The following is a 63,924-nucleotide window of genomic DNA, read 5'->3' as shown; positions in this document are numbered from 1 at the left end:
TGAGGTGGGAGAAATCATAGTCTACTTCATTGATGTATATATGTGTGATGTTATGTGTGGAAATAAACTTGTGATTTCTGTTCTCTATAAAAACTTATCATTTAATTATTCAATCGACTTACTTGAAATTGTGAATCAAATGCGTTATCCGTATACATGTAGCAAGATATGTAACATTAATAGATTCATTTGAAGGACATTATCGTACATTTAAGTGACCAAAACTGCATTACATAGATGCTTATAAATACACGTTTATATACATGTACCAACAAACTATCGCACGTGACAGACCGTTCAGAAGCTAAATCTGGTCATATTTCAAACAATAGGAACACATTTTCAGCATTGTTATTCCTTCTATATTGATATGATATATTTGAGAATGACGTATTTCTATTGAATACAACAGGAAACATTTATATCGTAAGTAACGTATAAGTTAGTTTAAACTTTATTTATTTGACAACGATTATTAAGAAAGTTTTATTAACTTATGCTAAGTCATTCTCGTTGGCACGCTGTTGCGCGAGAGTGTGTTCTTGTGTTGTGGGAGAAGACCGGAGAACCCAGAGAAAATCCACTCTTCCGGGTTGGTGACCACCAACCAAACTCACATGCGCCCAGGCTGGTAATCGAACCCATGGTCGCCTTGGTGAGAAGCGAGTGCGCTAATCACTGCGCTAACCGGACAACAACAAGTATAAGTCTTAACATAGTCCCCTACATACGGGTATTATGGACATTCGGTCCAGGGTGTGATGCATATTTTCGTAATTATTTATTTTTTTCATTAAATTTACATTTGCCTAGTCATTTTATAAATAAGATTTAACCTTCATAGGGCATGTCACGCAAGGTGTTATTTTATATCAAAAGTGCGATTGGAATAGCACGACATAATTTAGCCATTGATTAGCGACGTTACAAATATCAGTTATTTGTTTATAAAACGATTATAATCGGTTATATTTCTTTAACTCAACTGCTGCTATTTTTATTGTTATGGGTGATTATTTTGAATTGTAAATATAGGTATTGATCGCATTTGCTTTTATGATGTGTATATTGTATGAATGCAGTAGGGCACGCGATCAACTTCAATGAAGGAGTGTTTGCATTATTGGTCATTTTCTCCTTTGCTCTGCTGTGTTAATCCTTAAATCTCTCAAAGTTGTGGCGCTTCAATCTGAATGCGTTTTACCTTTACTGAAACTGAAAACTAGCTGAAAATATAATAGCCTCCAACGGGACATTATCGAAAGAACGAACTGCGTTTCTATGGGATTCCGCATATAGTTAAGAGGTACGGTGTGCAAAATGCAGGTAGTTTATTTAACAATAGCTTGGGCATCGAAATGCAGAACACGCAGACATGAAAAGGGCGCATCAACAGTCTCAAAATCTGATTTTATACTCAGACTCAGAAAATAATTTGCAACAAATCGTCTTTCTTCCTATTATTTTACAAAAATATATTAATATTTATAGAATATGAATAGATATATATTTAGCAAGCTATGCAGTTTGAGTTATGAGTCTGGACTATTTAAATTCAGATTCAGACTTGAATCTGTCCCATAAATCAGAATCGATATTTTGTTTTCAATTCAATTTGACAATGGGAGCACCCATGATGGCGAAAAACGTGAGTGCATATCATATGATCACAACATTGAACGGCCGACATGAAGATGACGTCAACGATACGGATAATTTGGATCGGAAGACAAATACAAAAACGGGGGGGTAGGAGTTTTTCAAACTTATCATTTAATGATGCTGGTAGTATTGACTTGATATATTTTTTTCGATGTAAGATTTTTTTAACATCGCAGTGTGCTATGAGTAAGATCATTAACAAACTTGCTGGACATTCATATTGTTAAACGATGTACATCAGCACAGTGTTGCAAATCAAATTGGTATGCTTAATTCAGACAATTATATTAAGTCAAAATATATCATGAAAAAATGCATATAAAATACTGATTAAATACTTGCTTTATTGAAAAGAACATAGAGCAGCATACAAATAAGGATGGTTTATGAATCATTTTGGAAATTGTCAGCGTTATTATTTAAACAAATCCCTAGCGAAGAAACGTGGACATGGCGGAACTATTTTAGAGGTTTATTTTTCAACGATAATCACTCATATTGGACTGTTAACGTTTATCATAAATGGTAAATACGGTAGCTCATTAAAATTATAAATTACAAACGACGAAATTTATGAAGGCATAATTGTATTTAAAGAGTTAGAAATCTCACGGGAACAACGAATCTGCAACTGAACATAACAACACTTAAAAGGTGAGAGAAATATTAAAAACATAAATATTGCGGCCATTATCTAATTAAAATGTGAATACGTGTAGTTGTCCGGAAATATAGATACTATTATTTATCACGCGCAAAAAACACTTGTCAAAATCTAAGGGCATATGTCATTTCAACATTATGCTTTTTGATAAAATAGATGAGGCATCAGCGGGTTTTCGTACTGGATAGACGAAAATGGCAAAGTATCGTACAAATATGAAATAGTGTAAACGTATACCTTTAAAAGCGTTTGATGGATTGATAGAACTTCGACGACATACCGACGATTACGTAACCAAACTCATTACTTGTATCGTTGGTACAAGGCAAGGGGCGTCACCAGTACGTTGTTTGTTAATGTGTACATGCATTATTTGTCTCCCTCTTTTAGGCATTCCTGATAACAAAGGGACTATACTGTTAGGTATATATTCGCCGATATTGTATATGTACTTTTTGTAGATGATGGTGTAAAATGCACTTACACCGCCATTGAGTTACACGTATTTAAAACAAACAGAATGGTCATTAATCACAAGAAACTGAAACATAACAGTAATTAGAATCAACTGCGACCATACAAAAATTGTGATACTGTGAAATCATTAATGTTCGTGGGCATGAAATTTCGTGGTTTGCCGAAAAAAAAAACAATTTCGTGGGTACTTGAATTCGTGGATTTTCATTTTTGAAAAAAAAATCGAAGATGCGATCGTCTGCATAATATCCACGCGCTGGCCCGTGATTTCCGTCTGGTACGACATGCCAATTAGTGCATATACCCATGTCACTTATCGATTTAATTGGGAATAAAGGTAATAAAAGAAGATGTACCCTGATCATAAATACAGATAGGGGAAGCCATTGAATGCCAATTAAGAATTTTGCAAACTGTGAAAACACCGAAAAGGAAAGTATTACGAAACTCTAGTGAATAAAACATTATTATAGGTAAATTGGGTTTGTATTCACGCATGAATCGAGGAATTTCATAAAATGCTGCTAATTTCCGTCAATCAATTTATGCTAAAAAATATTACCGGAAGAATACTGAACAATTTTCCCATACTAAATATTCTTGTCAATTTGATTCGATGGTGAAGCCTTTCTTATTTCTGAATAATTACATGAACTAACAAAGAACCTCAATTGATTATAAAAAATATTAGACAACTTTTAAAAAACTACGATTCTAATGGGATTATAATGGGAAGACTCTCGATTTTATTAATTTATACTGTTATTGTCAAATAAATGTAATAGCATTTGTGACCTTTGAAAACCATGTGTTTACGTTCATTTAAAACAGGCGGTTTGTTGAACCACCTTTTGACGTTCCTTTAAAACAGGCCGTAAGTTGAACCATGTGTTGATGTTTCTTTAAAACAGGCCGTAAGTTGAATCATGTGTTGATGTTCATTTGAAACAGGCTGTAAGTTGAACCATGTGTTGATGTTCCTTTAAAACAGGCCGTAAGTTGAACCATGTGTTAATGTTCATTTGAAACAGGCCGTAAGTTGAACCATGTGTTGATGTTCATTTGAAACAGGCCGTAAGTTGAACCATGTGTTGATGTTCATTTGAAACAGGCCGTAAGTTGAACCATGTGTTGATGTTCATTTGAAACAGGCCGTAAGTTGAACCATGTGTTGATGTTCATTTGAAACAGGCCGTAAGTTGAACCATGTGTTGATGTTCATTTGAAACAGGCCGTAAGTTGAACCATGTGTTGATGTTCATTTGAAGCAGGCTCTAAGTTGAACAATGTGTTGATGTTCATTTGAAACAGGCTGTAAGTTGAACAAGACCCGACCTCCTAACATTTTTGGTTCCGGAATTATCTTCGAGATTAGCGTCCCTTAACAAGCTCTGTCGGAGCGCGTTCAAAAGTACGAAAAATCGCGAATTTGGGGATAAGTTGACGCGTTAGAAACCGTTGACCAAATAATGTCCCGGGCACGCCGACGGGTGCATCTTGTAGGGTATAGGGTCCCCTGAATGGCAAAACTGGTCCCAGCCTCGGCACGTGCAGGGATGCTGAGATATCTTCGACATTGCCTACCCCATTTTAAGGCATTTTTGGCGGCATTTTAGCGTATAATAGAGCGTTGTAGGCGAACTGAAACAGTGACGCAATGACGTCAGAGATGCGCCGACGGTCGCGTAACGTAGGGAATTGAGAGACCAAAATTAAATGAACAGTACCGACCTCCTAGCATTTCTGGTTTCGGAGATATCTTGGTGTTAGCGTCCCTTTACAAGCTCTGTCGGAGCGTGTCAAAAAGTACGAAAAGTCGCGAATTTGGGGATACTTTGACGCCTTAGAAACTGGTGACTAAATAACGTCCCGGGCAAACCCGACCAGAGCATCTTGTAGGTTATAGGGTCCCCTTAATTGCAAAACTGGTTCCAGCCTCGGCACGTGCAGGGATGCTGAGATATCTTCGACATTGCCTACCCCATTTTAAGGCATTTTTGGCGGCATTTTAGCGTATAATAGAGCATTGTAGGCGAATTGAAACAGTAACGCAATGACGTCAGAGATGCGCCGACGGTCGCGTAACGTAGGGAATTGAGAGACCTAAATTAAAAGACCAGTACCGACCGACTAGCATTTCTGGTTCCGGAGATACCTTGGTGATTAGCGTCCCTTTACAAGCTCTGTCCTTTGCATATTGCACATCTGTCGCCTGTGTATCTCGAGGGTCCTTTTTTGGATGTGGTCCCTTTTTGGTTAACCTGGGTTTTGTGCTTCCTGTCCATCGTCTCGATGCGAACGTACCCGTGCCTGCGGTTGCCCCTTGTAATCTAGGATATACAGCATTTATTGACTGTCCATTGATTTGAGTTGTGTTTGTGCAACTTCGATGTTTGTCGAATTTGTATTGCTTTTGTCAGTGTAAGCGTTTCGCCCTCTGTTATTAACTTTAATACTCTTTCTTTTGCATTTAATTATTACAATAAGCCAGATTATTAACAACCATATTGAAATGTTACGTTATTTCTGTAATACCATTTTCAATTTGATAAAATTGTGTTAATACATATCATCTTTCGTCAGGTGCTACCCTTCCAACTAATTGATGTTTATGCTTAAATTATGCACATATTGTTATTGATATATCCGAATAATTATCATTGTTTAAACTAAATAATTTGGGTTTTGTTTGGGAAGCTCAAGGTATTAATAATAAAAATGATTAATGTCAACATACTAACAATGACTTAAAGATCAATATGTTCAATCATAGCGTAGCAATTATATAAGAAGTACCACATTGCAACCTTTTAAAGGCTTTTAGTCTATATTTATGACTGAAGCGTATTTTATTTCTGAGAAAAGATGTTTCGGAACGTGTATGCTCGTTGTACGAGCTTCAGCTCATACATTTGCGATTTAACATGGTCGTTATACAAATGTTGAAAAACATTTAAGGGTCTGTCCTCATTGTAAAGATGTCATAGAGAGACAGAATATCTTTTCGTTGTGTGTGTCCTTCGTATGATAATATAAGACAAGAATATATAGAAAGAAATTACTATAAGAACCCAAATATAATAAAGTTGATTTATTGTTGTATTGAAAATGTTCTAAAAAACTATGCACTATAATACTCGGCTTTTGAAAGATTTTTCAAAAATAAGCATTATAATTATAATGCTTGTTAGCTCGAATATTCGAAGAATAAGGAGGGCTATACTACTCGCCCCAGCGGCGGTGTCGGCATCGGCGTCCGGTTAAAGTTTTAGGCCAAGTTGGGATTTTCACTTATAAGTCCTATACCCTTCATTCAATTGACTTAATACTTCACACAGTTGTTCAGTGCCATCACATAATGAGGTTATATCACTCCATATTATCCTTTATACAAATTATGGCCCCTGATTGACTGTGGAACTAAGGTTAAAGTTTTAGGGCAAGTTGGGATATTTATTATGCCCCCCTTCGAAGAAGAGGGGTATATTGCTTAGCACATGTCGGTCGATCGGTCGGTCGGTCGGACGGTCGGTCGGTCGGTCCGGTAGTAGACCAAACCAGTAGATGACACCTATTGATTTCGGGGCTCATCAGGTCAAAGGTCAAGGTCATAGTGACTTTTAATGGAAAATATTTTTTAATTATCTTCTGTTTTTTGTTTTTTTTTTCTTTTCGATTGTTTCTACTATTTCGCTTTTGTAAGTAGACATCGTGAGAACTCCCATAATATCAGTAGATATCATACTCATTAAGGACTTCTATGTTGATATAGATTTCCTTCTAAAATGAGTATTTGTTTTGTTGGTATTGTGTTTTTTTGTTGTTGTTTTTTTGTTTCTTTGGTTTTGCCTTATTTTGATACCTTAAAAATTTCCTTAATCAATCGATTTAAATAGCAATATATTGTTAAATAATATAAACGACAGTATGTTTTATTTCAAGACACAAACACAAACAGTTTTGATACTTACTGTCTTAAATGTACTCCGATTTGATATCCATAACCTTTGTGTTTCAATGTATATATATATATTATTATTTTAACCAATAAACGGGCCATCGGAAATGGTTCCAAAAAGAAAAATATTTTTTAAGCTTGTCCGAGTGATAACTCAATAATGCCTAGACCTATGGTCATAAAACTTGATAAGGAAGTTGGGCCTGACCAGTAGATGACCCCTATTGTTCTTGGGGATCATCAGACCAAAGGTCAAGGTCACAGTGACCTTGAATGGCAAATGGTTGTCCGAATGATAAGTCGACAATGCCTGAACCCATGGCCCTCATACTTGACTTGAAGGTTGGGCCTGACCAGTATGTCCATATGTAATCCTGACAACATGGAGCTCAGGTGGGGGCGTTATGTTTGACAAACATCTCTTGTTAATAACTTCTATACCCTTCGTTCAATTGACTTAATACTCCACACAGTAGTTCAGGACCATCACACAATGAGGTTACATAACTCCATATTATCCTTTATACAAGTTATGGCCCCTGATTGACTTCTGTTAAAGTTTTTGGGCAGGTTAAAGTTTTAGGGCAAGTTGGGATTTTCACTTATAAGTGCAATACCCTTTATTCAATTGACTTAATACTTCACACAGATGTTCAGGGCCATCACATAATGGGTAAGAGAAATCCATTTAATCTTTTATACAAATTATGGCCCCTGATTGACTATGGAACTTAGGTTAAAGTTTTAGGGCAGTTTGGGAAATTTATTAATAACTTCTATACCCTTCATTCAATTGACTTAATACTTCACACAATGTGAATACCCTTCATTCAATTGACTTAATACTTCATACAATTGTTCAGGACCATCACACAATGAGGTTACATAACTCTATATTATCCTTAATACAAGTTATGGCCCCTGATTGACTTTGGTTAAAGTTTTATTGCAGGTTAAAGTTATAGGGCAAGTTGAGATTTTAAAAAACTTCAATACCCTTCCTTCAATGCACTTAATACTTCGCAGAATTATTGACGACCATCTTACAACAAGGAACATAACTCCATTTTAACCCTAAATACAAATTATGGCCATTGAATGATTTTTTTATAATATTTTTTTTAATTTCTTTTGAAAGGCACATTTTTATATTCTTAACCACATTTTCATAAAGGGAAAACAAGTTATTTGAAGGACTTGCGTCATTTTTCGGGCGGGCTGGTGGGAGGTCAGCGTCAAAGTCACCTTATGTATCGTATAATTTTAGCTAGGTTTGACATAAAGAGACCAAACTTGGTATGTACGAAGAGTTTATGGAGACCTTTAATGGGAATGCATTTGAGGCCCCTATGATCAAGGTCAAGGTTACTTTTAATAGAAAAAGGGTTGATATTGAATAACTTAAGTAAGGGTCTACATATTGTGACCAAACTTGGTATATAGTAAGAGTTGTGTTTTGGGCCCCGAGAGTTATGGTCTAGGTCAAGGTCACTGTTGCTAAAAATAGAAATATGGTTAGTACTGAATAACTCAAGTAAGGATTGACATAGTGTGACCAAACTTAGTATATAGGGCAAGTTTATGCAGAGCTTTCATGGATTGCCTTTTGGCCTCCTAGGGCCAAGGTCACTCTTACTAAAATTAAACTACTGTTTCAGTTATGGTTGACATACTGTGACCAAACTTGATATGTAGGAAGAGTTTATGGAGGAATTCCATGGTATTGTGTTTGTGGCCCTTAGGATCAATGTCACTGTTACAAAAAATAGAAGAAAGCAGTTGAAACTAAATCTCTTCTGCAAATCATTCAAAACCTGATTTTGTCATATCGCGATTCTTGTTCACTTTTTAATTTGATTGTTTTATTGCTTTTGACAGGCACATATTACATCATTATTGTATTCTCTTCTAAGTCAAAGCGGCGTAGTCGAGCGCGCTGTCTTATGACAGATCTTGTTACAATTTGTGACTGTATAAGTAAAGTAGTGTAAATATAGTATAACAATGTTAGTGTATTGAAAATTACTTAAATTAGAAGCTTGGTTTTGACAAACTTGTATGCTATTATTTAATCCATGTCCACTAAATGACACTAGTAGGTTTCAACTGTTTGTATAGAGTAATGTTTGCATGTCCAGTTCTAGAAAATAATTTATGTGTTTATTTAATGGATGTTCGTGAAATAAATCATGTTTAAAATGAATCCAAAACATGATTGCATGAATGCCTGTATTTGTTCAATTAATCAGCTACTAAATGATAAACACATAGATTAGAAGTCTAAAATTATTCTTTAAACCATACATGATAATTGTAGGTTAAAATAAATCACAATGGATTGAGATGACCACTTTAACATTGTATGTTTGCATTTAACTTTATGGTCGCAGTCAGTGCAAACGGTTACTTGACTACTTAATTTGAACTAATCAATTAAGATAACCAATAGGTCATGTATAAAGTTGACGAGGTTGTGGAAATGAAGAAACACATTTCCATATTTCTAATTTCTGAGGAAAATATCCACTATAAATTTCGTCTTTAAGGTGGCTAAATTCTCATAAAAAAGCGGAACCACTAAATCAAAAAAAACATTGACCTTTCAAGTAGCGTGGGGATAACGAATAGCGATAATTCAATATACGCAGGCTACTTAATGCACGGCAAGCTAAACAGTTGCTACTACAACCACTACTTTAGTGATTGAAATTATACATAACATGAGATTTATGCCTTGATTTATCACTTTCAAGGTTGTTTTTTTTACGTTTTGTCATAAAACATGGAAATTAACAGTATTTGCCATCATTCTGCAATGTTACTGACAACGGCACTAAGCATAGTGTTAAATATTTCAACTTGCCTTCCTGGTTCAATATGCTTAACAATATAAAAAAATAACCCCATCCTCCTCTAGGTTTTTGGTCTGAAACCTGTGAAAACGCCGTTGGCGTCCGCTTCCAACACGAACATCCGGGTATTTCTGTAGCACGAGCTCCAGCAGACGGGCTTAGATGTATCCGATGTGTTACAGGTTAGACCAGAGGCTATATTATCTTATGATTTGAAAATTATAGTCTAATATATACTAGGGATGGAAACCGGATACCAAATCGGTATCCGGATATTCGTATCAAGTATTCGAATACTATCCAGATACTCGTATCATTTTTTTTTCATAATAAGTAAATTTCCTATTATATGTCACCCACCTTCTGTTATTTGACATAATTGTCCACTTAATTTATAATTCGTCATATGGCAATTTCACGTTTTCATTCATTCTTTCTCAGTCTTAATAACTTATAATGTTATAATCAAAGCTAAACATCCCATTTTACGTTATAAAACTCATGATGAATACCACATAAACACCTCGCGAATTTGAAAGTCACTTCGACCGAGCTGGTTGCTTGGTTACTGCCACGTGCTTTCGAGTTTGTTTTTTATCAGCAGGTCTCATGTTAAATGACGCTTTGATTATTTGATAGTCGATTGTAATTTTATTTCATTACATTGTTTGATTTAATGCAATACCTACAATTTCTGCGGTGTTTTGTAATGAAGGATATAATTGCGGAACAGATAAGAAGACAAAAAGACGATCTGATTTTTCTTTATTTACATGCGCGTACTTTTTTTATTTTTCAATAAACTAAACATGTTAACATATCGTATGAAAAATATGAAAAAATATTTCATTGAAAAAAAGAAAAGTTAAACAAATTTGTTGTTGAGTTTATGAAGGTCTGCCCGCGCCCTATAATGGCTGCATTATGACTTGACCCCGTCACATCCCTTAGCGTGACTTAAACAGAATTTTTAAAGCCAAAGGGGGAGTTTTACTCCCATCGGTTGACGGGATATTCGCCAAAGACAACAGAAGTGACCTGGTCCGCCCGGGAATCGAACCTGGGTTGTCAGACGCTCTACAGATTGAGCTAACCGGGCGGTACATTTTTTTTTTTTTTTGTATTTATCGTTTATATAGCAATAATTTCTCCATGCATATTCATCAAAAATACGATTAGTCATTAACAGCTTTGATTGCACGACCCTTATCTTGTGACTGGACGATCAATTCCTACGGATTAAATAATTTTAATAAAGAGCGATGCAGAAAAATGAATGATATGCGTAAAAAGTCGCCTAGAGAATTTTGGAAGATATTTAAGAGGAAGACAAGTAGTAATTCCGGGGACAATATATCAAATAATTTAATATCAAATATAGAGGTTCAAGTAGACGACGAAAGTAGGGAATATGTCGAAGATTTCGATACTAAACCCTATAATGGCCCTACGTTTGATAATTTAGATAAACCTATAAGTGACGAGGAAATTATAAATGCTGTTAAGAAATTAGGCAGCAATAAAGCCTGTTCTCTTGATAATATACTCTATGAGTATTTTACGGCATCAATACCTACTATAATTAAACCTCTAGGATTATTTTTTAATCATATAGTTAATACCCAATCATTTCCCAGATCATGGGCAACAGGAGCCATAATTCCTATATATAAAAAGGGAGATACATCTGATCCTAATAATTACCGCGGTATCACGCTCCTAAGCTGTTTTGCTAAATTATTTACAGTTACCGTATACTAAATGACCGACTTAAAATGTGGGCTAAAGAGCAAGATATTCTGACTGATGCTCAATTTGGTTTCAAAAGCAAGTACAGTACGGTTGATCCGGTTTTTGTACTCAACTCAATTATACAAAGGCAATTAGGAAAGAAGAAAAAACTGTATTGCTGTTTTGTTGACTTCCGTAAGGCATATGATTGCATTGATAGGGGGCGCCTCTGGTATAAGCTCATCAAACTTGGTATAGATGGAAAGTTTTTGTCCCTGTTGCGGTCGATGTATAACGAGGTGAAAATGTGCATAAAACACCTGGGGTCTTTGTCTGATTTCTTTGAAAGTAACATTGGCTTGTTCCAGGGGGAAATAACCTCCCCGATTTGCTTCTCTCTCTTCCTCAATGATATCGAACTCCATTTACAACAAAGCTTAAATGCAGGTCTCACAGTCAATGAGATCTCAATATATTTATTGCTGTTTGCAGATGACGCCGCTATTCTGTCAGAGACGAGGGAGGGGTTACAGGAATCCTTGAATAATTTAAGTACTTATTGTAGCAAATGGAATTTGACGGTCAATGTGGAAAAAACTAAGATAATGGTATTTAGAAAAGGGGGGCGTATAGGAAAATCCGATAAGTGGACTTATAACGATCAGGCTGTTGATATAGTAAATTCATTTAACTACCTCGGTATTGTATTTTCCAGTGGTGGATCTTTCATGCAGGCAGCTACCACGCTGGCGGGAAAGGCATTGCGCTCTATGAATGCACTTAAGGCTCTGCTCAAGCATAACCGCGTCCCTATTGATATTACGTTTAATCTGTTTGATGCACTTGTTTTGTCTGTATTGAACTATAACTGTGAAGTATGTGGCTATATCCAGACAGAGGTTATTGAAAGAGTACATAGAAAGTTTTGCAAGTGGGTCCTAAATGTCAAACGCTCTACAAATACCTTGTCACTTTATGGAGAGCTAGGCAGATTTTCATTATATATTGAGCGACATATTCGTATTATTAAGTATTTTCTCAAGTTATACAATGAGAAACAAGATAACTGTATTCTCATGGCAATTATTACAGAACAATACCGGGAACTTCGGGTTAACCCACAAAGTCTAAACTGGGTCGACAGAGTTAAAACTATCCTTCAGTCATCCGGGTTTGCGGACGTTTGGCAATTTCCTGAGTCTGTAAATGTATGTGCATTTGTCCCCATGCTCAGAGACAGATTACGAGACATGTATATAACCGGTTGGCGTGCTACCATGGAAACACATTCATCCTTGTATTTGTTTAAGAAAATCAAGGAAACATTTAAAATTTCAACTTACATTGTTTTAATGGAAAATTTCAAAAATAGAAATATTTTAGCTAAGCTCCGATTATCCTCCCATAATCTAAACATTGAACTTGGGAGACATAACAATATTCAAAGACAAGATAGAAAATGTACACTGTGTAATTTAAACGATATTGAAGATGAATTTCATTTTGTATTAGTTTGTCCAATTTATAATGATATAAGGCAGAATTATATTCCTAGATATTATGTCAGACATCCTAGTATGGTAAAATTTATATCATTTCTTAAAATAAGAGACTTGAATGTATAATTCACCCCTAAAGACCTCCTCACATTCACTTCTGCTAAATTAGTAATTTAAAGTTTGCTTTTTCTCTCTCGTGGTATTGTGTAACTCGATTGTAAGTAATAGAATGCAAATTATTCTTTTTTTGTTTTTTCATGCATGCACTATTGATTTGATTATGAATATTGAATTGATTAGGTGTATTTATTTTTGTGTTTATAACGATGAGCTGTATATGCTTAAGTTAAATAAACATTCTGTTCTGTTCTGTTCTGTTCTGTTCTGATTAATGATCAATCCGTTTAATATCAACTAGTGCCAATTAGTGTCAATTAAGCACATGTGAGATCGTAAAACAACACTTGTCATTGTAAACAAGGTCATAGAACTTCACAGGTTGCTGCACAAGGACACAATATCACGCCTTGTGCAAACACCCAATTAGCAGACGATTTGTGACACATACCCGCTTCGCGACAGACACTGTTGATCACCTAAAATATTTCATCTGAAAAGTTTTATAACAATTGCTATGTCTCTGCTAAGCTATTTCATTGAAATTTTAACTCTTAACGAATATTCGAATACCCATTTTGGTATCCGAATACTTGCGTGATATCCGACTATCCGAATACTCGGGTATTCGCTTCCATCCCTTATATATACCCATCATAAATCAACCCGGAATTAAAATCACAAAATACAGTAGTCTATATTCCAGTCCAATGCAAAACGGCCATAATCCACGTCATAATATAATAACAAGTATCACTGCACGATCTTATAAAGACGTTATTAAAGGAAGCAACATAATGTTTACAATAAAAGGTTATAAGATTTTCTGACATTAGTTATAAGAAGACGATCTTCAAAATCAAGTCATAGGAATTTATTTTTTTCACAATTTTCTCATCATATCAATTAAAAGTAAACAATAAAACCCAGCATAAATTAGTTTGACCTTTCTTGTATATATTTCCAGGATGGAGGAGAAATCTCTTCTGGAGCAAAAGAAGTGGACGGTGAGCGAAATAAGGTGGCGACACGAGGAGCTCCGGTGCTGGCCGGTTGGGAAGCCTTCACGCAGACGGACGGTCCTCAACAGGTTGACGAGGAAAGTAATAATAGCTTAATATATGGAAAAGTTTGCGATACCAATACCCATGTTTCAACTTTCGAATTTTCAACTAAACATAACATGTAATGGGGTTTGTTGTTTTTTTTAAACAAAACTCGGTGTTTAATATAGTTATCATTTCCATGTAGTTATTTATGCATGTATTTGATCTAAACTTTGACATAGAAAACCAAAAACAATTCAAACAAAGGTCCATTAAGATCAGCCAAACGTACAAAAATACGGAAAACATTTAGTATTGTGTTTGATGATGAAAAAGTAGAAGTAAACATTGAACTGATATTAACTAACAATAAGAAAATGTTTGAATTCATGAACTTTTTTGCATTATTTACCAATATTTCGACTCCATGTAAGCGTGTGTATGCCTGAAATAAATCTTTTCTGACATGTTTTTATACTCCAGCAGTAGGAAAATGTATTTTTATACCGTATACAACACTGTGTTTGTTTCTTCTTTTCAGACTATGATGTGCCAAGCAGCAGCACTTCTCAAGTGGTCACGCAATCTAAACCGTGATATGCAATTCTGAATCCCATAGTCGGGAGAACGAAGAGTCGGTAACCCCTGTAGGAGTTATTTGTGTGTTAATGATTCAATAAAGTGACATTAACAGCAAATCAGGTATAATTAAGCCACACTTAGCAATGGGAAACTGTTAAATATTTACATGAATGGACCAGAAAAACATAAAATGTACATGTTGGCCCGATAAAGTGGAGAAAGTCTTATTTTGCCTAGAAAAGTAAACCTAAAAAATATAGGCAGGCCAGTTTTTGTAATTATTTATAGGGACCTTTGAAAGCTACAAGGAAAACTAGCTTTAACAAATTATTACAATGGATAGGAGATAATGGCTGTTCAGAGGTTTGTCGCGTTTGACGGAGATGGCTATTTCTGTTATTTATAAATATACCACATGTTCTTATATTTATCTCAATCTTAAACTCATGACAAACTCAATATGTGTTGCATTTAGCCTTTTATTGAACTGTCGGCCTTTTAACTCTTTTTTTTCTAACATAGGCTCAAGAGCAGAGTTTATCTGCACCTCGTAAATCCGTTGTTACTACACACAAATTAGTATACATGTTTAGGTAATGTTTTTTGAATATATTGGAATAAATAAAATGTCACAAGAAATGTGTTCTAGTTCAGAGGGTCTAGACAAATTGAAAACTGTATTAAGTTATGGAATTACCATGTGTTTTTTATGAATTGAGGATGTTTAAAACATACCATTTTGACAGTTAAACGCAAACAAGGGATTGTTTATTTTAACCGAAAGTGGAAGTTTTAAAAGACCAACCATAGGATCATTAATTTTGCAGCAGTTTGTGACGCGACGATATCTTGATAAGAAGTTTATACTAATTGCTTTCAGCTCGATTGTGAGAAAAGCGTATAGAAACTTTATCGACCCCGGTCCCCGATTAGAAACCTGAGGTGGTCTTTAACCAGAGTTTGATTGACAGTTTAGTTTCTGAAAACACTTCGACAAACCTTTTTACAAAATCGCCGCCTGAAGGAGCACTTATCGAGGTGCATCGGAGTGTTTGAGGAAACTAATCACCTAATCAAACTCCGCCAATGAAACAAAGGTGGGTGCTTGTAAGCGACTGCCCTTTGATTCATTTAAATTTGTGAAAGAAAAATGAAGTTCTTATGTTTTAAGACTTCATTATAAGCAAAATGTTGCCTTCCGACGTAGCATTTATGACGTAATTTATCACGTGGTATACACACATTGTAAACGAGGTCACCAGATATAAAAATTATAGCATTACCAATGGCTCTATAACCTGATTACTTTATATGAACACCGGATACCTTACGATATGCTGTTTATAAGAAGGCGTCTTGACTCATTCGGAATTCCACTGCCATTTGCTATTGAAAAGAACCTTAGATGTATGCAGGCATATCAGTAGAAGTAGTCCGTATAGTTTTAATTATTATATTAATTAATTGTAGTGTTTAGGTTATATTTATATATCTAAGTTTAAATTAATTGGCAGTTAAGTTTATTATGCAAACATAATTAAGATTTCCAAGAGTTACGTCATTAAGTTTAATTTCTAAATTGAACTTACTACTCGGTCTACTTGGAGCGTAGATAAAGTGTACAGATATAAGACATTGTAAATCGTCCATAAACATCTGAGGTTGTTTTCGTTTGAAATGGCTGAAGAGTTCCGAATGGTTGTGACTGTACTGTGCGAAAAAAATAGGATACACATATTGATTAATTGCCGAAAGTTGTTTTAATGAACATCAAGCAAAATTAATCAAACTTGCGTTTAATGTCCGCCTTTTAATATTTTTCTAATTTTTATTCCTTAACGCCCGCCACAAATCTTCTGAAAGAAGAATTTCATAACATTAAATTCCTGCTACATGCGGTAAATGTAGCTTGCTCGGCGGAGTTTATGTGCTGAAACTGGAAATAGTTTTTAAATATGTGGTGGGATGAATAATATATTTATTTCGTGCTTTAGGGTAAATGACACCAAGTGAGTGAGCTATCTGTTTTACTTTTTGAAAATATAAAACATCCAACGAAAAATTATTAAAATAAAATAGCATACACGAAATCAAAATTCAATTGCTTTTATATGTTCAGTAGTTTTATTATGCTACCGAAAATGAACAATCCGACATAACTCTATTAAGAAATGTTTTTTTCTCGTATAAATACACAAACTGTGTTTTGATATCTAAAACATGTAAATCAATTATAAATTGAATGTAAATCAGCATATTGTATAAACTACCTAGGCAGCATTGGAAGAATTGATGGTTTTTAAAACGTTGGAATTTAAGTTTAAATTTCATGGACATATCTCCCTTGTATTTATAAGCTTGCAAGCATGAAATATTCACGCGTAAACTGTAGACTTCGACAATGCATTGCATTGCAGTTTTATTATCGTTTATATATTTTTGATGGAAAAATAACTCAAATTAAAATCTTCAAAACAAAACGGAATATGTAAATTATACGCACTTATAAGTCACGTGCTTCTCTAATCCTGCGTGTATACGTATGTTTTCACAACACATGTAATACTCACTTCAATTTCTTTGCAAAGTACAAAGTATGTTATCAACTTGTACCATTGGGTATCATATTATAACCTTAAGCCGGTTCTAAAAATGCGCCGGTTGAGTTACTCGAACAATTAACCACCGGTTTCTTAGACTAGTGCGTTTCAACCTCATCTTAATTGTCAACGTACAAATCTTATCGAAAACTACAGCCATTCAGTAAGGATTTTGAAACTTTGGGATCAAATGAAACTTGATAAGGAAGATATTAACGATTTGTTTTAGAATCAGACGATTATTCTGCCTAGCAAATTACGTTTAAGAAGATAAAACTTCCTGCAGATTTGACAGCAAACTTATACCAGACTGATCGAACTGCCTCTAGATAACAGGTATGTTAGTTATCAGGATGTCCATTTCTTTGCTATAATAGAAAAATAAAACTTTATTTAATACTTCATTTAATATGAGCCATTTTTCTAAGAATGCATTGTGCTGTTGTTGTTTTTTATTTGATTTCTTTTATAATTGCCCAAAACAAATTATGATACAGAGACGTTAGCGTCGACAATTACTAAAAATAATTATTATGATATGGTTTTATTTCAGATTTAGGACCAGTCATGACGTCCGGAATTTTCACCACGGTAGCTGTTTTGCTCATTTTACAATTATCGCAAAATGTTGGCGGCACAGATGTTCCATGTCCTCCTTGTTCCTGCATTAAAAATGAAAATAACGAGCTACTTGTGAACTGTTCGAATAGAAACTTAACCGCCGTTCCAAGCTTTAATCGCATTAGAAAGAATTCAATCATAAGTCTAAATATGTCAGTGAATGTTCTCAAGAACTTGACGAGGATTACTGTATCTCCTTTCCAGGAATTTAGACAATTAAAATCACTGGACTTATACAACACCGGTCTAGGCGCATTCAAATACAGTGTATTGACTTCTGAAACATTCAAAGGCCTGTCAAATTTGGAAAATCTTAACCTATCTAAAAACAGTCGGTCCCCATTTAATGGTGATACGGATGAAAATATATTTTCTAATTTGACATCCTTAAAAAGTTTACTCATGTTTCAAACGACAGGAACATACAATGAAGGGAAGGGGTATGCGGACAAAGCACTAGCCAAACTGACAACCCTAGAAGAATTATGGCTCGACGGTCTTCCTAATGCTACATTTGGGGAGGTATTTCGAAACCTGACCAGTCTAAAAACACTGAAAATATCTGGGCGAAAGGTCGACCCATCGTGGTTATGGACTGAGTTTTGTTTTATCGGTATTATTAGAAATAACTCTTTAACTAATCTCATCAATGTGAAGAGACTGACTATCTCCAACTGTGGATTGACAGAAATTCATCCCGACGCCTTTTTGGGTTTGACATCTAGACTGGAACTGTTGGATTTTTCATATAATACCAAACTCGGTAAAAGTAATGTAACAACCTATCTTAAAAGCTTAAAAAGTGGGTTGGATGAGCTAATTATTGATAATATAGTAAATCCATATTGTCTGGAGTGCGACCTCATAATAACAAAAGAAATGGCGGAGAATCTGGCTCACTTGAATCTAAAGCATCTATCAATGCGACGAAATAAGATCAAAGCTGTAAAGGAGGACGTGTTCGAAAAACTACCATCTATTATAAGTGCAGATCTTAGTTTTAACCGATTCTCCATGGGGTATTACATATTCTATGCGCAGAAAATGAAACATCTGAAACATCTTGATATATCGTACAATTATTTCGATTTGGATTTCAACTTTTGGAGCCACATTGGCGCAGGTAAGCATAAGTTTGGTGACAGCGAGAGGACCAAATACAAACAGTATATACATGACATGTTCTTCAGAGCCGAAAAAAGAATGGCGAGTAATTTTGACCCTGTTCAGACGACTCGCAAATTACTTAGCTCTGGAGATCGTTGCCCAAAGGGAACTTATCACATTCCACCGGCAGCATGTACCGGACTGTTACCACCAGAAATGGAAGAAATCGACATCAGCTTCAGCAATCTGGGAGTGCCTATCTATGAGTTTTATGTTCACAAGAACAACAGTCTTAAAACTGTAAAGGCGGCTGGGTGCATGTTATACTGCTGGGAAGGACCAATCCACGGCTTACAAGTCATTGAAAATATCGACTTGAGCTTCAACTTTTGTAATCATGTAGAACCTGATTTCTTTTCGAGATTTAAAACCGTAAAGAACATGGATTTATCGAATAATTTCCTTTCTGGCTCAATTGCAAAAACTCCGCTTTTTGAGGATAATCTTGAACTAGAAGTTCTTAACATTTCAAACAATAAATTATCTAAAATTCATCTGGATATGTTTAAAAGTCAAAGAAACCTAAGGCATTTGAGGCTATGTAAGAATGTTATGATGGATTTTGAGATAAATATCTCCCATCTGACACAACTTCAGTATTTAGACCTTAGTGGAAATAACATTCGAGTATTATCAGAGCCCTTGTGGAAAGTTTATATTCCTAATATCCTTAACCAACGCGAAAGCGGACAATTAATAATAGATCTAAGAGAAAATCCGATTGAATGCAAGTGTGAAAATCTGGACTTTCTGAAATGGATTCATTCCAATATGGAAAACGGTTCCACGCTGTATGTACGTGTGTCGTATTGCTTGCTTAAAGACATGTCCAATGTTAACATTTCTGACAAAAACCAAATGAACACTCAGATAGAATATCTTGAAAAGATTTGCACATCATATACTTATCTCATTGTTATTCTTAATGTTGTAATGGCTATTGCTGTGAACATTATAATTGCCGGTATAGTACATAGATACAGATGGAGAATACGATATTGGTTCTACGTGAGCTGGAATAAATCGGAATCCAGAAAAGGTTATACGTCACTTGATAACCGCGATCCTTTCATGTTCGGATACAAGTACCATGTTTACGTTGCATCGTTTGAAGAAGATAAGGAGTTTCTAATGGAACATCTGGCCCCAAAACTTCGTGAAAAAGGCTGCAAACTTTTCCTGCAAAACGATGATATCCTTCCTGGCCAGAACATGTACAATGTAATCGGAAACGCACTTCACGTCAGTCGAGCGCTACTTTGTGTAGTCTCTAAAAGTGGCTGTCTTAGCACAGAGGAGTGGAAGGTCCTGATGCATATGGCACATGAAGAAATGCACCAACGGGACAAACGCATGTGTTTGACGATGGTTTTGGATACAGATAATGGGTCTCTGTCCTTGCCAAGATCATTACAGGAAATCTGTGTGCAGGAGGTGATCGATTATCCAAACAATGAAGCCGATCAACCGGCGTTCTGGGATGATGTGAAGGAAAAGCTTATTCAGATTGACAACACACCTGTTTATATGTAGAGATATAAGTTCTGAAAGAGAGTTACTTGCCATGTTTACCAAGAGCAAAAACTTGTGTTGTATATGTATTGACCTGATACCAGTTGTATAAATTGATCTTTTTTGGGGGGTTGGTTGTAGACCCAAAGTATATTGATTGGTCAATATATACCCACTAATTAATACTAACCAATTATTTATGCAAAGACTATATTTTCTTATATAAATTATTCTTATACTTATTCAGACTAAATTTAGTCTTCGTACAACTTCAACGTTTTACACAATAAGCTGCTTAAATATAGCTTACCATTTCGTGATTTGAATATTGTATATGTGTATAGTGTCTGCTTTGTTTTCAACATAATCGGTATTAAGTGTATAAAAAGTTGAAAAAGTTTAAGTTATTGTTTCCATAATTCAATATTACATTATGTATTTACGAAAAGAAGCTATACATAGGCATGACAAGAGAAAAGTCATAAATATAATATATTTAGAGTAATAAAAAGCTTTACGCATCCTTAATCTTGAGTCTTACTTTTTCATTTATGTATAAAGTTATGAGTAAAAAGCCTTTACTATGTTTAGGTTCATTTTTCAAATGGACCGTTAGTATTTCTACTGAAATGAATTTATATTTGTATTGTCAAGGCGATCATAGTGTTGGTCATTGTAAAATTCCCAAACAAACGTTTTTCAGATTATGTATGTTACATGCATTAAATATATTCACGACACTTATAAATGTACGTTTCTAAAATAAATTTCGAAAAGCATCCTTTCCAGCTTCCGTTGTATTGGGCAAAATTCCAGCAGAGAATTGGGAGACTTTAAGTTCGGTCAAATTTTAAGTTTTAGTTTAAGTCTGTTTTAAATTGTATCGTTTATTGATTTACTACTATTTGCTTAACTGTCACGAAATGTTAGAGTACATGCACAAATGTTGACTGTATCTAAAATTAATGTAATTGTCTGCTGTTATTTGATGCGGGTTTTTTTCGACGGGGAAGTATTTCACATGTGTGCTTAAAATTTGTCTTAAACCATTCCATTGTGGCTTATATTTGCCTTGGATGACTAATTTTAAATTCCTGGCAATCCCAAATTAAGAATTAATGATGACACTTATATTATACATAATTGCTCTGTCGCCGGTTGACAGTTATTACTTGTTCGACTAGTAAGTCAAAATGCAGGACTGTTTAATTTGGCTGATATGAAAATTGCCATGGACTTCCACAGCAAAGAAAAATGGGTGTTACTGCTAATGTAGTTTATGTGATACTATCCAGGGGTACTAAAAATGTATAGGAATACCATTAGAGCTTTACCTGCGTTATTCACGATTTTAACACAAAACAATTTTAACGTCACCAAACTAAATTGTTAACTATGTAACTATTTTCTCGTCAGAGTAACTGAATGAAGTGAATGTCGACTGTTTTTTCACAGGAAGTTACGTCACGCTGTTTCAAACAACCTACCGAAAGAACAGACAGATAGTCTTAACATGTCTTCAAAGAAATCAAAAGTTTCATTCAATGAATCTGTTCTGTTGCAGACTTTTGTCCTATATAACACCAGTTCGAGATACCCTTTTATTGGAGTGATCTTCTTCAAGGGTCTCGAGCCTCTAAAGAGGAAGTCTTAATATCTCAAACAACGACCAGTTGAACCAAGCGAATAACACGCGTGTGGTAATATTCGAACTTTAAAATAGAAATTAAAATAAGAATTCATACAATATGAAAGAGTTTTCATTAAATTTAACTACATTTTCTGTACACAACATTTTCTTTGCGAAAATATAAGCAGATGAAACCAGATGGTTTAGGAAATGTGTATACTTCCGAAAAACAGACAGAAACCAGAAATGATTTGAGAACTTTTGAGTGCATGAAAGTGGAGGTGTTGGATTGTCTGAACAAGCCGATTTAAGGGTCAATACTTGTTTTGTCAAGAAATTAATGTATTTCGAATACCCGACGATTTATTTACGTTCCTTCTCCCTCGAAAATTATCAGTAATAAATGGTAGTTACAGTAAATTCGGCAACCCGGATCCCTATGTTTTTATTATTTTGTTTTTCAAAATTAAACAGTTGAGTTTTATCTTCAAAACCAATTATGATTCAGTTGTATTGAGGCCGCGTGTTTATAAAAATAAGAACCTTGATTTTTTAACTTCCTTAATAACGATAAAGAATTAATTTCTCCCGCGCACAATTCAAATAAGTCAGGCTGCATTTATTATGTTCTTAGATTTAGTCGGGTGTCGAAGGGTCGAAGAATTTGGAACTCGCCACCTTCAGTCTCTAGTGCGACCTGACTGAGCCCTGGAATAGGTGATCGAGGGGGTTCATCCACATTGAAGTTACTATGACGCCTGTTATGGGTTGTAACCAACGTCGTTATAACTTGTTACCAAACCCAAAAAGGCAATAAGAAATTAAATATTTTAGGTTCTTTGCTGCGTTTATGCTAGAAAAATGACATAAATACAAGTATCAGTTATAAATGCAAATTGATACTTTATGCTGATGACAGTGCGATCTTATTTTCTCATAGAGACCCCAAAATCATGCGAAGTTCTTGGTCTCGTCATCTAGGAAAGACAGAATGCACTTTTCGGTTCCAAAAGTAAACTTGGTAGAGTATGTGTTTTTACCGTACAAAGTATTAGACATGAAGTCAAGTCACAAAAATCAATCAAATATCTCGGGTCACTGATTTTGGGGGCTGTTTTGTCAGGTACATCCATTGTGATCATTTTAAAAAAAGATTAACTCTGGTGTAAAAATGTATATAGACAAAGGGATTTTTTAAACAAACCTCTTAGGAAACGCTTTGTAATGCATATTAGTACAAAGCCATCTGGATTATGCTTCTTCGTCGTGGTATTGTGGGCTCATCGTGAAGTTAAAAAAGACTCCAGCTAATACAACTGCTGATAGTGGCATGCAAGTTTTGTCTTGGTTGTTTAAATGTCGAACAGAGATGTAGACAACTTAGGTTAAATCATTTTTATAAACTATTTCATGATAAATGTCCAAGTTATGACATGTAAATATTTAACAATTATGTGATACTGATAATTTGCAAATGCCATATAATAATTCAACATATATGAGTTAGTAATATAAATTTCGAATTATTCGGTATTGTAATCTGTGATATTGGTTGTATAAACATGAACTGTTGTACTATGAAATATTGATATGGCAAGAATAAACATACTGCTACTGTTACTGCTACTGCTACTACTATACAACTGGTATAATTAAGTAAGTCAGAGCAATAGTTTAGAAAGAGAACATGTACTTCTGTACTGTGATCTCTGCTCTTTAATGATGTCACTTATTCGGAGCGCCTCGGCCATTTTTATCGAAAACAACATCAGTTGAAGTAGTTTTATATCATTAATTAAATATAGTGTTTGAGAGTTGTATTTATTGATCTAAGTTTAAATTGATTGCCAGTGAAGTGTATTATTGCAAACATAATTAAGATTCCCAAGAGTTAAGTCATTAAGTTTAATTGCTAAATAAAATTACTACGCGATCTACTTGCAGCGGACTTAATCGTACCACTTTTTGAGTATGTAAGCCGTACGTTAAAGAGCTCCGAATGGGATGTCACTGTGTACGAGAATACGAAAAAGAGATAAAAGTGTTGTCTGCTTCGATATGAGTATAATCTCTAAAAATGCATGATTTACATCAATTGAATGATATCATCGGACTTTTCTCCTCATGAATGGAATGATATGGGATTTTGATCATATTTTTTATATTTCTTTTACAATATTCTTGGGAGAAAAGATCATTCAAATTTTGTTAGAGATTAAACAAGGAAGATAATCCAATCAAAATGGCGACGATTTTATGGTAAACATGCCCTCTTGGTTAGTTTTTCCTCAACTGCTTTTGATGCTTTGAACTTTTGAAACAAAATGGTAACTGTTCCTAAAGACATGGCAAAGGCCTTAAATGAGGGTGGCTACTTTCTTGATGATGATGACGAAGTAAGTGACGCAAAGCTGACAATTGCGTATAACGAATTCAGACATCGTGAGAAGATTGAAGGTTCAGAAAAGGTCAAGCAATCATGGCGAATGAAAGAGCGTGTAAGTATATTTTAATGAGCAACCTTGATGTCAAATGGAAAATTTGTTCATATATTGTTTATTGTAACTAGTGTTTCTGTTCATACAGGGCTTTTCTATAGCTCCCACGGGTCTAGTCTAGTCATTCTAAAATGCCGTCCAGGCTTTTTTTTTAATGATGGGCTAACCATCATTTAAAAAAAAAGCCTGGACGGCATTTTAGAATGACTAGGGTCTAGTCTAAAATAAAAAGAAGTGTGATACTGTACGTGATTCTTCCAATCCTGGTGGGTTTGAAAAATATTGAAATTGTATTAAGTGAAGTATTTTATGTTTGAAAGGGATAATAAAGGTTTATATTCATATTTTTCCATGTAAGTATAAAGCTATTTTGCCTAAAACAAGCATTAAACACATGATCTACCTTTCCAATAAAACTAAACCTGACTGACACAGACAACAATTATGCCAAGCGGAACAACTCGACCCAATCGTAATAACTTGGCCACCTCCAACAAGCTTCGTGATAGACCTCGTAAATACTATCGTAACAACTCAGCCATGACCGAAGAGCTCCGATTGTTGTAAAACTGTGAACTGCAGCCTTGCTTTATGTTTTGACAGAATGAAATGAAGAAAAACCCATCAAACTCATAATTATTCGTTGGATATTTATTTTTTGTGTATGGAACTAATATAAAATAACATTATCTAGTAATATTTCTTGTTTTTATGATATTTTATGGACACAATATGCTTTAACCCGGAATCCCAATTGGAACAACTACCCACTTATAGTACAAAACAATTTGTACGTGAAGGATTTGCCATATCAAAAATTGTAAAAAAAATCCGTCAACGTACAATTATTTGGACTACCACGGGTCAGACTATCGTACCTAGTCAGACTCATTCCCAAAGCCAAATATGAGATGATTTTCCCAGTTGGGCAAAAAATCCCAATCAGAATCACTTGAGTAAAGTTGTCTACAGGTACCAGGGACCAAAGAATTAAAAAGTTACAATATCAGCGTTCAAGTGTTCTTGGGTTATTGTAAGATATGAGGATTAGCACAGCCAATTGCTTAGTGGATCCACCAGTTCCCCTATTAACAGACCCCCGTATTAAAAGCAGTTTGCTACTGCATTTATTTTTATATATATATTTTTTTTTTCAAATAAAAAAATATAAAAAAATCATCTTCAAGTACATAGGAGATGCACACTGCTTTGAATGATCTAAAACCAGTGCCAGTCTCGGTTGGACAACAGCATGTTTTTGTTTTTTTTATAGATTATCTGATATGAGAGATATTTGTCTGCAATGAAGATATGTAAGATAATTTGGCAATGAATTTTGTGAATGATCGATGAATAATTACATTATTTTTAAAGAAATTGAATGAAAATAACAGGCTGGTTCCAAAGATTTGATTTTAGTATGACTGGAGATGTCTGTCACTCCTTTTAGCAATGTGAATTCTGTCACTAATTTTTTAGTTTATATTTCGTGATGTGGAGTGATGTCGTAAGCGGTACTTCAGAGACATTTTCCTCAAATCAAAAAAATGTTTAAACATTTATGTGATCCTGATGGCCTCTTGTCCACTGGCAGAACAAATTCCATTTGCAATAAATGCTGACGACAAAAGCATAAACATTTGATAACATTCAGATTTCCAAGCAATCAGGAATTCATGTAATTCAAAAATTTAAATATAAAATCAGCAATTAACTTTTAGCAAATAGTTTGTTCTTTAAACCTTGAAAAATCTAAAAGATTTGTAACAAAGTGATAAAATTGCGTCCCAAATTGGTTAATTTCATGACGCGATTTCAGGATTGTGATTTGTCCGCGGAATTCTGCGGATCTAATGGCCCCAGGGCCCCCCCCCCCCCCCCCCCCCAAAAAAAAAAAATAATAATAATAATAATTTAGCTGATTAAAAAAGATACTAGTGTGCTTTTGGTTGTTAGTGTTGGTATCCCAGTTTGCTTCAAATTTAAAGTCAGAAGAACCCTCAAAAGAGCTTCTAAAAAGCCAGTTTTTCTTCTACAGCATTGTGCTTTTGACCCCAATAGAGCCCCAAGAACCCATGGCCGAAATGGTTTTAGCCCTCCAGCTGCCAGGTCAATCACATCCCTGTGATTTGTCCAGGGTCTTTCCCCTAAAATGGACAGTAAAAGCTCTGTCATATTTTCTTTGAATTTTAGTAAAAGCAGGTGCGTCAGAGCTGCGGTCCCGCAGAGCCAAGATTTTAAAGATATCGAATTGGTCTGGATGAATTTTGACCACGCTGGACTGATTTCAGGAACAGAAATGTCAAATAAATTGGTCCGAAATTTGTCCTTTTTTATGATTTTAGTCCAAAGCTGCATAGTCAATAAAAATGTAGAAATAGTATCATTGTTTGTCATTCTCACATCCCCAAATAGACAGGGGACATCCTTGAGGGCAATTTGGTCGACAAGTTAGTTCTGTGTTTTCATCAATGATAAGTTGACTTTGCCGTCTTTTTCTTGTGTAAACAATTGTCACACTTTCTGTACTTTTGATATATGTGTTTTCTGTGATAATTTGGAATAGGCCCATTTTATTGGCCCCATTTTTACAATTCCAATCAAATTTAAAAAACTGTTTTGCACCATCTCAAACCACAAGCATAGACAAAATCAAATATGACCATTTTCTAGCACTTTTTTAAGTTGAAATAAAACCCTGCTTTTGACAAAAAAGATGATGAAAGAACAGTTCTATAACTGACATTCACTGGAAGAATTGCTTCTTTTTTTTGCAGATGAAAACTGTGAGTGTTGCCCTGGTACTGTGCCTAAATGTTGGTGTCGACCCTCCTGATGTGGTGAAAACGTCTCCATGCGCCCGCCTTGAATGCTGGATTGGTATACTGATGTTTTCGTTTAATTATGTGTAAAAAGAAATAAATCATTGGTGAAATATATTGGGCTAAAATTTTCTCAATCTTAAGTTAATTCAAATTGTATAAATTTTTCATGATCCTTTCTTGGTTTTTTGCCCTATTCATGTTACTAAAATTACTGTGACCTTTCTTGGTTTTAGCCCTATTTGCATGGTTTAAATTTTCCATCATCATTTTTGGTTTTGGCCCTATTCCTGAGGTTTAAAATTCAAGAAGTTCAAGTTCTCTGATTCCTCTCTTTAATAAAAATAAATATGTAATTTACCCTCTCGTTTTTTAAATACACTGTTCCTGTTTAAACTAGATCCATTGGCTCAAAGTCCTCAAAAAGCCTTAGAAGCAATTGGGAAAAACCTACAAACGCAGTATGAGCGGTGGCAGCCGAGGGCTAGATACAAGCAGACACTAGACCCCACTGTAGAAGAAGTGAAAAAGTTGTGTACATCCCTCAGGAGAAATGCCAAGGTGGGTTACTTGTACTTGGGCCTTTAAATAAGCATTTGATTTGGGTTACCCAACCCTACCTACAAAATAGGGGCAAACGCAATTGTTTTTATAGTCAGTTGGTAAAGTAATAAAATTGTGTGTATTTTAATCTGAAGTTTTAAACCTTTAATAGCTTGATACAGAAGATTACTTTAACACAATTCTCCAATGTTGACACTAATGTTCTTCAATAAAGCCTTATAAAAGATACATAAAAAAGAAAGCCTACCTACCCTCCCTGTTTTGAAGGAATGTACATGTAACCCTTACCAAACCATATTTTTTCTTTTTTGCCTTGGGTGGAATTTTTCAAGATTAATATTATTCAGATTGCAGAATTTTTCAAAATAATCATTTATTCTAACTATTGATTTTAAAAATCATGTGATCCATGTTTTTAGGAAGAAAGAGTTTTATTCCATTACAACGGACATGGAGTGCCCAAACCAACTGTCAATGGAGAGATTTGGGTGTTCAATAAAGTAAGTATTATGTTCTAAATAACTTTTCCAACGTATAACATCACTTTGGATTGTGGTGGTCAGTAGTAAGCATAAGTCTGCAAACGCTGCACTGGTAAAATGTGTTCCAGACTTTCTCAATTTCTGCATTTTATTTATATCAGAGCTTTTTGATGTTTTTAATGCCAAGCACTAGTGAGAGGAATTGGTCTGGTCATCTTATATTTATGACAGGAATAGTGAGTTATTCATACTCAAGTAAAGAACTATGGGACTAGGCTGTGGGTTTGATCCCCACCAGTCTGAGAGTGGTCTAGTGGTATAGGTGTCTGTCTGCCACAGAGGAGGCTGTGGGTTTGATACCCACCAGTCTGAGAGTGGTCTAGTGGTAAAGGTGTCTGCCTGTCACAGAAGTGGTTGTGGGTTTGATACCTTCCTGTCTGAAAGTGGTCTAGTGGTATAGGTATCTGCCTGTCACAGAAGTGGTTGTGTGTTTGATCCCCACCTGGGTGAGAGTGGTCTAGTGGTAAAGGTGTCTGCCTGTCACAGAAGTGGTAGTGCGTTTGATCCCCACCTGGGTGAGAGTGGTCTAGTGGTAAAGGTGTCTGCCTGTCACAGAAGCGGTTGTGTGTTTGATCCCCACATGGGTGAGAGTGGTCTAGTGGTATAGGTGTCTGCCTGTCACAGAAGTTGTGGGTTTGATCCCCACCTGGGTGAGAGTGGTCTAGTGGTAAAGGTGTCTGCCTGTCACAGAAGCGGTTGTGTGTTTGATCCCCACATGGGTGAGAGTGGTCTAGTGGTATAGGTGTCTGCCTGTCACAGAAGCGGTTGTGTGTTTGATCCCCACATGGGTGAGAGTGGTCTAGTGGTATAGGTGTCTGCCTGTCACAGAAGTTGTGGGTTTGATCCCCACCTGGGTGAGAGTGGTCTAGTGGTAAAGGTGTCTGCCTGTCACAGAAGCGGTTGTGTGTTTGATCCCCACCTGGGTGAGAGTGGTCTAGTGGTATAGGTGTCTGCCTGTCACAGAAGCGGTTGTGTGTTTGATCCCCACATGGGTGAGAGTGGTCTAGTGGTATAGGTGTCTGCCTGTCACAGAAGTTGTGGGTTTGATCCCCACCTGGGTGAGAGTGGTCTAGTGGTAAAGGTGTCTGCCTGTCACAGAAGCGGTTGTGTGTTTGATCCCCACATGGGTGAGAGTGGTCTAGTGGTAAAGGTGTCTGCCTGTCACAGAAGTGGTTGTGTGTTTGATACCCACCTGGGTGAGAGTGGTCTAGTGGTATAGGTGTCTGCCTGTCACAGAAGTGGTTGTGTGTTTGATCCCCACATGGGTGAGAGTGGTCTAGTGGTAAAAGTGTCTGCCTGTCACAGAAGTGGTTGTGCGTTTGATACCCACCTGGGTGAGAGTGGTATAGGTGTCGTCCTGTCACAGAAGTGGTTGTGCGTTTGATACCCACCTGGGTGAGAGTGGTATAGGTGTCTGCCTGTCACAGAAGCGGTTGTGTGTTTGATCCCCACATGGGTGAGGGTGGTTTAGTGATATAGGTGTCCACCTCTCACAGAAGGGGCTATGGGTTTGATCCCCACATGGGTGAGAGTGGTCTAGTGGTATAGGTGTTGGCATCCCCCAAGACGCGAGTTTGATCCCCAATATGGTTAAAAGTGGTATAGGTGTCTTCCTGTCACAGAAGTTGTGGGTTTGATCCGCACCAAGAGCACTTTCTGAATTAGGACATAGTATTGGTTTCTGCACAGGAAATTACTTCAGGGTGGTTCATGTCATATCTTCAGCATCAAGCTAAAATAAATTAGTAAAGACTAAAACCATTTTTCGAAGAAAGAAAAGTCCTGGTATTTTCGAGGCCTTGACATCCTTGTTGGTGTCATTTAAGAACTGAATCTTGACCATGGTTAAAAACACAAGTCAATTTGGTTATGCATATATGTAGCAAGGCCAATTACTTTATGGCTTTTAATGATTTTTGAGTTATGCTCTTTTTTTAATCAAAAATCAAAATTCCACAGTAGCAGACAAACTTAACCACTACGCACTTCTGTTTAATGATCAAGTAGATATCTTAACTTTCTGATATATATATAAACATACATAAACCACTGATAAAACATATAAATGTGGTACACACATATTTCATGGAATATTATTTTAGAAATAATACAAATATTAATCCATTTTGCAGAGTTACACCCAGTACATCCCGTTGTCCATCTATGACCTTCAGACGTGGATGGGAAGTCCATCAATTTATGTGTATGACTGTTCTCATGCTGGCATCATCGTAGAGCTCTTCAAGACCTTTAGCATACAGCGTGATCAGGAGGCCGCGGTATGTAGTGGCAGTGTTGCGCCATTAGTATTAAAATTAGTATAATGTAGTATAAATGGACAAATTTAAAACTATTTAATGCTTTTGCTGTGCTTGTCCATTGTGTTTGGTAGTTTCAACATGAATTGTACAACATAAATAAATGCACTTGTTTGTTCCACAGAGTGTATAGTTGTCTCATGCGTAACAATGTTCATGTATTATATGAGACAGATATGCTTTAAAATATCAGTCACATACAACTGCCAACGCATAATGCCTGTTAAATGGCCCAAATGCCTGTCATTCTATCCAACCAGAAGTCTTCTAGTCCAACAAACTCATAACATATATTGATACATGGTAACACCAATCCAGGCTGTAAATGGCAAGTCACACACAGCAGCAAATGGCCCAAGTGCCCGACACTGTATCCAGCTGGCTGCTTGCGGGCCCAGTGAACTCCTGCCAATGAACCCAGAACTGCCCGCCGACCTCTTCACCTCCTGCCTTACCACGCCCATCAAGATTGCTCTCATCTGGTAAGACATTGGGCAAGTTGTGTAAGAAAAGCACTTTTGGGAGTACCTCTGACTTAAGAGCAGTCATTACCAAAGCAATGACCTGATTTTCAAAAGTGTTTTTAGTTAAAATTGAAATAAGTTAACCAAAAGAAAAATAGCAAGAAGGGTTCTATGCAACAACATGAATCAAATTAGCACTCTCTGTGATTCAGCAAAATTCTAGATACAGGAGAGTATAAAGCAATCTCTAGTAACATACCAGCACTCCAGCGCTAGCAGCTTAAGCAACGCACCCATGGATTGGTTTAATAGTTCAGAAAGTGTTGGGCAGCAAGGGCTCTTGCACCTGTCAGATGGGACAGAGATACCAGTTTAAAAATTGTTCTGTTTAAGTAACATTAAAAAAGGCAAATTTAATTCCAGTTTAATAACAGGTCCTATCAGTTTTAGTTTTTACATTATAAAGAAAGGGGTGACCATTTAAATACCCGGTACAAGGTTTGTTTTAATATTGGCTTATAAAATTGACTTTTTATTCTTAAAAAATCACTAGGCGAACATTTTCCAACAAAATCATGTCAATAGTAAATATCAAAGAAAAGTCATTTTTCTCAAATATAAATTTAACGACCAACATAATGATGTAAGGAGACAATTGTAGCTCATTGTAAGACATTTCACTATTTAAGACAGTTCACTATTAAAGACAAATTACTATTTTCCAGGTATGTGCTACAGAATACAAGCAGACTGGTGCCTGGACTGACTCAAGACATGGTTGACAAGTAAGTGTATATAACCTTCACATACATGTAGACTGGTGCCTGGACTGACTCAAGACATGGTTGATAAGTAAGTGTATATAACTTTCACATACATGTAGACTGGTGCCAGGTCTGACTTAAGACATGGTTGACAAGTAAGTGTATATAACTTTCACATACATGTAGACTGGTGCCAGGACTGACTCAAGACATGGTTGACAAGTAAGTGTATATAACTTTCACATACATGTAGACTGGTGCCTGGACTGACTCAAGACATGGTTGATAAGTAAGTGTATATAACTTTCACATACATGTAGACTGGTGCCAGGACTGACTCAAGACATGGTTGATAAGTAAGTGTATATAACTTTCACATACATGTAGACTGGTGCCAGGACTGACTCAAGACATGGTTGACAAGTAAGTGTATATAACTTTCACATACATGTAGACTGGTGCCTGGACTGACTCAAGACATGGTTGATAAGTAAGTGTATATAACTTTCACATACATGTAGACTGGTGCCTGGACTGACTCAAGACATGGTTGACAAGTAAGTGTATATAACCTTCACATACATGTAGACTGGTGCCTGGACTGACTCAAGACATGGTTGACAAGTAAGTGTATATAACTTTCACATACATGTAGACTGGTGCCAGGACTGACTCAAGACCTGGTTGATAAGTAAGTGTATATAACTTTCACATACATGTAGACTGGTGCCTGGACTGACTCAAGACATGGTTGACAAGTAAGTGTATATAACCTTCACATACATGTAGACTGGTGCCAGGACTGACTCAAGACATGGTTGATAAGTAAGTGTATATAACTTTCACATACATGTAGACTGGTGCCTGGACTGACTCAAGACATGGTTGACAAGTAAGTGTATATAACCTTCACATACATGTAGACTGGTGCCAGGACTGACTCAAGACATGGTTGACAAGTAAGTGTATATAACTTTCACATACATGTAGACTGGTGCCAGGACTGACTCAAGACATGGTTGATAAGTAAGTGTATATAACTTTCACATACATGTAGACTGGTGCCAGGACTGACTCAAGACATGGTTGACAAGTAAGTGTAGCTTACCTTCACATACATGTAGACTGGTGCCTGGACTGACTCAAGACATGGTTGACAAGTAAGTGTATCTTACCTTCACATACATGTAGACTGGTGCCAGGACTGACTCAAGACATGGTTGATAAGTAAGTGTATCTTACCTTCACATACATGTAGACTGGTGCCAGGTCTGACCCAAGACATGGTTGATAAGTAAGTGTAGCTTACCTTCACATACATGTAGACTGGTGCCAGGTCTGACTCAAGACATGGTTGATAAGTAAGTGTATCTTACCTTCATATACATGTAGACTGGTGCCAGGTCTGACTCAAGACATGGTTGATAAGTAAGTGTAGCTTACCTTCATATACATGTAGACTGGTGCCAGGACTGACCCAAGACATGGTTGATAAGTAAGTGTATCTTACCTTCACATACATGTAGACTGGTGCCAGGTCTGACCCAAGACATGGTTGATAAGTAAGTGTAGCTTACCTTCATATACATGTAGACTGGTGCCGAACTGACTCAAGACATGGTTGATAAGTAAGTGTAGCTTACATTCATATACATGTAGACTGGTGCCGAACTGACTCAAGACATGTTTGATAAGTAAGTGTAGCTTACCTTCATATACATGTAGACTGGTGCCAGGTCTGACCCAAGACATGGTTGATAAGTAAGTGTAGCTTACCTTCACATACATGTAGACTGGTGCCAGGTCTGACCCAAGACATGTTTGATAAGTAAGTGTAGCTTACCTTCACATACATGTAGACTGGTGCCAGGTCTGACCCAAGACATGGTTGATAAGTAAGTGTAGCTTACCTTCATATACATGTAGACTGGTGCCAGGACTGACTCAAGACATGTTTGATAAGTAAGTAGACTGGTGCCAGGTCTGACCTAAGACATGGTTGATCACATAATTGTGAATTGCTTCTCAATGCTTTTCATCATTTGAATATTTTGCTAAAATGTTAAACAGATAATGCTGAGATAATATGGATCTAAATTGGAATACATAAACAGTAAACTACACTAAATTGCTATAACAATAGACCCTCTGAAGATAAGACATGTTGAGCTTTATTTAATTTAGAAGTTTCACCAATGTTAGAGCAGTATGGGAAATGGTCAGTCTATATAGCAATGTGTTTTTGTATAGTGTATATCCACCCTTAAGGGCAAAAATGGAAACTGCATGAAAGAAAAATGTTTTTTTTACTGTTTCTCTAGGGTGCCGGGTCTGTTGAATGACCGGCGAACAATGCTGGGGGAACTCAACTGGATATTCACAGCCATCACTGACACCATTGCCTGGAATACACTGCCTAGAGGTACTGCCTAGAACTTTTTTGGTTGCGATGAAAGTGATGTTAAGAGTTATTATTCACAGACAATAAAAATTTTCTGAAAAAAATTGGCTGCTTATAACAGTTACACTGAGTTTCTGATGAAAATAGGATGGTCATGACATATATAGAGGATGATTGTTACACCACTATACATTTTACCCACTGAGCACCAAAAGCTATATTTTACAAATGGCTTAGTATTTGTTCTGAAACAGACATTTTTCTGTATTATAGGCCTAAATAGGATAAACTTGTCAGTTAATTATAGTTTTTCAGAAAAGCACACCAAACATATGCCAAGTTAATGTCATTTCAGAAATGTTTGTAATTATGTCCCAGCCCTGTTTGTGCTGATGTTTGATTTGGAAATAAGATTGGGCTGAAAATCAAAAAAGATCAAATATATCAAATTGTTATTTCACAGTGAAATTTCATTTTTATTTTACTGATAAATCTCTATAAATCACTGGAAATCAGGTAATAAATGTATATCATCATCTTAAAGGGTAGAAATGGCATGTGCTATATGCCTCAGGTATAATATACACAGATATACACTTACATATTTCTATTATTAACATGGATTTTGAAAAATAGAAAATCTACATTACATTTGAACCATAATGAACGTGATTCAACCAATAAAAAAATTTCAATCATGACCCTTTTATTTGTTTTTAGACTTGTTCCAAAAGCTGTTCCGTCAAGACCTGCTGGTTGCGAGTCTGTTCAGAAACTTTCTGCTGGCCGAGAGGATCATGAGGTCGTACAACTGTACCCCAATATCTTCACCGAAATTGCCTCCAACCTACCAACACCCCATGTGGTACGTAGCAGGTTGAATGTTTCAGATGTGTGTTGCCAACTGCTGGCAAGCTTGTTCCTGAGCTTTCTGCTACAGAAAGAATGTTGAGGTCATATGTGTTAAAATATACCCCCAATGTCCTTATTAAAAAACGCTGCAAACCCCCAAACAACTCGTGTGATACGTACCTACAGTTTAAAACAGTTAAACTCAAATAATCATTTTTAGACTTATAAGCCTTGAAGCTTGGCTTAAGCAGGGCTATAGAATTTTGGCTAGATCATATTTGACCATCTTTTGCTTCAAGATATGCACCAAATTCCAAATGCTACTCAAGCTTTTTCTGCTTCACCTTAGAAGTTCTAACAACTTATTTTTCTCTACAGGCAAGCATGGGACCTTGCCCTGGACCTCTGTCTTCGCCAACTCCCCCGTCTCCTGGAGGATGACAGTGCCGTGTTCCAGCACAGTCCATTCTTCACGGAGCAGTTGACAGCGTTTGATGTTTGGCTCAAATATGGAGATGAGTCACGGGCTCCACCGGAACAGCTGCCCATCGTTCTACAGGTAGTGATTTTATCACACAGTTGAACAAGCAATCTTTTGCAAGCCACAGCTGAAGGCAGAGTGTTTTTAAATATTTGTCATGTTCACAATGAAGTGTACTTAACATAATTTTTCGTAAGCCATCTCTAATCTTAGTACATATTCTTCCAAAGCCATCTCCAATGCATGTCAATATAATTCCTAAGTCATGTCCAAGCCATGTTCATATTTTTCCTAATTCATCTCGAACCCTTGTTTATATTCTTCCTTAGGCAAAAAAAAGTTTGAATTTGTACCTTTAAAAAAATATTAGCATTTTTAAATGTTTTTTCTCCCAAATTCTCTTGTTCAAAAAGCCACAAAATATCACTCATATTTTTTTATCTGTTCACAAACCATATGCATTTTTTGATTTGATCATTAAAGTCAAATGAGGTATACATAATAATGCATTGAAGTAAAAAAAAATTCATCAACCTATAGTGTGCCCCTTTAATGAAGACCACTACTATCTCTAGGTGTTGCTCAGCCAGGTTCACAGATTGCGGGCGTTGGAACTGCTGGGCCGGTTCCTGGACCTTGGACCATGGGCAGTCAGTTTGGTAGGTATTGTTTTATCTTTAAGTCAAGTCTGAGCTGTTTTCAAATTCCAAAAGCAGGTGATGGTTCTAATCTAGACAGATATTGTGATGCATATTTTAATGAAGAAATATTACATTAAAAAAAAGAAGCTCATTTCATGTACAGATAACTATTACCAACGATAATTGATTTTCAGTGAAATCAATTATTAAAACATCAAGAATGTTACAGTTTTATAAATAATTACATGGGTTTCTGTTTCAGGCCCTGTCAGTGGGCATATTCCCATATGTGCTGAAACTGCTACAGAGCAATGCCAGGGAACTCCGACCTCTACTAGTCTTCATCTGGGCCAAAATTCTCTCTGTGGACAGTGTAAGATGATAGTTTTCTTTGAATTTGTGGGTTCTTCATGATATAAGCTTGTCTGTATTGCGAAGAAAAAGTCATGGTATTGTCAAAGGGGGGGGGGGGTAGTATATGTGATACAATAATGATATGAATTATGAATCAGTCAATAATGATATGATTCACTCAATATTAATATGAATTGCTTCCATGATTATATATACACAATTTGGTTTTTTCATATGTGAGTCATGTTTGTTAAGGACAGTGATTTTACAGTAGGATTTGTAGAGACTGGGTGTGTTTTAATCAAGGAAACAAGAAAGATCAAGTCAATCATTTAAGTGTCAATCCTAGATATTAAATATCTTCCATGGCGGACAGTGTAAGATAGGTTCAATAGTAGGGTGTTTTGTGGAAACAAGGGTTACCGATGTTCTGCAAAACACCCTGCACGAGGGTTTGGAAGAACCTATGTGTACACAAGGGGCCATGGTAGATGCTTTTTCATATACACAAAATATAGCAGAAATATATTGTAATACATTTTTACATTCTATTACCTTTTTATTTTGCCTGTGGGCAAGATTATAAAGTATCTTCCATGACCGAGAGTGTAAAATAGGTCTATCCAAACTGTCTGGGTGTGGGAGAAAAAGTATTGTTGCTGGGATTTATTTTCAGAAAAATGATAAGGGAAACAAAACTGTTATCTGTCTTATTTCACAGTATTACTTAAGTTGTTGTTTTTTAAGTGTGTGTATGTAAATGTGATGTAGCAATCTACAGTTTCATGTAGTTCATTAAAATGATAAAGTACTGAAGCCAAAGACTTTATTTCAAAGATCTCAAGTGAGATAATAATGAAAACTGTTTCTCTTCTTACAGTCATGTCAAGGAGATCTTGTCAAGGACAACGGACACAAGTACTTCCTCAATGTGCTAGGAGATCCTTACATGCCCGTAAGTCTTGTCATGTGTTATTGTGAATCATGAAAGAAGCTTTGGTATTATGTACTTTAGTCCCACATCTTGAGAGAAATATAATTATTTAGTGTTCGTCAATTTAACATCATAAGAACTTGAGTGGGTTTTAAGTAGGTTCAAAAAAGGCTCACTTTATGGAACAATAGTACAATGAGTTACCGTAAATACTTTTGAGCTAAGCTTTAAATAATTAAATGTATCAACTGTTTTGTATCATGTTTTGATCTAGAATTATAGAAGAGTATTGTTTGCTTACAGGTTTATATCATTTTTGTTACATTTTTATGATGTTACATGTAACCCTATGAACACCCATAATTTCAGTCGAAACAAAAGACGATGGCAGTGTTTGTGTTGGCCATGATGGTCAGTGGCTACAAACAAGGACAGGTCAGTACTCACACTTCAGTACTGCTTCTACAGTGCTCAAACTTCAGTACTTGCTTGTCAGTACTCACACTTCAGTACCCACTCTTCAGTACCAATTCTACTCTTCAGTACCCACTATTCAGCACCAACTCGACTCTTTAGCACCCACTCTTCAGTACCCACTATTCAGCACCCACTCTACTCTTCAGTACCCTCTCTTCAGTACCCACTCTTCAGTATTTACTCTTCAGAACTCTTCAGTATTTACTAGTCAGTATTCACCCATTATTTGTGGCTTTACATGGTATTGGGTGTTGCATCTAAAGAATTTGTAAGGTTACAAGTTTTGGTACCATATAAAATGAAGATATAAACTTTTTCAGCTGATACATTGACAAAAGGAATGAATGTCAAATTCTGTAGATAACAGGTTATGTTCTTGTTGTGCTTCCAGATAGTAGAACATTTAGCTACCAGTTTGTCTGTCCTTGTGTCTGTCCCCATTTTGTTTCTGCTCTTGAAGACCTTGACTGATTAAAGGATTTTGAAATAACTGAAATACCATATAAAGCTGGCATACAGTGTGATGTTCCTGTCATGTTCCAATACGGTCAAGACCAAACTTAGGAGTCAAAGATCAGAAAAAGATTTCTCAACCACTCCATGACTTGTCAGCCAATGTAAGGATTTGAAATATTTAAGCACGAATGTTCAACACATCAAACTGACATGCAGTGTACGTTTTAGCACCATATATTTAAGGTCAAGATTACTATTTCTGGCACCATATCTTTTAAGTCAATGTTATAATTTATGGTGCCACATATTCAAGGTCAAGATTACAATTTATGGTGCCACATATTCAAGGTCAAGATTACAATTTATGGTGCCACATATTCAAGGTCAATATTACAATTTATTGCACCACATCTTCGAGGTCAAGATCACAATTTATGGCGCGACACATTCAAGGTCAAGATTACAATTTATGGCACCACATCTTCAAAGTCAAGTTTACAATTAGGGGCCTAATGTCACATATACCGGTAGGCATTTTTGTTCAATCTGTATCATTCATAGTTTGTTACCACTCTATCAAAGCCATGTTTGCGTCTGCTTTTTCACTCCTCAACTGCCACTTTAATCTGGTGTGCAGGCCACATTTCTTCAAGGTTAAGACCAAACGAAGAAGTCATAGATCAGATTTTCATGTCTCATCATTACCTCTCCACAAAGAGAACCATGCTATTAACCTGTTATATCCAGTCATGGCTGAGGATGATTGCAAGATACTAACCTAACATGTTTCAGGAAGCTGCTCTACAAGGCAATGTGATTTCCATCTGTCTAGAACAGCTGGCAGACTCCAGCGCCCTTCTCCGCCAGTGGCTTGCCCTCTGCCTGGCAAAGGTATGGACCAACTTTGACAGCGCCCGCTGGTGTGGAGTGCGGGACAGTGCCCATGAGAAGATGTACAAGCTTCTGAACGATCCGGAGCCAGAGGTTTGATTGAAATTTACATTCATTAGCTTTTTTGAATATTGATATTTCAAACAATGTTCAATCATACTCCTAGATAACAAACATTCGATTTAACCGAAATACAGAACAACTAAACCCAACACATTGGAAAAAAAGATTGACATAACCAGAACATCAAGAAGAGTTTAGACTATATGGTGTCAAAAGTGTACCTGCTATCCATAATGTTTTTAACCATATTCATAAAACACAGGTACGTGCTGCGGCAGTGTACGCGTTAGGGATGTTCATCAGCAATGTGAGTGAGAAAAGTGACCATGCCAACAGTATTGACCTGGCAGTGGGCATGAGACTTATACCGGTGGCCAGTGATGGCTGCCCTCTCGTCAGAAAGGTATGCTCTTGTTACTGTTTAAACACCTATAAATGTTTTTTATGCCCCCATTTGGAGGTATATTAGTCACTTTGTGTTTTTGTCTGTATGTCTGTCAGTTAGGTACTATCATGTTTTGGCTGTTACTTAATGTCTTGATCAAGCTTTCACAAATGTAAGGTAGCTTGGGAAGGTGTTGCCCATATCATTCATTTTCTTAGACTTGGAGGTCAATTGGCTATCACTCAGACAAGGCCAAATTAAGAACATTTGTCATATTCCAGTTACAGTTATTGTCAGTGTAAGAGTTTGATCAGGCAGGGGAGCTATGAATATTAAATGTGTCAGGAAGCTACTTTTTTCATTAACCTTTGAGTTTTAGATTTTTACATGATGCAAACTTCAGTTGTAATTATCTTATGTACTTTTCTGCCTTTTTCAGGAGCTGGTTGTGGCATACAGTGGCCTGATTCTTCACTTTGAGACCCAGTTTGTAGTGGCTGCCTCTCAGCAAATGGAGGAAGAGAAACAAAGGGAGAGAACTGTGGCAGTTGTGACAGGGGAGGCCTCTGGTGGGTGGAGTCTAGTATCCCCTGGGTCCCCAGGTACCCCTATAATAATCTTGTCATCATGTCTGTAATAACCTGCCCTTATGTCTGTTCCTGTGTTGTCTACTGGAGTTTTGGTCAAAATATGGGATGGAGGAGGGTTATCATGTGTTTTTTTCATTTTCTAAAAAATTAAATCAGTCAAGTGTTCATAGCATTGGGTTGTAGAAGGGGCAGCACTCTGAACTTTTTTGGCCGCCCCTTCTGCACCCTATTTCTTGCACAGACTAGAAAGTTTTTGATAGTAAAAAAAGGAATTGATTAGGAAATTTATTTTATGTTTATAAATTATGCAAGTATTTGGCTGTTGAAACCACAAATTTCCAACATGCTATGTTGAAGTTCTACGCAGCATTATACATTGTGCCCTATTCTCCATATAACACCCCACCCTTTTTCTGCACCTGCCTTCCCTTTTAAAGTCTGTCTAATACCCTAATCTTTGTCCTATAAATTAGCCAAATAACTGTATGTGAATGCCTCATCTGTCTTTGTCCATGCGATGTATGCTAGTTACACATCCATGTTTGGGTTTTGTCTGAGATGTGTCTGCTATGACATTGTAATCTTGTATCTGGAGTATAAACATGTTCACCTGTTATCACTGTGTATCCGGATGTAAAAAACAAACCTGCATTTCAAACATCCTCTAGTAGCATGTAATATATCCTATAGTTCACTAAATCCATCGTTACCCAGACTAACCAGATTATTACTAAAAGCCGGCCTCCATACACTTTATCATACACTTTTAGAAATCCTAAGTATTATAATGCTATTTTATATATTTTTGGGTTGCAAACATAATATCTTGAGTATATATGAGGGCTTCTAAAAACTGACAATTTGACGGTCTGGACTGATTTTGACCACGCCGAACCGACGGCTCAGTGCGTGCCAGGAACGTATGAGATTTCAAACTTCTAGTAGCCCTAGTATATACATGCATATATAAACGCCAATTTTATGTATTTTATTAAAGTTTTAAATCATGTATGGCAAGTGTACATCAGATATAAGGCAGACATCTGATGAGCTATATAAGCACTTTTTATAACTTAAAATATGTTTTATTGGGAAAAATGTAAACATTGGGCCGATTGTTCAGAACTTTTTCAGGGTTAAAAACCTGGCCCCAATTTCTCAAAACTTCTCAAGTCCCTTATAACAGGACTACGGTAAGCTTATCTCACTATTATTGTTTCCTTATAATTTGTGTAATATTTTCTATTTTTAGAGATATTAGACTTTAAATAGGAATAATGTTTATGATAGTAACAAACAATTTTTCAATTATCGAAATCAAATTTAAGTATTTAATTTGGCTAAATGAAATAAGCTACTTAAGCCTGTTAATCTTAAGATGTTTCGAGAAATTGGGGCCTGATTAAGGACATGGTTGTTAGTTTTTAAATGTGAATTTCGTGAAGTTGTGGTGAAATTTTCAAATAAAACAAGTATGACTGAAACGGCTGTTGCAAAGCTTGTTAAGAACACCACAGATTACAAGAGTATCCATTAAACACTGAGAGGAGCAAAGATTTAACATTGATAACGCTGTTTACTTTAACAACATTCTGAACAATCTGCCAAATATCAAATTAATGTATGCAAGTTGTGCATATGAACATCTAAATAGCAAAGAAGCTTTTTGTATGATATATGCTGTACCGTTCTGCTTAATCTCGTTTAGAATGTAAACTCCTTAGTATTATTTAACAATCTTCTATAAAGTGTGTATGCTTAGCCTAAAGGTAAGAATGCCAGAGTACTGTATGTTATATATGCCTCATTATGTAACTCAATAATTGTAATAATTGTAAAGAATATTGTTGCATTAAAGGCCATAGACATGAGAATGTCACCATTATAGTGACACCACCAGGGCAAGAAGCCCACTACAGGCCCAGTGGTAAATCTCTTTCATCCCAGCAGCAAATTTAGTCATCCCCCAGTCACTGCAAACATATTCATAAATCTGCACGCACTGCAATGTTAAATCTGGACTATGTCAAGCTTTTTGCTCTTCCGCTGAGGGAAACATTACTAATTAGGAAATAGGCTTGAAATTGTTAGTTTAAGCTTTACTGACTAAAGGCCAAAAGAGCTTATCTGGTGGTGTGGGGTCAGTGGTGTTTGCATCTGTAAACAATTGCTTGTGAACTTGATAAGTTTTCAATTTTGATTGTATCTGAACCAGACATAATTAGTAGTTAGATATCCATCAGACATATACAGTTGATATCCATGAGAGCTCGAGGCCTTTCAAAAACGAGCCAGATTCACCCATGTTTGGCTGGATAATGGCCTTTAAAATGCAAAAGAATTGTCAAAGGGAGACAACTTTGTACAGAGAGTTGTGTATTTTTTAGGGATGGCAACGAGTAGTAAAATTGGTACTCGAGTACTCAGACAATCTTTCGATCGAGTACTCGGGTACTCGATTACTAGGAAAAAATTAATTTGTTTTGGGGAAAGACAAGATTGTGTATACATGAATCGTTCATGGCGTATATTGTGCGTTGGTCGTATTAATGGTCATTTCATCTTTTAATTAGCCTTTCATTATGTACTTAAATAGAAAATTAAATAAAAGGAAAGCAAATGCTGTTTCATGCTTGATAATAATGAACGAAATACTTCGTACTGTATTAATGTTGTTTACCTCATTAATATTCAAAATCCTTGATTTAAGATATCAACCAATCAATTGTGATAAACATTGCACAAAATAGTTAAAATACGCCCATTAAGAAATCAATGCTTGTAACAGTCGCTACTCGTTGGCTCGTTAGCATCCATTGTTTGATGAAAGGTCCCTAATTGGTAAACAATAGAATTGTGTAGGTGAAAGTTCCGCTATCAAAACTTCGCTAATTGAGATCAGTGCTAATTGGAAATAGGGCCCCTTTGTTGACAGTTTGCAACTCTCAACTAATTTATCAGGGTCAATTGTGTACACAGCGGGGATTAGAGGGACCATAAATTGTCCTCTTGGCAACTAACCAGATCTGTCACTTCGTCTGTAAATCGTGTATTTTGTGATTTTATAGATTTTTTCCGAGTACCCAAGTAGTGATTTGGTACTACTCGAGTACTCGGACGTTCGATCGAGTACTCGGGTACTCGTTGCCATCCCTAGTATTTTTGTAGTGTTTGTCTTCCTTTGAAACATATATGGTTATATCCTTTACATTGAAAATGACCAAAATAGCCTTACCAGTAGTGTATAGCATGGGCCTCTTGTGTTGAAATCACTCTCAGTGCTCTGGACAAATAGCAAAGCACCATTAGCAACAATATGGAAGGTACTCCTCCTTGTTTTATATCACGCCACATGTATCTTGGGCTGAGCCTTCGCATCTTGCTTTTAAATGCAGTGAGAATAGTTGGGTGGCTAGGTAGACTAAGCAATGTATTATTAAAGCATGGAACATTAATCAAGAGAAAAACTCTGTATCTCTGATACATGTGTCATGTTAAATGTAAAAGCTAAATTTATATGGAGTTGGGGAGTTTGTAGATGCTTGTTGAATGATGAAAATATCAGATGATGATTACATATGTGTTTATATTGTTGATTATTATCTTAAAAACTTACTTTTTTGGCATGCATGTTGAATTTATGATAGTTCATTGTATTCATAGATTATTTTGCTCCATTGTTTAAAACTATTACAAAGTTTGACCGTGAAGCAATGTCGATAACTATATTATATCATTGTTTGTTTGTGTTCTGTATTCATCAACTCATTCAATACAACAATCCTTCAATTGAAGAGTGACAATGTAAAAGTTTAATTTACGCATATATGATAAAAAGATAACTAAGATCTATTATGCTGTCACTCTTCACATTACTCAAATATCGTTAAGCCCCTGCTTGTATGCTAGGCTGTACTATTTCAGAGAATGTCTTCCCCAGCGGTGGTTCCGGCAGCATCAAGCGTTCATCATCACGCGGCAGTCTCAAAAACCTTCTCACATCCTGTAAGCACAAAGCTTCCCCACACGTAATTGATTACTAAGTTTACATGTTGATTTATTTTTTTAATAAGCACAAATTAAGGCCTTGTCAAAACCTTGAGTGTTGTTGCGGTTATTAGCTTCATGCAAAACTTCTTTGCGGTTTATAACTCAGAAACAGTTTACTAAATGAAACAGTTTAAGAACATCATATGAAGCTTGGTACAGCAAAATAAAACAGTTAAGGAAATTCATATGGAACTTGATACACATGTTCCCAATGACAATATACATGTATGTATGTGTAGAAAGACTCATCACTTTTAAGTTAAGTCTCTTTATGAATAGAGAAACTTGGAAAAGCGTCGACCTATCCGGCTGAGATGCTCTTGTAATGGTTTCTTTCTCACTTTAAATTCTTTGTTACTGGTCGGCAGTTTTATGTTTTAATGTTTATTAAAAATACCTGTGTTTCTGGCAACCCGACCCTACCTGGCCAAACCTTGACCTTAGTTTTTCAACCCTAGATAAAAAGAAAACTGATTTTCTGATTTTAGTTGTAAAATTCATTTATAATGATTACAATAAATAACATGAAGTAATGACTATTAAATACACAATGTACTGGAGTTTCATGGTAAGCAATGCGCGACTTGCTTTCATTTTTTTACTCAACTTAAAAATAAATTGTCTTATCATACATAGTAATTTAAAGACCTAAACTGAGATATTATTTTTTAGGCCGTACTTTTATTTTCTTTATTTTTAAAACTATCAAAACAATGCGCTGCATATTCCCACTCATCCCTCATGCACATTGCACTCTGTTCATCAAGCATGCCATTCATTCATTTACATTCATTATTGTGTGGCTTTTGTTTAGACAAGAAATGTTATACTTTCTGTTTTGATATTGTCTTAGCTTAATCATTGCTAGTGTTTTATTGTTGTATTAATTTGTCTCTTTATGTTTGTATGTTTGTAAATGAGGTTCAGCAATAAATGTTCAGGCCCGCCATTAATTGAAATTGAAAAGTAACTGCGAGACAACTTCATTGCATAATTCAATTCATTGGTCTTAAATCTGTTATTTAATTATTGTAAAGTGGATTTAATTCTCATTTTATTAGTAACAAAATGGGTTTTAAGTTAACAAAAATGCTGTTCATGTAGGTTTAATAAATAAATGAAGAATTATACCTTCAAAGCTGTTCTGACGAACCAATATCTTCCTAATCAGCATCAAGCAGAGACATATTGAGTATGGGTATGGCGGGTGTGGTTCCAGCTCCACCACCCCTCCCGCACCACTTCATGGCCAGCTCAATGGAGAATCTTGCCCACCTGGAGCTCCCTTCCCCAGCCTCGTCCCGCATCCCTCGCGCCATGTCCACCAGTGCGATATCTGCGGCGGGGCATATGTCAAACAATGTCTACAGCAATGTGTGGAAGGTACTCCTACAGCTCGCTGTCGATCCTGAGCACTTTGTGGCAGAGATGGCTAAAAACCTTGTGAAGCTCGTCAGGAAAAAGGCTCAAGTAGGTGGTTGTTGTGATTCATTTTCAAATCTGCATGAATGTGTCCCTTGGAGGAAAAATCTGTACCACACATAACTTATCCTATAGGATGCATTTGTTTAAAAATAAGCTCCCCAGGTACAACAAAGAGAATAGGAAGAGGGACATTGAACAGAAAGGGAATCACTGATAGTAAGTTGACCTTAAATGGGGCAATAATGAAAACCTATTAGTTTCTGGTTATGGCCTGAAAAAAGTATAAGTTGGTAGGTAGGGATGTTTTAGGGCCCCAGAAAGAATTTACAGGTGCCCTATAGTAGCCACCCTGTCTGTTTGTCTTTTGACAGTTTTCTTGATTTTTTCTTGATAACCTTTAAACTTTCAGAAATATGAGCTACTTTTTATTATTTGATGAAAATAACTTCAGAAACTACAGAAAGAGAGAGAAAATTAGAAATTGAATAATGACAATATAAATATGTACCTTAAAGGTTAGCCATAACTAAGTGATTCTTAAACTACCTCCGTAAATTTTTGTGTGAACTCTTTTTGGGTGTACTGGTAATTTTATTGTAAAATGTGTTGATGTTTCATTTGCTTGGAACAGATGGAAGATGTTAACTTGTGCAATGTGCAAGAGTTTGAATTCTTTGAACCATCCATTTAAACATACATTACCAGTATTTTGATGTCAATTTATCTCTCAATCGCCAATATCTCTCATATGATTTATTTTATCTGGAAAATGTGTACATATACAGCAAAAAAATAAAACATAATAGTAAAAAAATGTCTATCCTCTATGAACAACAACTATAACATACTTTTCATATTTAACCCAACCCTTCTTTTAACATGTTTTCAAATTGCTCCCTCTGTCAAATATGCTATCTATCAGGGCCCTTACTGCATCCTGTGATGGCTCCTCTTTTACCTGGCAGACCCTATTGAAACATTTGAACTATATTAATTCTTTTCAGTTTAGGTCAAATTGAAATTCTTCTTTGGTTGACAGTTTTTTATGTCTGAGAAAAAAGTTGGTTGGCATTAAAAAAAAATATTGTTGGCTGATAGAAAACAAATTTGTTTGTAGTCTATACAAGAATGAATGATGAGCGTTTGCTCTCACTCAGTATATATATATATATATATATATAGTGATTTATTTTAGCACAAATGTGACGAAAGCTGATAGCTTATAGAATCACTCTCGAGTCTGTTTCCTGGGCAGAAACCAGTACTGTGTCCTTTTTGAGAGGCCATGAGAAAGAACCCCTAGTGTGGATCGAACCCACAATCTCTTGGGTGAGAGGTGGACTGCCCTCACTTGAACGTAGATGTTGTCTTAAAGATTTGTGCAAAGCTCATTTTCCATAAATTTGTAGCATATTTGATCAATTTTTTGATGTGGTTAATAATTAAATACTGAACAGTTGTATAAAAAAAGTAGTAAGATGTCATTCATTATAATAGTAGGCTTAACACAGTTAAAATCTGTATACAATCCTTGCAGATGCTTGATATCACCACGCCGCGAGGTCGCCCAGTCTCTCAGAGCAGTGGGGTCTCTACATCGGCTCCTTCCAGTCCATCTAACAAATCCTTTATGACCAGCGTAGGGTAGGTTTTAGTACTAGTTGTTCCCCAGTTGTACAAATCGGAAGGGGGGTATATTAGAGACAGTGGTAGGCCAACTGTCAGTCTGTTGTATGTTATGGAGCAGACTACTTTTACATTTTTTGTTATGTTTGTTTTGAATGGCTGTTGATGAGACAAAAAAAATTGTTAAATTTTAATTTTTATGTTCTTCTTGTTTTATCTTAAAAGATTAATTTGTATAAAATTATATAGGTTTAAGACTTAAGGAATGCACCAATTATTATTGGCTTTGGTAATATCATGTTATTTGCCAATTTCATAAAAAAAGTAGTACAGTAAAAAAAATCTGCGAAATGCTAAAAGTGTCACAATTTCTGTGTTTGTATCAAAAGTATTAATGTAATTTTCAATTTGTAGTCAAAAAAATAATCAGGTAAGAATCCAATCGTAAAATATAGGTTTTATTAACAAATACATTTTATCAATATATTGTGAACACTTTCCTATGACATACAGGGGCACAATATAAGTTGATGCAAAAAAAATAAATAAAAAAAATTAATGCATTATTACGTTTAATTCATTTGACATTGGTGAAACGAAACAAAAATTATTTTTTTTTTTTAAGTACAGATAAAAAATATTAGCCTTTTTAAATGCCGACAATTTCCCCTGTTTTAAAAAAGTGCCAAAATAAATTGCTCTTTTTTATCAGTACACAAATCACGTTTTTTGTTTTGATCATTAAAGCTGCACTCTCACAGATTAAACGTTTTGACAACTTTTTTATTTTTTGTCTTGGAACGAGCCAATTTTTGCAAAAATCCATGGAAACCAGTAATAAAAGACTGCTGACAAAAAATTAGATCGCAGATTTTTATATTTAATTTCAAAAATTGATGGTTTATGCATTTTTCCTAAACCATAAATAACAGTTTAAGCCATAAAAAAGTAATTTTCGAACGGAAATATGAAAATCTACGATCTGATTTTTTGTCAGCAATCTTATATCATTGGTTTGCAGATATTTACGCAAAAATTTGCTCTTTCCAAGACAAAAAATTAAAAAGTTGTAAAAATGGTATATCTGTGAGAGTACAGCTTTTAAGCATTTAAAAAAAATAAAAAATTGCATCAACCTATATTCATTATTGTGAACCTATAACATTCCTAAATATCTTCCTACTCCTCACTGCCCCCTCCCTTCCAGCACACCCCCATCTGGAACATTGTCAGGGATCATGGAGGAGTCTGCTGAGCATCGCCGGCAATCCCCCGCTCGCTCCACCCCCCTCACAAGCAACCCAACAAGCCCTTTCACCCACTCAGCACAGTTCCCAAGATCCAGGAAAATGTTTGACAGAGGCCCTAGTCTGGTGAGTTGGTGTTTTATTAAACTTACATGTATTTTGGCTGACGTAAAATAATTTTGAACTAAAAATGTGTATACAATTGTGCACCAAATGAAACAAGGTACACATATGCTCATATTACGGTTTTAGCTAAAGTTCCTTTTTGGAAGCAACCTTCTGCCCTCATGGAGACCAGCATGTGCACCCTCCTGTCTTCATAGAATTAAACGCTTAATATAATCAAAAAATTCTTTTGTTTTGGTTAAAATAAAAAGCTTAAAATATTATTGCAAATTCATACAAATTTGACATTTTTAGCAGTTGAAACCTGACAATTACAAAAAGTAATTTGGTTTTTAATGCCATGCCTAAGACCTAAGAATTGTATTTAATATCATATGTTCCACATACCAGTCTGAAGACAAGGATGACGATAATGTACCAAACAATCTACCACCAAGACTGACAACTGAAACCGATTTCTTTGGCTGGAGCTGCAAGCATTTTGTTCAACCGATAAACAGATTGTCAGAGGAAGAAGACCCAGAGAGTGATGTGTTTATGGAACGCAAGTTCCGATTTAATCGGAACAACTCAGTACGACTGGAAGCTAAAGAAGAACAGTCTAGAGCAGGTAAGGCTGCATTTTCTGTAACTTTTTTAAGTATTTACAATAGAGCTCTTTTTTGCATTTTGATGATGTTAATCATTGTTACAAGCTTGAAGTTCACATTTCACACAAATTTTTTTTTCAATGTCTGACCCTTTAAATCGTGAACAAGTCTCGTAAAGGTGCTAATGTTTTGGTTCTGTAGAGTCTGTTTAAAAGCCCACACAATATTAGATTATTCTATTTCTATCATTTGACTCAAAAATAAAATGTTCTGTTATCTCATGCAAAAATATTAAAAAAATATTAGTACTTTGTTGTATGTTCATGTAAAGGTGAGTATGGTAAAATGAACTTTTAAATAGATCACTAAAAATTGAAATATCTCCACATTGTATAATTATAAAATATCAATGAAAGTTTTTAAGTATCAATGCATATATCAGAATTATGTTAAAACCCTTCTACAATTTTCTGCAGGTTTCAACCGGCTGGACAATGAGATATTTGTGAACCGTAATGTTGGCATTCCCTCTGTGATCACGTTCCACCCGTATCAGTCTGAACTGGCAGTGGCCGACAAGGATGGAATCTCGTACGTTACCTTTCTTACTTCATAACAATCTAGCAGTCTGTCTGTACCAGTCTGAACTGGCAGTGGCCGACAGGGATGGAATCTCGTACGTTACCTTTCTTACTTCATAACAATCTAGCAGTCTGTCTGTACCAGTCTGAACTGGCAGTGGCCGACAAGGATGGAATCTCGTATGTTACCTTTCTTACTTCATAACACTTTAGCAGTCTGTCTGTACCAGTCTGAACTGGCAGTGGCAGACAAGGATGGAATCTCGTACGTTACCTTTTTTACTTCATAACAATCTAGCAGTCTGTCTGTACCAGTCTGAACTGGCAGTGGCCGACAAGGATGGAATCTCGTACGTTACCTTTCTTACTTCATAACAATCTAGCAGTCTGTCTGTACCAGTCTGAACTGGCAGTGGCCGACAAGGATGGAATCTCGTATGTTACCATTCTTAATTCATAACAATCTAGCAGTCTGTCTGTACCAGTCTGAACTGGCAGTGGCCGACAGGGATGGAATCTCGTACGTTACCTTTCTTACTTCATAACAATCTAGCAGTCTGTCTGTACCAGTCTGAACTGGCAGTGGCCGACAGGGATGGAATCTCGTACGTTACCTTTCTTACTTCATAACAATCTAGCAGTCTGTCTGTACCAGTCTGAACTGGCAGTGGCCGACAGGGATGGAATCTCGTACGTTACCTTTCTTACTTCATAACAATTGAGCAGTCTGTCTGTACCAGTCTGAACTGGCAGTTGCTGACAAGGATGGAATCTCGTACGTTACCTTTCTTACTTCATAACAATTGAGCAGTCTGTCTGTATCAGTCTGAACTGGCAGTGGCCGACAAGGATGGAATCTCGTACGTTACCTTTCTTACTTCATAACAATTGAGCAGTCTGTCTGTATCAGTCTGAACTGGCAGTTGCTGACAAGGATGGAATCTCGTACGTTACTTGGCTATGTGAATACAAATTTATAAGCATCATGTCTGTTTATAAAAGAAGAGAAAAAGTGTTGTGATAGCCTTGATGTTGGCAGTGGTGTTGGTGTCACCGTGCAACAAATGAAGCTTTGTAGACATGCTGCTACAAACAATGCACATGTGGCAAGGGCCATTACTCTGGATTATAATATTTGATATACCTGGTACCCCTTTTTGACTGCATAAAAACACACATAAAAGTAGCTGAGCTAAGGTGTTGGTTCCATGGCCTCTTGTTTGATCATATTGTAGAATGCCTTCAAATAAGTATTTTTTAATTACATTTGAAAAATAACGGGTATAATGGTGTTTGGAAAACTAAAGCACATGGACTTTTTTGGGGGGCGTGCCAATATTTGATTTTGAAATTGTCAATTTGCAGACAGCTTGATATGGGGATATGAATCATGCTCAAAAAGAAATGACTCGTTTCATATCCTACTTAAGACTGGTCTGGAACTTGCCAAAATATTATATGGACCTCTGATTTCATAAAACTGTTGAATGTGGTTTGCCATTTTCATAGACGAAAAAACTGGTAAAAAGTAAACATTGTTTGCATTGTTTAATAAACACACCAAAAGCGCTTTAGATTATTGAATGATATTGTTATATAAAATGTTTGGTTTAATTTAAGAAATATAACACACCACCTGGCGCCATATGGCATTATGAGGACAGGCCAATCAGCCCCCCAAGGTGAATTGACCTTGGCTAGCGCCTCTGGCTGACTGGCCGGTCTGAATAATGTCATACGGCCCTCAGTGGTTTGTAATATATCTTAAATATGGTCTGACTCATTAACTACACTGTGAGCTGTGAGTGTTGCCATCGATCTCAAAATAAATCAAGACACAATTAAAAAAGTAAATTCAGTGAATTTTAATTCAATTTAGTCTGACAGCATAAAACCTTTTTTGAAGATAACAATTTGCATAACTTTTAATGCAAATGCCTTATTTTTTAAGGTTACATGAAACAATACCGTTTGTATTGAGCAGGGCCCTATGATCGCCTTCTTTGTGAATGGAAACGGCCAACACAACCAGATTACATCGCTGGCGTATCTGATTGCTCATGACATCATGATGCTGATTCTAATTGTAGCTAAGCTTTTGAACTTGATGCTTGTTTTTACTCAGGTTTTGTGACTGGGAGCAGACCTGTTAAATGGCAACCGTGACACACTATGATCACCTTGTTGGAGTACCTCAACACTTATAATTATAAACTACTACTAATAATAAACCACTATTCCATGATAATTAAACTCTTTTCTGTATGATTGTGTCTAGTTGTATTCATGACTGTATTTCTCAGGTTTTGGGACTGGGAGCAGGGCCCTAAGGTTGGCTACCTGGTAAATGGTAACCCCCGACATACCAAGATCAGCACGCTCGAGTACCTCAATGCCCATGACAACACTCTACTGCTCTGTGGATCAGGTTTGTAGATGAATGGTGATCGAGTATATACTGGATCCATAGAAATGGACATGATTCTAAATCAACATGACACAATGGAACCCTGACTCCGTTTGAAAGACAACCAATGTCATATTGATTGATATTGAAAGTGTAAAAGCTACCTGTATTAAGTTGCGAACAAACATATCAAATAATCCAGACATGGTTAAAGGAAACATACATCAGTTCAGGATCCTTTACATCCAACAAACTAAGGTAAAAAAGAAAGTTCAAAGTGACTTAAAAGAAGAGAGACACATTAAAACAAATGTACATAAATCTTGTGAAATTTCAACTTTGTCGAGTAAGACATTACCATGAAATAATCATTCTGTTCTGTGTGAAGTGTAACAAGTTTGGCTCATATATCATGTATCACTTCCCCTGCAGATGATGGTTGTGTGAGGTTGTGGCGTAACTATGTGGGTGAGGATGTGTCCCCAGATCTTGTCTCTGCATTCCAGGCCGTCAGCGAGATGCTTCCACTAACAAGAGGTGAGTAAATGAATAAATAATGATGTTCAAGTTGACAGGAAAAAAACTGCTAATGTACATACATGCAGTTGATTATGATGTCAGCTTCAGCTTCTGTTTAATTCATATAACTCTTTATCTTAAAATTGTCCATCAAATTGTATATGATGTTATTTCCCCTTATTGTATAGATGTCTTGTACATTTACATTAAGAACTTGTTTTTCTCATATCAGGCTAAATGTTATATTTAGGCACTTGTTAGTTTATCTTAAAAGAGATTCAAATCTTGAACTATTTTACAAGTAGATAAATGGATAGATTTATTTCTGCATTTATTTCCCCCCCCCCCCCCCCCCCCCCCTCCTCTCTTGTTCTACTATGCCCATGAACAATCAAAACATGTACATTAGATATATAAATATCACATACATACGCACCAGCACCAAGGATAATACAAAAAGGGTCCCAGAAAACTCTTAATTCCATTGTGGTTCTAGCTGTTGGTGGCATGACGTAGAGGCAAACTTTCATTGAAAATAAGTTAGGTCATACATTATTATAATTATATGTTGAAATTCCTTTGTGTTAGGTTCAGGTCTGGTGACAAACTGGGAACAGCACACAGGCAGTCTGTTGGCCTCAGGAGATGTCAGGTTTATACGTGTCTGGGACACACACAAGGAACTCAAGGTCCAGGTAAGATAGGTCGTCATCAAAACATACATGCATGTCTTTGATTTTGTTTTTATTGAAAAGTAGTACAATATTGAGTTCAAGTGTCAAAAGCTATGCTCAGAAGGTCTTTCAAATTGGAGGCATTGTCACAGAGTGTTTGCTCAGCAGCCTCAGCAGCACTATTGTTTTTTATGCTTTACAACTCAACAGTTAACCATATAACAATATACATTGTTAATATGATTTTAGCTTTATACTTAACATGATAAAGTTGGTTTGTGTGATTGACACAGATAAAGCCACAGATACATTAGTGTCTGGCCTATAGAACATAGATTTGCTATCAATGACCAATATCTCTTCTTCATTACAGGATATCCCGACGGGGGCAGACAGCTGTGTGACATGCCTTGCCTCTGACATGTCGGGTCGGTCCCTGCTGATTGCCGGCTGTGGTGACGGCAGTGTCAGGCTGTTTGATAGGAGGCTTGCTCCTACTGAATGGTGGGTAGTCTGGTAAAATGGTGGGTAGTCTGGTTGTAGGCAGGATAGTTTAATTATAATCTGAATGTTCACTAGTAGCGACTAGCTCTCCCCCTATCTAACAATTGTACAATATTAAGCTACTGTGAAATCATTAATGTTCGTGGGGCATTAATGTTCGTGGTTTTCGTGGGTTGGGTGATCCACGAATTCAAGATCCCACGAAATATAAACCCTTTATTCACTTTTTCAATTGCCTTGTTACGTACATGCTCTAGTATATTATTTACAGAGGTCGCAGTATACAGTGTTAAAACCTGTCTCACTGTATAACTTACGATCATTATTCTGTTAATATATTATAACTGCCTTTAACAAATAATGAACCAAATCAATTAAATGTGTTTTATGCAGCAAATGACAGTTATAAGCACGTGTTTAAACGTGTGCTGTTAATGAAAATCTCCAAGTTTACAAGATGTGCGTGATGAGTGTCTGTACTCGATTTTTTGAAATAATTAATCGATTACTAGTACATAAGAAGGTTACTAAGCACCGAACGTGACAATATTCGCACCTTTTCGGTGTTTTCACAGTTTTCAAAATTCTTAATTGGCATCCAATGGCTTCCCCTATCTGTATTTATGATCAGGGTACATCTTCTTTTATTACCTTTATTTCCAATTAAATCGATAAGTGACATGGGTATATGCACTAATTAGCATGTCATACCACATTAGCGAGTGTCATAAACCGAGTGACGTAGAAGACGGAAATCACGGGCCAGCGCGTGGATATTATGCAGACGATCTAGGACGATCGCATCTTGGATTTTTTTTTTTCAAAAATGAAAATCCACGAATTCAAGTACCCACGAAATTGTTTTTTTTCGGCAAACCACGAAATTTCATGCCCACGAACATTAATGATTTCACAGTATTAGATTATGGCACACACTTTAGCCATTTAAATAGTTGTGTCTGTCAGAAAAAGGTATTTTTGATGTCATGCAAGTAGGATTATTTTCGTTCCAATTTTCATGTGTTTAAAACATTGTCACAAATTTAACATGTGCAATAGAGAAAAAAGTAATTTTAAACAATGTAGGGTATTTTCGAGTTGCTCATGTTTTAAGTTAATATAGGTTCATTTGTGTATGAATTCTTCATTTCAGTCGAGTGATGACATTAAGGGAACATGGACGGTGGATTGTGAAAGTTCACCTACAGAAGGGGCCCGAGGGGAAGATAGTCACTGCAAGGTACATATACACTTCTTCTCTGTGGTACATATACACTTCTTCTCTGTTTTCAAAGTAGTTGATGGTTTGTACCTTTTAGGGTGGACAATTTAAACATATTTTGGTGGTGTTTTTATAACTGGAGACTTGAAACCCCCATTTTTCATCTGTACGCAAAACATATGCTCTTTTGTTTTGTTTTGATCATTGAAGTTGAATGAGTCAAACATGAAAATGCATTTAAATCAATATGTTTCTTTAGTGCATCTTTCATTTGTAATACTATATTGTCACCCTTTAAAAATAGTTTTTTTTTAAATTTGTCAGGCCTAGTAACCGACAAAATGATACTGCACATTGTTATTATAGAAAGCATATTTTATGTGTCACCACTGGATCTTGTAAATAACTTTTAAATATGCCAGTTTCAAAAACAAATACCGTACCAAAGAAAAGAACCCAATCTTTTTCACTGTATAGACTTTTAGACTAAATATATAACCAATGATGTCCTGAAAGCTTTTACTAAACAAAGGCACAATTGCTTTAAGTTGAATTAACTCCATATTGACTGCTGGTATTTATAAACAATTTCAATTAATTTAGGGCAGCCTCAATTGCAGTCACTTAGGGTTCATGTCTCTTTTGACATTTAAATACAATGTAAGTTGAAAGGGGACATGCGGTAGGATCAAGCCATAATGAAGTAAACTGCCATGAGCACCAAGACCCCGTTTCAATTAAGATTGTAAAGCTCAAGATCGTTACTTTCTAGCGTAACTCTGTTCTTGGCATTAGCTGCACTATGATAAACATACTGTAAGGATATTTATTGCATATATTCTCCCCGTACTATGACAGTTGAACCGGGGCACTCTTAACCAATGTAAGGTTTACGACTATGATATTTTATTGAAACCAGACCTTTACAAGCTCTAAAACAGCAACAACTACAATTCAAGAATTGCACCATAGATTAAGATCTTCTATAAGCTTGCTCAAGATTCTACATTGTTGTGGCATGAATTTAGATGTATACATGTAAATCAGTGTGTTTCATTCTTCGTAATGTACTTCAGCAATGCCGGAGATCTGAGGTTCTGGGACCCTCGATTCACAGAGAGTGTGCGCTCACTCAGTCTGCAGTCTAGCTTTACCAGTGTGGACATACACCCACGGGCTGATGTTCTTGCCTGGTACGCTTATATTTCTAGTTTCAATTGTACTACAGTCAGAACTTGCTATGTTATCTCAAAGTTCTGGTTATGTAAAAAAAAAATTGGTTATACACTTTTTTTTATAACGGTATATTGAATGTTCATTATTTCGTAATATTTCCCAGAGGTCCCCAAAACTTCGAAATAGTAAGTTTTGACTGTATTTGTACAGTTCTTTTATCATGTAAACATTTTGGTGACATTTTGGATGCATGAAAGTGGTCTTTTTTTGTTTTGATTGAACTTTCTCTAATATCATTCATTCATAAGACCTTTAAATTTTCCTTGGCATGCATTTTCTTCTTTGTATGCTAATGCATTTTTGGGGGTTTTAAGAAGAATTTAGTGTTTCTAATAAATAGTGTATACGATTGTTATATATCACACAAGGTTTCATGATACATTTGTGCCTCCGTCAATAATAATTTTGCTAAATCTTGTCCTGCAGTGGGTCCCTGAACCAGTACATCGGTGTGTATAACCAGTCTGGGGACTCCCTCAGCACCATCAAGTACCATGATGGATTCATCGGCCAGCGTATCGGCACCATCACATCTCTAGCCTTCCACCCTTACAAGGTGGGAAGTTTTACACATTTTGATAACCCTGTAGTATTTTGATTTCATGAAGGATATTCTTATTCAAGAGCTGTGGTGCTTAACTTTTAAAGCGGTGTTATCACTTTTTATAATAATAATATATGAATGAAGTGCTTGAGAATTCAGGGGATTATGACCATTATGATAAAACAATGATTTTACAAGTTATTGAATATGCAGCACAGTTTTATTTCTACATTGCAAGTGAAGAATGATGATTTTATCTTATTTTACTGAGCATCTTTGCAGGTTAAGCTGGCTGCGGGCAGCACAGACTCGTACATTTCCATTTACTCAACGGCCATGAAACGGAGTTGATGTCAGCTTCCAGATGGCTAGTTCTCATTTCCCCGCCAAATATGAGAAGCAACGACTACCTGCTGCTACATAACTTCACATTTGCTCAGCTTTATATCCATTGTGTTAATGTGATAGTTTGAAAGAGTGAGAGCATTGTGATATTCAGTGATTATGTCTCATATAACAAGTGGTTGAAAGGTGTAGACTTTAACTTTATGTGCAATATTTCAAGTATGGTTGAGCCACCTGAACCCCATAACTCGCATCCATAGTGAGATGTTGAACGCTAGTCTGTGCTGGCCTCGTGTAAAACAAGAGAAGAGACTCCTCCTACATGTACATGTAGGTAGTATCTGCTATCATATTCATGAATTAAAGGTCTATGATTAACAATACTGATCCCTAATCTACATCAAGACCCTGGATTGATCAGGAGCATGTACATGTAGCTGTTTGTGAAATGCAGAGGTATGTCAAATAGGTGTATTTTGTAAGCAAGTTATTATTGCCTCTAATCTGCTCTACCAATAGACAGTTGCCTGTAAGAAAATTGAATAAGGAGAAACTACCCATGAGATAAATTGTGACTTGACGTAATGATATACATTGTAGTATTATTATTCAAGCAAGAAACAACCAATTAATTAGTACACTTGTAAGTGTGCTGACCACTGGTAGGAGAACCCAAAGATACAATGTAGGTATCTGTTATTTTAATACAATAACTGATATAGAATGAACATATTTGCATATAAATAATGGTTAAAGATGTGCTGGATCTTGCAGCTCAGGAAAATTAAGCACAACATAAAAAGATGCATGGAATAAGCATGACAAAAATGGGAACCTCGCTTGGCAAGGTCACTTGAAGGAGGCTGTTTATCTAAGGTGGTAAATCTTATCTACTGGTATATGTGCTTTTATTTATTAAATCCTTATACCGGTCAATTAAGTAGTTGAATCGGAACAAGTCTTGTGTTTATTGTCATTTATATAATAATAAAATCATGTAGGTCAATATGTTACTATGTCAAATATTAACTTATTCAATGTGATGTTTTTAGAACCACTGCCAGAACTATGTGTTATTATCAGGTGAGATTAATTCTTACCAGAGCTTGAAATGTGTTATATAAGCACCAATCAAACAATTCGGCAGAGATTGTTACTTTTTATGTTAATGTGAATGTTGTTAACGCTGCCTACTGTGATAGATTAGAATAGACCTGTTTTATGAGAATAGTTTTAATGCTGTAAATGAGTATATGTGTAGTAATTTTATCCTTGTGTATATATTACGTATGAAATTATTAATGGTACACACACATAGAATTAGATTTATTCATTTAAAAATTTGCTTCTTCTATGCTTGAATTGAAGCTTGAAATGTAATGTAATTGGATATGAATGCTATGTAAATGTGTATATCTTGCAGTAATTTAATACGTGGGCTTTAAAATAATAATGATTTCTTTGGGGTTTTTTAGCTCTACTGGCCAAAGGCCAGAAGATCTTATGTGATGGTAATGTGTACGTAGTATGTGCATCCGTGCGTTCGTGCGTCTGTAAACAATTGCTTGTGAACACAATACAGTCTTCAGTTTTGATTGTATCTTGATGAAACTTGTACAGTATCTAGATATCCATTACAGCTCGGTTCCTTTCGAAAACCAGCAAGATCCGCCCATGAATGCCTAGATTATGGGCCATGAAAGTTTTAAAGAAATGCTTTCTATTTTTAGCCAGGTCTGCATGAGCGAATTCTATTTTTAGCCAAGTTTACATGTACATGTAAATTCAAGTCTAGAGTTAAGGGAGACAATTTGCAAGTCTAGGATTTTGAGAGACAATTTGCTTTTTGCTTCTGCATTTGATTTTGTGAATTACTCTGCCTTGTTCTTGTTGAAAGCCCAAAGGCCATTTTTTAGCTTTAGGTTCTGTAGTTTGCGCATTCATCTTAACAAAATTGGTTGTGAATGTTTAAGTTATGCACCTGGTGTCATTACTGGCCACAACCTGGGTTCACAGGTTTGGTAAACATAAATCTGGAAAGGTTTGAAAATCTTTTTGTGTGTTCGTGCATCCATCTCAGCACAACTGATTGTGAATGTTTGTTCAAATTGATCAATGTTGTCCTAGGATGCCCTTGATTTTGACCTTTTGACCAACTTTTTTTAACTTTTAAAACTACAGAAAATTTTACTAGGAGTACAGTTTTGAAAGCATTTTTTTTTGTCAGATGACTTTTACTTGGCACATATTAAAATAGTTCATGCAACTAATCTGCTTACAATACTTTCTGGGCTCGGATGTTGAACGTGCCACGTTTTCAGGTAACCCAAACACAAAACATAAACTATATATCTGTTGCCTTTTACCCATACATACATGCTCTGGATTGATATGACCACAAAAGCCATGCCAGTAGAGCATAGGCCCTTTTGGGCCTCTTGTTTTACTAAACTTCCATTAAAAGGTTTTTTACTTTAGTATGCATTAGTAAGCATAATACTTTTACTATTTATTGCTTTTGTACATTATGAAGAAAACAATAAAGGGTAAACATTTTCGTAAATGCAACTTGTGCAGATTCCTGGTGATCAGGAATATATAATTTACAGTAAACTGTGGAATAAATTCTAGTTTCATTAGATTTAGTTAAAATAAGACTGGTGTTATTTGATTGATTGATTGGTTGATTGATTGATTGATTGACATAAATACTGATGTCATTTGATTGGATGATATAAATACTGGTGTCATTTGATTGGTTGAAATAATACTGGTGTAATTTGATTGGTTGAAATAAATACTGGTTTTCTATTGATTGGTTTAATCAAATACTGGTGTCAATTTTTATTGATTGATTGTCATTTTATTTTGTCACCTGAACATATCATTTTATTCTGTCACCTGAACATAATACCATTTAAAGTTTACCTTTTGAGCATGCCTTTATAGATTAAAAATATTTATATCATAAATGTAAATTTGACAACATTCAGGTTAAACACAAGAATTTGATCAGAAGCTAAAAGCTTTTAAAGATCATCTTCTTCAATATAAAAAGAATAACAGCATGCCTTATATTTAAGAGGTCATAAAGATTTTAACTGACATGAAATAAAGAAGGCTATAGAATCTTTTCACTATCACCCTGAGATACATGAACTTCATTATTAGCTGTTCATCATTGAATTTGCTGACTTTTGGAAACACTGATAATATGGTCATTTAATGTTTTGTATTAAATCATTTTGACCTAAGCCATCATTACCTTTCAATCCATGATGGAACAATTTATATATTTTCTTAGTCATTAATAGCGCTAAACCCTCGTTCAAATATTTCTTGTGATAGGCTGCATGTTAATTAAACCAGTTTTATATATGTGTATGCAAATGTTATATTAATCATTTACAGAAGCACATAATTATAAAAAAATAAATGTATAAGGTTATTCAATTATGAAATTTAATTGTTGTCTGTTATTTATTCTCATGCATTTCATACTTTTTTGTATGAGGATAATACAAATTTGTAATGATGCAAAGGGAATATTATGTTAGTACATCGACCTGTGGGGTTGTTTCACTTTGACTTGCTTGCGTAAAGTCCATAACAGTCCAGTGTCAGTGAAGTGTATCGTTACGCAAGCAACGAGAATTGATGCAATCCATCATATCGACTGACTATCATAGTATTTCTTAAATTTAAACCCTATCAGTTGTTTAGATCTACTGGCGAAAGGCCAGGAGAGCTAATGCCATGGCCTGGTGTCCGTCTGTCAACAATTGTTTGTGAATACAATTCAGTCTTCAGCTTTGATTGTATATCCATCAAACTTATACAGTAGTAAGATATCCATGAAAGCTTGGTTCATCTCCTAAACCAGCCAGATTTGCTTATGTATGACTAGATTATGGTTCTTATAATGCTGCAGCCTGGCAAAGTATACTCTAAGGGAGGTAACATTATACAGAGAGCTGTTTTATTATTGTAGCATTTCTCTCCCTTTGTAAAACATGGTTCATTGATTGCTTCCCTCTTGATGCGGGTTCAGGAGAGCATAGACCCTATTTGATCTCTTGTTTTAATAAAAAAACAGCAATTTTCGTAAATGAACTACACCCGTTCTGCTTCCTTTTCTTAGTTTTTTGGAAGTAGATGTGCAATTCACATTAGGCTTCTGTGACTTTTCTTAGTTTTTTGGAAGTAGATGTGCAATTCACATTAGGCTTCTGTGATAGGAATCAGAAAACAGAGTACAGAATACAGAAATTCTGTCTGAGTGCTATTTTATGTTAAAATAACGCAATATTTCAGATGGAAATGTATTAGTTATGAAATGAATTTATTTATTTAATATATCCCATATATTAAAAAAAATATTCTGCATGTGACTGGTGTATATAATTTCATCGGCTTAATTGTATATATTTCCCTGTACAAAGGATTATAATAAAACTAGAGGTTGATACAGAACCATCGGCAAGTAGCTTTTAATTGTTATGGTTGTCTGAAATAAATGAAATTGAACCAAATCTTGTTACATTTTGTGTAAACCATCATAACCAAGGAACCAATACTAGAGAAGACTGGACTATGTATTATTAATACGGTATAAGCTGTAGTATGAGTGTTTGTTGTTGAAAGGGTTTCGGTCATTATTTTTGGTTGATTTCTGTTGGAACTTGTAGTTTACATGTACAAGTTTGGATAACAAAATTGAGAGTGATGAGCAATGAAGTCAGCAATAACTTTGAAGTCGGTAATTTTATCTTCACGTTTTATACTAATGAAAATGTTATTAATCAGTGTCTTTAATAATAATATAATGGAAGCTTTAGGGATGATCCCAGCCGAGAAGTGACATAAATAAATATATTTTTGTTAATATAAACTCATCAGTTATCGGTGCCATAGTCTGGGGGGCATGCTCCCCAAGAGTTATGGTATTTTCTAGGTCTTCTCTAGTGCATCCTGAACGACACTTCAGCCATGTTATACAGCCATAATTCGTATTATTGGCACAACATATATATATTTATTTTTTAAGAGCGAGCGGGTAGGAAATATTTTTCATTGATTTATATATTGGTCCAATGACAAGATCGCCAGAATGGAGTGGGTTTAAAATGTTATTCAACGATTTCAGATTATTGCAATTAAATAAAGTTAACAAACATTGATTAAAGATAGACCAGATATATTTTCAATTCATTTTGTTTCCTAAATCAAAAGCCAAAACAATTATTCTATGTCCGGGAGAATCCCACAATCTCAGAATATCCTTGCGATGTATTGGAACGTTTTTATGAACAAACACTCTTTGAAGCACACTGAAATTCGTTTTCCTCTTCACACTCGGGTGCATCGACCAAAAGGTCGTACACTGCGCTTTTACCTGACATGTGTCGTTATTACAATACATTTCTATGTTGCAGAGTTGTGAAAAGGATGTTGATGAAAATGTTCATTAAATTGCGAATCGGTGGAATCAGAGTACATGACGAGACAACTACTTGTTTTAAACAATGGCTTTTACAATGCGTTAAGCACCAAGCGTGTGGATAGAGGTCAGTTATCCGAGCCTGAACGCCACATACAAAGTATTCGGAAAGAAGAGGGGATCTTCTCCATAGACTATTTCCGATGCGGGTTGAATTTATTATTATTAATCTTACTTGAACACGAGGAAGTTTTCAAGGAAACGTGTTGGATGTTCAAACGGATTGCTTACCAATTGAAATGGTCCCGCGTTCAACTTTATCTCCGCAATGAAGAGGGGTCTACCAATAAAACTGGCAGCGCCAACCACTCAAAATGTGTCCAGGTCAATCGCAAACACAGTCGGGGTCGAAACACAACACCTATTCTTGCCCTCTATGTTGCGATGTCCAACATTGTTTACAGAAGGGTGTATTTTGTGTGGAATATGTGTTCTAACAATACGGAATCCCATTCACGTGCCGTCAGTGTGCGAGCAAATATCGCTGCCGTAAGGTTTGATACATTGTACGGAGTCCCGGAAGTGCTAAATGACAGCGAGGATGGTGCCTCAATATATATTTTTTTAATTGCATTTCATTATTTTTTATTTGTTTGTTTTGCAATTTCTGACCGAGGCCAGTGTCTCGGTGTGCCTCTGTGTGTCTATGGCGCTGGTTATTGTAGAAATTTTCTAGAAAATAATACCGTAAAGAAGAGTAGTATAACGATGAT

At 35.9% G+C, this 63,924-nt stretch overlaps 2 protein-coding genes across 7 annotated transcripts; both read left to right on the top strand.

The window, feature by feature from the left end:
* Nucleotides 1-16,495: 16,495 nt before the first annotated feature.
* On the top strand, nucleotides 16,496-21,235 carry LOC128217242 (toll-like receptor 4). The gene is made up of 3 exons (XM_052924247.1): nucleotides 16,496-16,597; nucleotides 17,418-17,524; nucleotides 17,742-21,235. Exon 3 carries the CDS (start codon nucleotides 17,756-17,758, stop codon nucleotides 20,507-20,509), a length of 2,754 nt encoding a protein of 917 aa, XP_052780207.1. The 5' UTR covers nucleotides 16,496-16,597; nucleotides 17,418-17,524; nucleotides 17,742-17,755; the 3' UTR covers nucleotides 20,510-21,235.
* A 3,115-nt stretch (nucleotides 21,236-24,350) lies between these two features.
* LOC128217208 (regulatory-associated protein of mTOR-like) lies at nucleotides 24,351-62,243 on the top strand. 6 transcript variants are annotated; one of them, XM_052924187.1, is made up of 32 exons: nucleotides 24,351-24,616; nucleotides 27,394-27,496; nucleotides 27,839-27,999; nucleotides 28,422-28,502; nucleotides 30,677-30,823; nucleotides 31,181-31,344; nucleotides 32,052-32,111; nucleotides 34,412-34,512; nucleotides 35,212-35,356; nucleotides 35,722-35,902; nucleotides 36,400-36,483; nucleotides 36,728-36,838; nucleotides 37,700-37,774; nucleotides 38,123-38,188; nucleotides 39,479-39,670; nucleotides 39,903-40,043; nucleotides 40,465-40,594; nucleotides 42,474-42,542; nucleotides 44,540-44,620; nucleotides 45,837-46,135; nucleotides 47,628-47,734; nucleotides 48,924-49,089; nucleotides 49,480-49,699; nucleotides 50,156-50,270; nucleotides 52,564-52,688; nucleotides 53,100-53,204; nucleotides 53,775-53,881; nucleotides 54,234-54,364; nucleotides 55,518-55,604; nucleotides 56,663-56,779; nucleotides 57,249-57,378; nucleotides 57,649-62,243. In XM_052924187.1, exons 1-32 carry the CDS (start codon nucleotides 24,443-24,445, stop codon nucleotides 57,715-57,717), a joined length of 4,044 nt encoding a protein of 1,347 aa, XP_052780147.1. In that variant the 5' UTR covers nucleotides 24,351-24,442; the 3' UTR covers nucleotides 57,718-62,243. The 6 variants fall into 6 exon arrangements, with proteins under 6 accessions (XP_052780147.1, XP_052780137.1, XP_052780164.1 ...); XM_052924177.1 differs by having other exon boundaries at nucleotides 40,465-40,627; XM_052924204.1 differs by lacking the exon at nucleotides 42,474-42,542.
* The last annotated feature ends 1,681 nt before the right edge of the window (nucleotides 62,244-63,924 follow it).

The sequence above is a fragment of the Mya arenaria genome, chromosome 2 (genome assembly GCF_026914265.1).
Source record: "Mya arenaria isolate MELC-2E11 chromosome 2, ASM2691426v1".
Taxonomy (NCBI): Eukaryota; Metazoa; Mollusca; class Bivalvia; order Myida; family Myidae; genus Mya; species Mya arenaria.
Note: the sequence above shows the minus strand (reverse complement) of the source record. Positions and strands in the feature narration are given on the sequence as shown.

Excerpts from the sequence above, each read along its gene's own strand:
- LOC128217242 (XM_052924247.1), top strand. The coding sequence starts at position 17,756 with ATGACGTCCGGAATTTTCACCACGGTAGCTGTTTTGCTCATTTTACAA.
- LOC128217208 (XM_052924177.1), top strand. The coding sequence starts at position 24,443 with ATGGTAACTGTTCCTAAAGACATGGCAAAGGCCTTAAATGAGGGTGGC. Across the intron at positions 32,112-34,411 it reads ACTCAAGACATGGTTGACAA|GGTGCCGGGTCTGTTGAATG; the intron begins GTAAGTGTATAT and ends CTGTTTCTCTAG. Across the intron at positions 44,621-45,836 it reads CAAAAACCTTCTCACATCCT|CATCAAGCAGAGACATATTG; the intron begins GTAAGCACAAAG and ends CTTCCTAATCAG.